At 38.4% G+C, this 71129-nt stretch overlaps 6 protein-coding genes and 1 pseudogene across 8 annotated transcripts in view; 4 read left to right on the forward strand and 3 right to left on the reverse strand.

The window, feature by feature from the left end:
- Window positions 1-1881: 1881 nt before the first annotated feature.
- LOC148878591 (protein FAR1-RELATED SEQUENCE 9-like) lies at window positions 1882-23515 on the reverse strand (annotated as a pseudogene).
- A 3733-nt stretch (window positions 23516-27248) lies between these two features.
- LOC148878592 (putative glutathione S-transferase) lies at window positions 27249-28988 on the reverse strand. The gene is made up of 2 exons (XM_088957021.1): window positions 28652-28988; window positions 27249-27745 (listed from the first exon to the last, which is right to left on the reverse strand). The coding sequence occupies exons 1-2, from the start codon at window positions 28760-28762 to the stop codon at window positions 27389-27391; spliced, it is 468 nt and encodes a 155-aa protein (XP_088813147.1). The 5' UTR covers window positions 28763-28988; the 3' UTR covers window positions 27249-27388.
- A 7376-nt stretch (window positions 28989-36364) lies between these two features.
- Window positions 36365-37351, forward strand: LOC148878593 (glutathione transferase GST 23-like). The gene is made up of 2 exons (XM_088957030.1): window positions 36365-36765; window positions 36881-37351. Exons 1-2 carry the CDS (start codon window positions 36448-36450, stop codon window positions 37232-37234), a joined length of 672 nt encoding a protein of 223 aa, XP_088813156.1. The 5' UTR covers window positions 36365-36447; the 3' UTR covers window positions 37235-37351.
- Window positions 37352-40077: 2726 nt separating this feature from the next.
- On the forward strand, window positions 40078-41549 carry LOC148878594 (glutathione transferase GST 23-like). The gene is made up of 2 exons (XM_088956998.1): window positions 40078-40860; window positions 40981-41549. The coding sequence occupies exons 1-2, from the start codon at window positions 40549-40551 to the stop codon at window positions 41320-41322; spliced, it is 654 nt and encodes a 217-aa protein (XP_088813124.1). The 5' UTR covers window positions 40078-40548; the 3' UTR covers window positions 41323-41549.
- A 9310-nt stretch (window positions 41550-50859) lies between these two features.
- Window positions 50860-52086, forward strand: LOC148878595 (glutathione transferase GST 23-like). 2 transcript variants are annotated; one of them, XM_088957039.1, is made up of 2 exons: window positions 50860-51446; window positions 51567-52086. In XM_088957039.1, the coding sequence occupies exons 1-2, from the start codon at window positions 51135-51137 to the stop codon at window positions 52032-52034; spliced, it is 780 nt and encodes a 259-aa protein (XP_088813165.1). In that variant the 5' UTR covers window positions 50860-51134; the 3' UTR covers window positions 52035-52086. The 2 variants fall into 2 exon arrangements, with proteins under 2 accessions (XP_088813165.1, XP_088813166.1); XM_088957040.1 differs by having other exon boundaries at window positions 51023-51446; window positions 51612-52086.
- A 6586-nt stretch (window positions 52087-58672) lies between these two features.
- Window positions 58673-60038, forward strand: LOC148878596 (glutathione transferase GST 23-like). Its single transcript, XM_088965373.1, has 2 exons — window positions 58673-59397; window positions 59518-60038. Exons 1-2 carry the CDS (start codon window positions 59086-59088, stop codon window positions 59857-59859), a joined length of 654 nt encoding a protein of 217 aa, XP_088821499.1. The 5' UTR covers window positions 58673-59085; the 3' UTR covers window positions 59860-60038.
- A 3908-nt stretch (window positions 60039-63946) lies between these two features.
- The window catches only part of LOC148878597 (monothiol glutaredoxin-S10-like), a 9567-nt gene continuing 2384 nt past the window's right edge, over window positions 63947-71129 (reverse strand). The window contains exons 3-6 of one of the 2 annotated variants that reach the window (XM_088957055.1): window positions 68054-68128; window positions 64762-64788; window positions 64472-64521; window positions 63947-64332 (exon numbers count right to left, since the gene is read on the reverse strand). In XM_088957055.1, coding sequence (XP_088813181.1) covers window positions 64327-64332; window positions 64472-64521; window positions 64762-64788; window positions 68054-68128 — 158 coding nt within the window. In that variant the 3' untranslated portion in view covers window positions 63947-64326. Of the gene's footprint in view, window positions 64333-64444; window positions 64522-64761; window positions 64789-68053; window positions 68129-71129 lie in introns of those variants that run through there. The other variant, XM_088957050.1, reaches the window with a different exon arrangement.

Consider the following 71129-nt stretch of genomic DNA (forward strand, 5'->3'; position numbering starts at 1 on the left):
CTATGGCCCTTCGTGCAGTGGGGAATCAACATCCTTGGCCCATTCCCGCTAGCGACAAGACAATGGAAGTTTCTGGTCGTAGCAGTAGACTACTTAACGAAGTGGGTGGAAGTTGAACCTTTGGCAACAATCACAGCCCGCAACATACAAAATTTCTTTTGGAAGAACATAATATGTCGCTTCGGGCTACCTCGAGTGCTCATCTCCGACAACGGGAAGTAGTTTGAGGACATCAAGTTTCAAAATTGGTGTGCCGAAATGGTAATTCAACAAAATTTCACCTTGGTGGCACACCCCCAGGCCAACGGACAAGCAGAAGTTACTAACATAGCCATACTTCACAGACTAAAAGCTCACTTAGCCCGAGCCAAGGGGTTGTGGATAGACGAACTGCCTAGTGTCCTCTAGGCCTACTGGACTACCATTAAAACTGCCACAGGTGTGACTCCTTTCAACCTCACTTACGACACAGAAGCGGTGATCCAAACAGAAATCGAGGTGCCCACACTATGCTTGGAGGACTATGACGAAGAGACGAATGATGACGAGCTCCGTACCAATCTAGACTTGGTAGAAGAGGTACGAGACCTAGCTTACATCCGGACTGCAGCTTACCAACAAAGAATAGCTTGATACTATAATGCCTGGGTCAGAAAGCGACACTTCCGCGTCGGCGACCTAGTTCTTCGGAAGGTTATGGTACCGGAGTCCGGTGTTGGTAAGCTCGAACCGAATTGGGAAGGTCCGTACCGAGTAAGATGGGTGTTCGGGAAGGTACGTACGAGCTCGAGACTTTGGAAGGGAAGCAAGTACCTCGAGCATGGAACATCAGAAACCTAAGAATGTACTACTCGTGACCACCAAACTTGTCAAAAAGGATCATTGAACTGGAGAGAGAACTACGAGTCACTCCTAGAAGCCCAAGGGCCATGATGTCGAGCTGACATAAGACCTCGACACTACGATAAGTCCTAGTCGCCTCCTCGGCATAGGTAGATAAGCCCCAATTGCCTCTTCGGCATGGGCAGGCAAGTCCTAGTCACTTCCTCGGCATAGGCAGATAAGCCCCTAGTCGCCTCTTCGGAAAAGGCAGACCAGTTTTCATGCCTGAGGCATAGACAGTTCGGGTACAAACCCTACTATGTCTAGCCCACCTCGGCATATAACAACAGGTTGATCCCATTTGAAGTCAGGCCTAATGGCTCGACACTAAGGGATAACCGACACCTAAGCGAGTAGCCAGTGTGCATACAGGTCGGGTATATACCCTATAGTGTTTGCCCACCTCGGCGTACAACGATGTGAAGTTATCCCTACTCGTAGTCCAGATTGTTTGCTCGATAGTTCGAGGTAACCAACACTTAGAAAAAAAAATCTACTCCTACTTGGGGTCAGCACACAATGATGCAAAGTTATCCATATTCGTAGTCCAGCTCGTTAGCTCGACAGCTCGGGGTGACTAGAAAAAATGTACTCCTATTTTTAGTTTAGTTCGTCAGTTCGGGAGTTATTTATACTTAGAAATTTTTTTACACAAAGATTGCCAAAATACTTGTTTTTCATTAATGTGAAGCTTTGAGTACAAAAGAGAAAGAAGAAACTATCACTATGAACCAAACTTGGAGGCTCGGGGTGTACATCATAAAGGTCCAAGAAAAGATGCAAGAATCATCCGTCCAAACTGCTGGGCAGGTCAGTCTCCATGCGATCCTCCTCCGCGTCCTCTGGACCTGACGGGCCCGCCTCGGGGACTTCATTGTCGCTTTCCTCTTCGGAGGAGTCAGGTTCTTCGTTGCCTGCCATCACCATCTCAAGAGTGAGGTTAGACATGGAAACAACTTCGAGGTCTAGTTCGGGAAACTTCTGCCGCAAGAGCCATTTTCATAGCTTGAAGCCAGACCGATAAGGGCTTGATCCGTACTCGACCTGGAGATTGTGGAACTCCAGAGACTCTTTGAAGCCTTCGATGGCATGCTTTCTCTCCTCAGCTCGTGCCTCTTGGATGGCAGTCTCGAAGATCTCATTGCACTCTTTAATCATCGCATCGAGGTTCTCGTTCTCGTATTGGAGCTTCTCCTTCTCCTCAATTGATGCCATGATCAGCTCCCATTGACTCCAAGCTCCTTTCTTAGCCCAAAGAACCTCACCCTGAGCTAAGTCTAGCTCGTGGTAAAGTTTCCGTGCATTCTCCTCGGCTTCCCGAGTTCGCTTCAGGTGGACCTCAGACTGGTAGACTAGCGAGTGAATGGTGGAGTTCACCTGGCAAAAAGAAAGCAGATGTAAAGGTAAAGTACTCACCACCATACAATAACTGGCAGCCCGGCCTCCGAGCTGGCTTGTGGGCATGTCAGCCCACTTCGCGACTTCGGTGGAAAATACGGCGTCCTTACTTTTGAGGAGCCCGAACCGAGGGGTCATTATGCTCTCCTTCGAGAGCTGAGGCTCGGGCACGGAAGTGCTCTCCGGCTCGCGAGGCAGAGCTCCTTCATTCTGGTCTTCATCCAGGTCCACGATAGGAGGTTGGGGACGGACCTCCTCCTCTGGAAGCTCGGCTGAGATCGGTTCCGGTGCAGCGACCTCGGGCGGGACGGGGGTAGAAGGACCGGCCTCCCAGCGAGACTTCTTTGAGGCCTTCCTCTTTTTCCTTCTCTGGAAGCTCCTCATAAGGTTCTTTGCATTGACCTCCGGTATGGCTATTGCAAGAGAAAAAAGAAAAGGTTAGTCGCGAACTGAAGAAAATTCAAAATAAAAAAGAATATGAGTGCCTAGGTGGAGGCCAACCAGAAGGGCTCAGCCCAGCTCGCACAAGCTTCTCCTCGGCCAAGAAATCTCTCATCTCCAGGCCGAGGTCCCTCTAGGAGTTAACAACCGCCCTGGTCTCCACATCTAGCCTCACCCCGGGGTCTTTAATAGCCACCCGCCAGTGAGTCGGGAAGGGCCACCCCTCAGGGTTCCGGACAAAAAAGTATCTCCTCTTCCAGGCCGGTATTTTGTTCGAGCTGTCGAACAGGATTTTGAACCCGAGGCGAGGATAGATGTAGTAACTTTGTCGAATGTCCCCACACAGGCAAGCGGAGTTCTTTTTTATCGAACTAATCGAGCTAAAAATGTCTAAGGACAGAGGTTGGTTATACTCATGGAATAGGGAGATTGTACCTACTGTAGTTCGGATGGAGTTCGGGTGTAATTGGTCGATGGTGATATCAAAGAACTTAATTATTTCTACAATGAATAGGTGAAGCGGCAAGCGCAATCCAGTTACGAGCTGCTCTTCGAAAACCGCGAGCTCATGGTGACCATGAACCTAGGGGTACCGACCCAAAAGAATACTGAAAACTAGGTTATCAGGAAGACCATAACGGGCTACCAAGGGCAGTAACCTGTTCGAGGTCATAGTGGAAGGAACGAAGTCATCTGGATCCCGACCCCGAGAAGAATACGGGACCCCCTCTCTGGAGGTTGGTCCCTCCTCCCGAGCTACAGGCTCCTCAGGCCGAGATGGCCCAACTTCAGGTAAAGAGGTTTCTCCTAAGGGATGAGGAGAGGAACTGCCTGGTGAGGAGCTGACCTCGCCACTGGGAGCTGAGGACTGCACCTCGGCACCCTTAGGCTCACTAGAGTCACTAAGAGACCTATCTATACTAGCACTAGACATTGAAACTAGAACAGGAAAGGAGAACAAACTAATGAAAAAAAGTCAAACTCACCAAAAAAATGAAAAACGACCTCAGAACACAAGGGAAGAAGTGGTGAGCTGAAAGACTCCGACGCGACCTCGGGAGAGCTCAATCACAAGATTTTTTGCGAAGAAGAGGGGTCCCTCGGCCCCCTATTTATAGCTCACCGCATGGCGAGCAACGGTTGAGACCTGTTCGATCCAACAGTTCTCATGAAAACTGGTTGCACGACACCCAAGGACAAAATCGGTTAAGCACGCTCTTTGACGTCCGCGGAGTCTATAAACAGCGCGACGTCCGCGCATACCCAGGATGCGATTTGGGTCATTTCATGGTTGAGATAGACGGTTGAACATGCCCGACCAGCACTTTACCCTTCAAATTGTCCAGACCCCGCGCCAAATCCACTTAGACCATCCATGAACTCCTCACACCGGGTTGGGACCCCTAGCATGAGGAGTGGGGAGCAATTGATGAAGGGTGATTTGGTGCGACCTAGCGAGAAGGGGACACATGGACATGACCTGACTAAAGGATGACTGCTCAGCCTAGCAAGCCTAGTTCGCAATGTTTGAGCTCGGGTGTTCGATCACATCGGCATAGAGTCACCTCGGCACAGAGTCACCTCGACACAAAATCACCTCGGCGTCGGGGCACCTCGACATTCAATCCAATTCAGAACTAAAGAACCAAAGTATCAGCTCGGGCTACCGACCCAAACCACCACGTAACAACTCTGGAAGTTTCTCCAGTATACTCTGAACCTCACGGGATCACACCGCGTAATGACAAGCCTAATCTTCTCCCCGCCCGGATCAGGCGGAATTGATAAACTTTATTAATTGATACATTACTCCCACTTTAAATCGGAAATGGATCCCTTCAGGATGAAGATCCCAAAACCGATCTGCGAAACCTGCGAGAGCTCAACTATATAAGATCAACAACTCCTCCAAGGCCTAGGTACGCGTGATTTCTCTACTCTCTAGCTCTCCAGCTCTCAAATTCTCAAAGCATTCAGCTCGCACCATAGTACACTAACTTAAGCATTGGAGCGACCTCGCCGGGTTAGCCACCCTAGGTTCTCTGATCCGCTGTCTTGCAAATTCACCTAGCTCGTTGCTCGACTAGAAGCTAGATCATCCTCTAGAAGGGAGTAGTCAGATCGCACTACATCAGATTCCATTTCACAATCATACAATCAAAAAGTTGAAGGACTTTTGGAATTGCAGTCGTTAAAAACACTAATGAGGTTACACACACACGCACCCTCTAATAATTCATGGTTGTAGAGATACCAGAAATTAATGAAATGTGGGTGACACCATTAGAAAAACATATGGTTGAATTCATTACTTGGACCATTATGTGTAATGTAGGCAAAATATTGTGCTACTTCCGTTTCGTTTAAATTCCTGGGGTGTCTGGAAGCGTGTCGTTAATCATTTCGGAACACTAGTTTCAATATTTATAAATTTTCTGATTCTCAAAATAACTACAAAACGCAGTTAGTGGTGAGAAAGGGGTTGTATCCACAGGGAAGCGAGGGAAAAAATGTTACGTACTTCAATCCAAACAAAATAATAAGATTTGAGATTGCAGAAACATAAAATTTAATTAACTGAACAGAAATCCATTAAAATAAAATTCTAACAATGCTGAAAGTAAAAATTGCAAAAAAATAAATAAATAATAGAAATAAAAAAGCTAAATAAAAAATCTACAACTTGGTCAGAGGTATCAGTCTCCGGATCTATCCTTCGACCAGCGAACTCCTCGAACTGGGCCTTTCGACTTACTTGGCCGAATTCCAGATCTGTAGGAAGAAAGACAAAAAGTAAATTTGATAAATATAAATTTTAGAAATAAAATAAAAGCTGGAGATTAAAGAACATAAAATAAAAATACACGTAAAAAGTGAATCTAAAACTATGGAAAACTGGTTGGGATTCGGGTCTAGAGGTGGCAGTAGTGGCTAGGCGAACTGCAAACAGGAACCCCTCCTCTTGTCTGGGCATTCTCCTCTTCCTCTACCCTTGAACTTCTTAAGAACAGCCTTTCGTCTTACTTGGGGGCGGATTCCAGCCTAAAAGAAAAAAAAATATAAAAATGAAAGGGATGGCTGATCAAATCAAGTGGCAGTAGTTACAGATTGGCTGGACTACTTACAGGAACCCCTCCTGACAAGATCTGGGCATCCTTCCCTTCTACAACCCTTAAACTCATCAAGAAACCTTAGCCTTGAACTGGGTGAATTGACCAACCCCTTCTCAAGGGTCCTTTGGGTCCTTTTTATAGACAAGGGTGGACATAACTGGGACTAGAGAGGAAGAGATGGGCAGCTCTTGGGTTTATGCAAAAATATGGGCGCCCTAGGGTTTGAGAATAGAGGGTTAGGATTGTTCTAAGGAGTTCCTAAGGTTGAAAAGAGGAGGAGAGGGCGCCTAGAATGAAGGGTGCAGATTTGGGCACCCAGAATGAAGGGTGCAGATTTGGGCACCCAGAATGAAGGGTGCAGATTTGGGTGCAGATTTGGGTGCCTATAACTGGAGAAATGTGATTGGTTGGTGTGATGTTGTGCCCTAAGGTAATTGGTTGAGGTTTAAGGAGTGAGGTATAAGGCTAGGATGGTGTCAAGGGAGACATGTAAGGGTATGAGGGCCTGCTAAGTCTTGAATGGTTGAGATTACTGGTTAAGAGAGAGTGAAGGGTGGAGATTTGATAGCATAGGGCGGCTAGGGTTTGTTAGAGGTGAAAAGAATGAGTGGGGAAGTGCCTTAGGGTTTGGCAGATAGGAGGAGCCCTCCTGTGCTCAGTTTTTCACAAAAACACCCCCTCTCTCAGCTAGAATTCAAACCAGCTTCCCAAAATTTGCATTTCAGCCCTAAAACTTCCCTGGTTTTTCCCAAGATTTGCATAGGGACCCTCAGAGGTCACAATATTGAATTTAAATGAGAAAATGGCAAGATCATCCTTGACAAAATCAGCCAAGTATCTACATTTCAGAATTCTCAAACTTTGTATAGATTAGTATTGCGCTTAAGGGTTAAAACTGTCTTGCTTTGAATATTTCAAAAACTTAGCTTAAAAATCTTGTATACTCTTCCATTTGCAGTTTGCCAAGAAAATCTAAGATATTTCAAAATCGGACAGGTATTCTTCTTACCATTTTTGACAATGGATTTCTACCCTTGAACTTTGAGATGTACACTTATTTTTATTGCTACCTTCTATCGTTTGATGTGAATCTTAACACTTGCCTTAGGTGAAGAGACCCGGTTACTAAGTCCAGGGTGTCCATTGACCTCTTATTCTTTTTTTTTTTTTTTGAAACACTGTTCAGGGTAGTCCATTGTCTCTAATGACTTGAAGAATTTTTGTCTAATTTCTCAATCTCTCTTTTTATCCTGCCAGGGGAAAACTTGGAAATCTCTTTCCCAATTTCTACAAAATTCAATATTCTTCTATCAGTTTCCTAAACTTTTTCTGTTTGGGAATCTCTTTTAATGGAAAAGCTTAAAAATTTCTCAGTAAAATTTTTAGTTCTACATTTCTAAAGGCTTAGCTCTTCTTCTTCTTCTTCTTCTTCTTATTATTATTATTATTTTTTTTTATTATTATTATTTTTTTTTTTTTTAATTTTCCTCTCTCTTTCCTCACCCCCAACTTAACTGCCATTGCCCCCAATGGCATGACTAGAATGATGCAAAAGGGACTTGGGCCAAAGGGAACAATCAAGAGGTAAGGATTCAATAAGGGTTCAGGATCTACCAAATGGTCTTGAATCAAGAAAACAAAAACTCTAATCCTAAAAGCAAAAGCTACTAAAAACTATGTTGGGTTGCCTCACAACCAGTACTAAGTTTAACATCTTTAGCCAAACGCATTCACGCACTTCTCACATCTGCAATTCCAGACTCGCTCTGTTCTTTACACAAACAGGGCTCAGATTGGGCTAACCAAAGGGTAGAAAACGCATCTACAAGGTCATCCACTACACCTACCTTGAACTCATCTTCCCCTAGGTTTGGATACTTAGTGGCACTAAATACATTTAATCAGACTTTCTGCTCCCCAAATAAAATGTCCATTTCTCCCGATTTACAGTTAATGTTTGCATTGACAACTGCTAGAAATGGACGTCCTAAGATTATCAAGTTATGGTTCAGTTCCTCGGTTAGGGTCATGTCTAGGATGACAAAATCCACTGGGAAGTAACAATCCTCTACTCTAACAATGGTGTCCGTAATAACACCTCGAGGAGTCTTGACTGACTAATCAGTGAGTTGCAAAATTACCGGGGTAGGTTTTAACTCGCCAATCATGAACCTTTCATAAATAATAGAGGGGAGCAGATTTACAATGTCCCCAAGATCCAATAGGGCCCGATTGAAAATGATTCCAGAGATGACATGACTTATTAGAGGAGCATCAAGGTCTTTCATTTTCCGAGGGAATTGGTTTAGGAGAACCACACTAACATCTTCCGAGAGCATCACTTTTTGTAGGGCCGATTGTGGTCCCCTTTTTGAGTACATGGCTCTTTCAAGAACTTGGTGTAGGCTAGGACATGTTGGATCGTGTCGAGGAGAGGGATGTTAATATAGACTCACTTGAATAACTCCTTGATCTCATCGTTGTGAGTCTCTTTCGTCTTTCACAACGGCAAGGTTGTGAGTGTGGTTGGAAAGGGAACTATAGGTCAGTTCATTATAGGTACTTCTAAATTTTCCTTTCCTTTTTCTTCCTCCCACCCAACTTATGGTCTTCATTGATTTAGAATCAGCTGTTGAAGCTGCAAGAATTTGTCATCAACTGTACTGGTTTGAGGACGTTGTGGGTAAACTTGAGAAGGTTGGACCAGCTGGTTCCTAGGGTAAGTCTGTTGGAATTGGCTCTGCACTTGTGGCCTCTTAAATTGCTGAGCGATGGAGTTAGATGGATGGTACTGCTGGGACTGTGTGTTAGGTTGATATGTCCTCCAAGAAAAATTAGGGTGATTTCTCCACCTAGGGTTGTAAGTATTTGAAAATGGGTCAATATTAGGCCTCGAGAAACTCTAGCCTGCTTGAACTTTTTCTTGGATAAACGGCGAAAACTGGGCCGCCGTTGGACAATCATCAACTTTGTGGGCCGGACTAGCACAAATGGAACAAACTTCAAGATAAGGTGTAAATGGGCCTGGTTGCTAGTTATAGGTGAAGAATTGATCAAGCTTTTGGACTATCCCATTAATCTTATCCAGTTGTTGAGACACATGGTTCCAATCTATTCGTGGCTGAGGTTGGAAGTAGTTTCTCATTCCACAAACTCCGGCCATTGTACTCATTTTGTTTTAAAGTTTTTTTTATTTGAAATTTGAAATTTAAATTCAAATTTAGATTTTGAAATTTAAATTCCCGAAATTTAAATTCAAATTTGAATTTTTAAATTTAAAAAAAAGTGCAAGCATTTCACTCATGGCCCAGGGGCTGACCTAAGGTTTCCTAAACTAGTGGTTCAACCAATGTGAATCCTCTTACGTTCACTTGGAATTACACCACTTACTTTGGTTAGCCAGGTAAGAGGTGGGGATGTGGGAGGCTCCCCTTGCTCTCGCAATGACCTAATTAACCACAAAACCCGCTTAGTATTAGTCGGTTAACCTCTTTTCATAGACACCAACCGCCGGTTATGGAAAGTAATCACAAGCTTCCCTAAAATTCATCACACTTTTGAACCAAATGTGTGGGGCCCCCTAAAGGATCTTGCTATCAAAATTTTAAATTAAGGTTTATGGTGAACCGTACATGAAAGGGTGGTGGTTTTTTGGCCAAGAAAGGGTGATGAAATCCCCACTTTATCTTATTTAAATTGGATTGCCCTTAAATGGATTAATGGGAAAACACAATAAAAATAAAGAAATGCAACTAATTACAATGCATGAACAGTTATCTCTAATATGCAATTTAGTAATAAAATAATAAACAAATTAATTCAGCAAAGAGAGCAATTAAAAAAAATGAAAAACCCTAACACATTAACAACTAACAAGATAATTTCAGTAATTAAATAATCCTATATGATGCATGCTCTAGAACATATCAAACCCTAAATGAAGGAATGCAAATGCAAAAATTTTTAAATATTTTTCTTTTTTCTTTTTCTTTTTTAATTTTTCTGAAATACGAAATTTGAAATTTAAATTCAAATTCAAATTCAAATTCAAATTTTGAAATTTAAACTTAAATTCGAAATTTTGAATAATTTCCTAATTAACAATTAATTATTCAATTAAACCACTAATTAAGGGAGCAAATAATTGTAGCAACAATAAATCACAGAAAATAGAAAAATAAAGGAACTAATTTTGCAAAAAATTAATACTATAGAAATGAAGATTAAGAAGGGAGTTCACTACTCTAAAGATTAAATAGAAAATAAATAAAATAAGAGTATGCAGCAATAAAAATCTAAGAAATGAAATGAGTTTCTAATCTGAAAATAAAGAAAAAAAATAGTACCTAACAATCCTAGAAAAAAATCTAGTTCGCTCAAGAAATTAAAACAAAGATAAAAACTAGATCTAAGAAAAGAAATAACTCACACCTACTAATTCAGAAATTAAAGAACACAGAAATCGATGAAAAAAGAAAAATTAAGAAAACAACAACTAAGGAAACAATGCACCTAGTACTAAAAGAAAAAGATCAAAGAAACGAAAAGTTACATGAGTGATTGATTCTATAAACAAAAATGAAAAATCCAATTTGAACCCAGAAATAAATAGAAAAAAATAGATCTAAGAACGAAATAATAAATAATCCTAAAAAAATAAATCGGATCTATCAAGAAATAAAAATAATTAATCTAAAAGTTCGAAAAACCTACTTTACCAAAAAGAATTCGAAAATAAAAACAAAATAAAAAAAAACAAGATTAAATTGGGACGACTACACCTGAATCGCAATCCCAATTTCTTTTCTCTTCTCTTTTTTTCAGTAGTCCGGCAACGCTCCAATACCCCACCTTTTGCTATTACGTCCTGCAAAATCAAAGAGAAACAATAATTAAAATGAGGTTATAGATCAAGTAATCAATCAAAAATAAAAAATTAATGAAACAGATCCAAACAAAGCAAATAAAAATTTTCTCTGTTGCTTCCCCAACAACAGCGCCAAAAACTTGGTGTGTTCGGAAGCGTGTCATTAACCATTTTGGAACACCAGTTTCAATATTTATAAATTTTTTATTCTCAAAATAACTACAAAACGCAGTTAGTGGTGAGAAAGGGGTTGTATCCACAGGGAAGTGAGGGAAAAATTGTTACGTACTTCAATCCGGACAAAGTAACAAGATTTGAGATTGCAGAAACATAAAATTTAATTAACTGAACTGGAATTCATTAAAATAAAATTCTAACAATGTTGAAAGTAAAAATTGCTGAAAAAATAAATAAATAATAGAAATAAAAAAACTAAATAAAAAATCTGCAACTCGATCAGAGGTAGCAGTCTCCGAATCTATCCTTTGACCCTCGAACTCCTCGAACTGGGCCTTCCATCTTACTTGGCTGAATTTCAAATCTGTAGAAAGGAAGACAAAAATTAAATTTGATAAAACTAAATTGCAGAAATAAAATAAAAATTGAAAATTAAAGAACAGGAAATAAAAACACGCGTAAAAAGTAAATCTAAAACTATGGGAAACTGGTTGGGATCCGGATCCAGAGGTGGCAGTAATGGCAGTAATGGGTGGACATAACTAGGATTAGAGAGGAAGAAATGGGCAGCTCTTGGGTTTATGCATAAATATGGGCACCCTAGGGTTTGAAAAGGGAGGATTAGGATTGTTCTAAGGAGATCCTAAGGTTGAAAAGAGGAGGAGAGGGCGCCCAATATTATGTAGGGCTGAGATTTGGGTACCCATAATGGAGGGTGCAAATTTGGGCACCTATAGCTGGAGAAATGTGACTGGTTGGTGTGATGTTGTGCCCTAAGGTGATTGGTTGAGATTTAAGGAGTGAGGTATAAGGCTAGGATGCTGTCAAGGGAGAGATCTTAGGGAATGAGGGGCAGCTAAATATTGGATGGTTGAGATTAGTGGTTAAGAGAGAGTGGAGGGTGGAGATTTGATAGCCTAGGGCAGCTAGGGTTTGTTAGAGGTGAAAAGATTGAGTGGGGAAGCACCTTAGGGTTTTCTAAGGAGATGGGAGTATGCTAATACAGTAGGAGGAGCGCCTATCTGAGTTTGGAAAATAGGAGGCGCCTTCTTGTGCTCAGTTTTTCATAGAAACGCCCCCTCTCTCAGCTAGAATTCACACCAGCTTCCCAAAAATTGCATTTCAGCCCTGAAACTTCCCTAGTTTTTTCTCAGGATTTGCACATGGACCCTCAGAGGTCACAATATTGAATTTAAATAGGAAAATGACACATTTTCTAAGGCCTAAAATACCCTTGAAATGATGCCCTTAAGGCATCAAAATACAGAGTTATCAATGCCCATGTCATACTTGTATGGCAAACCCACACTTACCCACAAGACATTACAGCTATACATTGAGAATATCTCACTATGAATGGTTAACATGCAAATATAGTAGATGTTCCCAATATGTGGCTGTAATAATATGTGGGTAGGGTTTGTGGGTAGAACATCCAGAGTTGTGGTTACATTCACTTAAATGAGTATAAGAAAGGAAGTTTGTTGATAATTAATATGCCTTCCTTCTGCAAGCAGCTTATCAATGCCTACATCAAATCTCATTTTCTTTTTATCCATTTTATGAAGGATGTTTCCAATTGATTGCCATTCAAGAGGATCTCTACTACCCATATCCCCTAGTGTAGGATATGTTGTGGGCATTCCTTTACAAAGTTGGGGAGCCTATTCTGACACGTTGGCCCTTTTCCCTGCTAAGAGAGAAGGCTCTAAAAGTAGCAATTGAACATGTTCACAATGAAGGGATGAGAGATCCATCACATGGATGTTCAAAACTTGCGGAATAGGATGGGCGAATTTCAAAAATTTTCTCTCCCTTCAACTAGGAATCGTATTCCCTATTTTAGAAAAATCATATTTTTCAAGGATCAATCTTGAACCATAAACCGAACCAGATTTGAAACGAAACAATAGGAGAGGGATATACTTGATACAGAGAAATAACATCTCTCAATGGAGGTGTTCACGCCCAAAGAAGATCACCAAAGACTACTCCCATTGAAGATGACACAGTGGATGGAGGAGCAAAATCAGCAAGGTCCGTCCCACGAACCGAATTCTTCAGCAAGAATCCAATGGAGGCAGTGAGCACAACTTTCTATCAATCTTTCAGCAAAGACTGATGTCAAGATCCAATCTTGACCACTCCTATAAGGTTGGAGAATGAACTGGTAGTATGGCGGCGGCAGGAAGGGATCATAGGGAGAAAGCACAGTCACACTGTGTATTCTTCTCTCTGTAATTCGAGATCTGGTATCTCTGGAATTTCTGGGATGGTTTGGATGGTTCGCCCCCTCTTGCTTTTATAGGCTTAAAGAGATCAGCTCCTGATCCTATCAACAGTTTCCTAATTCAGATAATTATCTGAATTTGGACTCTCTTTAAGTGATAAGGATAAGACCCTTATCTCATTTGTAGATTAGATCAGCCTTCTCCTGATCTTATCAGGAGGTTTTTAGATCTGAATTCATATTTGGTCTCTCTGAGTGGATAGGGTAGGACTCTATCCTATCTGTTGATTTAATCTCAGATCCGCCTCATCTATTTAACTAATCAAATTGGGCCAATTCGAAATGGGCTTCAGGCCCAATAAGTCTATGTGCTCAAAATGCTTCCAAACTGTTGCGCAATTGGGCTTCTTTGTATGGCATGGGACCCAAACATTGATATACACATCAGCCACATGGGTTCGGCCCAGCCTTTGTTATAAGGCCTGGCCGAATACACTATTGTGGACAGTGCACCCCCTGAAAACCAATCACATGGGCTTCTATTGGGCCCAACACTTACATTAAGTGGTCCCTGGGCCAAGCCACCTTATAAAAACCCAGGGACTGTGGGCAGATGCAAGATTAGCCCATCAGACATTACCCTCAGTGGCCTTACACTTAACCTCTCAGCCCATAACGATCAAACATTGCCCAACAAGAGAGGACCTCTCCCTCGGCTGCAAGGAACAGTGTTGCACTCTCTACTTATATGGATCCCGGGAATTAAAACCTTTTGCAAACATTTTAGAAACCGTAATATATATACTTTTATATCTCATATAAAATATATTTTGCAAAACAAATCTCAACGATTGAAATCGGTTGCCGGCAATCTTGGTTTCCATCAGAGGTAGTGCATCGCCGATCATTACCTTTGTCCGACAAAGGGGTTGATCATGTCACTATGATCACCCACTCAAATGAATTCTCAGACTGTCCCAACATACCCAGGTTTTGGCCCCCACTAAGGATCTCACTGATTGTCATATCAAAGACAGCCCAATCCGACACCTAGTGCAGTATCATAATCGAGTCTAGGGGTTAGGTGTAACTTTCCAGTTTTGTCCATCAATCTCCAAGGTCCAGGGCAATACTGGAAATCTGGTCCGGTTCAAAGATTTAATTAATCCTACACTGCATGTGCCTTTGGTCTCACCCATTAAGTGTCCAGTTTAAGGGTATAACACAGAAACAAACCACAAGAACATGAATCAAATATGCACTTTATTCATTTACAATAAATGTCAAAAGTACATCATTCTGATTGGAACTAAGGGCATACAAAGACTGTCTAACACACAATGAAGACAAAAACAGCAGATACTATACCATTGGATGTGTAGAAAAGGTAAATTCTGTGGTAACTAATTTGAGTAATAGTTGAAAGTTGGTTAAAAACTGGCCATTACCCTACCCAATATTGGTCTTGACCATCGTGTCAGGATGTACTGGTAACCTATTAACATGATTCATTGCTGGATCTAAGTAGATTCAAGATCTTCTGAATTTCCTATTATCAGGATCCATTAATGCACCTTCAAGCATTTAAATATGGTAGTCATTACTTGCACACTCAATGGCGTGCTCCCAGAGATCCAGTAATGGAACCTGCTAATAGGTAACCAGCAGATCAAAGTGATCCAATCTTGGGAGGGGTGGATTGGACACAGTAGTCCTAACCTCAAGCATTTTCTTGTATGAAGTAACCATTATTAGACTTGATACTCCCTTCTCACACTTGCTAGGTCAGCTTTTCAACATTTGTATTTGTAGTTTTGTACTCCTATCCATGAATCTAGACTTCTCTTTACCAAAAAGAAAAAAGAAAAAGAATCTAGACATCTAACCCCAAGATGACAGACAAAATGAACATCGAACACTAAGATGCACCATTCATTTTTTTGTAGAACTTCATCCTCATGATTGGTTGCATTACAGGTTATATGCTTACTTGCCTGCTGGGTGGAGGATCCAAATTCATCTCGCTAGAATCCCAGATTACCTATGGATTGCTGAAGATGGCATGAAAATGCAGGTTAATAAGATCATGTCACGCTTCTATTACTTCCAAGGAAGGGTCTTTTATTTGTGTTTTATTTATTTCATAGTCGAATTGGATATTGAAATAAAACAGTGGAGGGTTTACAAGTAAAATAGATTAATCCATTCCACACCCCAAAAGTAATCTAACCTAAATCCGTGTACATTGCATTCAACTCCCGTAGAGTCTGCAATGCAACCTTCAAAAATACAGAGATCTACGATCTGTATAAAGCTTCTCTACCCAATTTCCAGCAATTACTCGAAAGCATTCACTTCCCAACGGAGAAGCTTTAGACCAATCTTCTAAAAGAATGCTAATGACAGGGACAAAGTGTTGGAATCCAAAAGTTGGAGGTTGTCTTAGTCACAAAACAAAGTTCGGAGGGCTAAAGTGTCATACACCCCAAGTACAGGGTGCCAGGGTGGCTGCCTGCAACTGGAACAAAACATCATTAGACTAACAAGGAATCAATCACCCTGTAGAGGTGTTTTAGAAATAATTCACTCTCTCATGTGTAGGAGACTTTCTTTAATCCTGTCATCACTTGTGGTATGTCCACTAGGGCCGAAACCAGAACCAACACTACTTTCATTGACATTTTACAATTTTTTCTAGTAATTGATTTAATCGTATCTCTAAGACTCTAGCTTTGCATTTTCCTGAAATCAATTTTCAACATGATGCAAGGTTGAAATCCAGAAGGCCTCCATTTGTTAAACCTATCAATTTACTTGCTTTCAGACATAGTGTGGATCAATTAAACAAATCGTATCCAATGGTTCTAAAAGGCTGATATTTATAAGACAATATTTGTCACTCGAACTACTTGTCTCAAAAACATGAGAAAAAGATACAATCATACGTCTCTCTATGGTTCCACCTATTACTGGTTTTCTCTTCTACTGAACAATCATATGTCTACTGATTAAAGGGAAGTAGGGAGGGAGTGACTGCCATTGGTCCATTTTCCATGTTAATCCGGAAATAAATAATTGGTAGCAACTTATGCTATTTTCACATGACTGACAGGGAAGTATCATTTAGAAAGAAAAATGAAATTGTGAACTAATAAATCCAGGGTTTACATTTTGAACCTTTAATTTAACTGATTATTTACTGTCAACATCTTCTCAAGGCAGGGCTAGAAATTATCACCCAAGTTAAAATGAAGCCCTTCTAGGTATTGGTTCACAGTCTTGAGAGTTCAACTGTCAGGTTAGATTCAGTCATGAAAAACAGTAATATATATAGGCTCATTAACCATCCATCAACAGTTACTGCCAAAGCTGTTAAATCTATTCCTTGTCCTCTAATAGTAACATTCAAACAGAATTATAAAATAAGCAACATTTAAAGAAAAGTGATTGCAGTGATATGCTTGGAATCCTTTTCCTACTCATGGAATTATTATGGAAGAGTGGTTATATTGGCAATTTGGCATTGTACTTTGTTTGGACAAAAGCTGGAAGTATAGACCAACATAGTGAAGTAATTAAAAATCTCCAAATCATCAGTATATAGAAATCATGTTACACAAAATCAACAATGGGAATGGTTGTTTACTAACTATCTGACAACTTCTATTTGGCACCATATGAATAAACTAACTATCTGGAAACTTCTAAACAACCTCACCCAGCATGTTGGTCAAGCACATATGAAATGGTATCAAAGCCTACCAAGTTCGGACCATAGTGAGGGCTACCTGGGAGAAGGGCTCCTTAGAGCGGAGTGAAAGCTTTCACAAAAAGGGCTACCTATTGCTAGAGTGAGAGCTGCCCAAGCAATACAAAGTTGCAAACTACAAAGCATCTTGTTTACACTAAAGTTATCTGGCAAATGGAAAAGGGTTTTTGAAAAGAAAATTGGTAGAGCAGAAACAGATTGGAACTTGGAAGAAAGGAAACACCTATCTAGCTGGCTAAACCAGATTGGAACAGTGAATTTTTTCCAATTTGTAGCTGTTTGTAGTGCTTCTGAATATAATATATTTCTGAGCTTTATATGTTTTCTGGGTTTTTGTGTAAATTTTAAAGTTTCATTTAATTTGGACCGGATTGGATCCAGTTTGTATGGGGTTTGGACTGGATTTGGTCCAGTCCATTTTTAAATGGACCAATGATGGACTCGATCAGATTGGATCAAATCCGGTCCAATTGACACCCCTACTCTCTAAATCAGGTGAGAACTATTAAATATACAACCATAAACTTGTATGCTGTCCTAGAAAAAATAAATAGTGAAAGCACACAAAATAGTCCATTTGTAGCAAAGATATAATATCTATTATGTAAGATCTTTCTCTAGATATCTATCTCTCATCCATCTATTATTAATCTATTATTAGATCCAAAGATATAATATTATATCTAGTTTTTATTAACAAGATGTATTTGTTTTTTCAGGAAATTGTTAACATGGAGGATATTGAAGATGTATACTTTGGGATTTGACGAAGACTTTTGGACATCATAGAGCGAAATGATTTTTTTTTTGTTGGTTTTTGGACTATCCATTATTGATCTATGATCTGAAAGTGACAGTTGTATATATAAACATTTTATGACAAATCATCTTAGTCACAGTCAGGCTTTGGTGGTGAACTGTTGCTCGTGCTAAGTGAAGTCCACGTGTCATTGTGTCAAGGGGTCGGGTCAAATCATCTTCCATCAAGTCTTTTTACCAAAAAAGAACTCAACCAAGGAATAGAGATTTGTCAATAGCGACATTTTAAAAAACGATCCGTAAACGGAACCATTCTGGCCACTGGTTTTTGGGTCGACAATCCGATCATTTGGTTTGAATGAATGGCCTTTTCTGACAAATAAAATAAAAAATGGTCAAATTTTGTTGAATGGGTTGATGGGTCAACGGTTCGACTGCTTGGATCAATAGGTTATTGACATTTTCAACAATGTTTTAACCAAAAATCGGGTTTGAGATAAAACGGAACCATTTTTCTGTACGGTTCTTGAGCCAAACAGTTCGACCGTTGGGGTCAATTGCGGTCCGAAAACCTTGGTGAATAGTAACTATGTTGCAAAGCATCCATGCCCTTAATTGTCAAAGAAATCTTTGTTTGTTTCATGCACGTCTCTCTGTCACCGTTAAAACATCCAATGCTCTTAAACTATGCATTGAAAAAACATGTTTTGTAACGATCAGTAAAATGGGTCAAACGGTCGGACCGTTTAACCCGGTAATCGGACCCTGACTGGTTTGATATCCAGATCGATTTTAAAAACCATGCATATAACAGATTAAGTTATATGCCAATCAACAATGTTAGCCTTTAAAAATCAATAGCATTCGTAAAACAAAAGAAAAAGAAAAGAAAATTTGAAGTTGGTAATCAAAGAAGACAAATACTCTTGCAAGTTGAAGAAAAAATACATTTTTACCATTTTTGATAGATTCTACCTATTAAAACCAAAATAAATACTATAATGCATTGTAAAAAGAAAATCGTTTAATGTGAATCATTGTTCATGTGTTTGACTTCTTTGGTGGGTCCACATTGCTAGTTTCTGCACTGTGAATCCCCAAGGGAAATTCAACTTGAAAGCCAAAAGTTAATAAAATCAAATTAGTGGTCCAATAGTTTAAAACATAGGAAATTTGAGAAAAAAAAAATTATTCCAACTTTCAAATTGCTAGAGGTCATTACTTGTGAATATTCTACAATCCCTACTAATCCCTGTCAAATAAAATTATGTTATTACACTCGTGACTAGAAACTAAAAGATAATTCTTTGAGAACTGTGCCTATAAAAACACATATGAATGAATAATTTAATCAAAACAATACCTGTCCAGATCAACTTCTTTTGACTTTGTTAGTTTTGTCCTCTTCTTATTTATATCACCTCCACCTCCAAATTTCTACATTGTCATAATTTAATTAGCGATCACAAGCAAAAAGTAAAATAAAAGTAAACTTTTCTAAAACATTCTTCGGCCTCTTTGAATAACATGTATTAGGCACCTTGTGTTTATTTCCTTTCGCTGTTTTTAATGCAACTCCTTCGGTTATAATGGCATTATTGCTACCATTAAGATTTGTGAAAGAAGAGCTGATAGTATCATTGATTTCTACTCCCAAACTATTGGATGCATCACATTGTTGATCAATTTTTGAGTTTTTTAAACATTCAGTAACATCTTTCAAAACCTCAATAGCAACATTATATGCATCCTCAGCATGTATAGCTCTACTTGATATTTGGGTAAACAAATGATTCAACTCTTTGTAACGCATTTTTGTTCTTATGCTTTGATCCAAATTTTTAGTAGAGCTACATGAAATTTCAATAGATGTCACCTTTGCATCAATAGTCCACTTTTTCAATATATAACATGAGGGGATCGTTATAACATGTCTATAGTCAAGTACTTTCAATGCATGTCCACATAAGATCTCAACATATTCAAATTTCTTGCAATTGCAACTAACCAAATCATTTGATGAATCAAAAGTAACTTTGTGTTGCTTTTTTCCAGACACGCTCACTATAAATTCAGTTATTGTTTCAGACCAAACATGATCTTCATCAATTCTACAATTTAACTGTTGCAATACTTCAGTATAAAACATAGAAAAAATAGGCGGAGTATATATGCAAGCAACCTGATTCAATATATCTAATTACACTGACAATGTTGGAAAGCCTTGTTTTGCTGCAAATTCCACTCTTAACTCTTCATGTCGCTTATTAGCAACCACTCCTTCAAAATGTCGAAAAAATCTGGACAAATTATGCTTGATGTTGAGATAGTTCTTCAAACAATTATTTAAACTCTCACTTTTTTGTGTAGTGCTCATGCCAGCAGAAAATGTTTGACACCCAAACACTAAAGCCCATCTATTTTGTTGTACAACTTTTGCAACCAATCGTTGTCTTGAAGATTGTATTTCTCAATCATACTTTCCCATGCATTTTCAAATCCATCAACTTCTTCGTATTCATACACACATTTGCTAAAATCCTTAAAGAATTACTTAAATTTCTCAAATATATTGCTAAGGTGTTTAGCAGCATTTTGGAACATATTCCATATGCATAGTCGATGATGTGATTCAGGTAACACCAAAGAGATTGCCTTTGCCATGGCTGCATCATCATTAGTTAAAATTGTCTTTGGTCTTTTCTCACCCAGTGTTTTTACAAAAGTCTTGAACAACCACTCAAATGTTTCCGCAATTTCATATATAGTAATGCAGCACCAAAAATGAGTGATTACTTATAATTATTCACTCCAACAAAAACTGCAAATGGTCTATTTTCATTGTTTGTTCTATATGTTGTGTCAAAACACACAACATCACCAAAATGACCATAATCAATTTCCACTTGTGCATCAGCCCAAAATATGTTTGTCACTAATTCAGATTGATCAAATTGGATTGCATAGACAAAAGATGAATCTTGCTTGCTTACCAAGTTTTTCGTTTGAATGTTCAACTTTTGTTAGAAGCTAGAAATCCACTTGTTCTGTTTCCTTTCCACAAAAAGAAAGAAGTCAGAAGTAATTTCAACTTTGTCATTCTCCATAGGTATTCAATCTTCAATCCTAGACCCGTTTGCACTAGCCAGTTTGGCTGACCGACACCGGTTCATTTCTGCAACACTTGCTGCACTTCGGTTCAGAAATCAAGTTCCGTTCTCCCTTCTCATCATTAATTTTACAATAGAGAAAAGCTTGCCCAGTATAGTATATGAAATTGAATCGAAAATGAGAGTATCATCAACAAGCAAATAAGATGTGATCTAACGTGGTTAAATTAGTTGCCACGTGGCAAGTGAAAAGGTTGGCCTTCTCTCCCCTTTATTATTGCTATCCTGTCAGCAAGTAGCTACGGTTGAAATTCTGCACAAACGGGCTTCTTTTGTTAGATAGTTTTGTATGCCCTTAGCTTCAATCAAGATGATGTACTTTATGAGTTTATTGTAAATGAATAAAAGTATATTTTTTATTCATGTTCCCTTTGTATTTTCTGTGTAATACCCTTAAACTGGACACTTAATGAGACTCGTGTTAGTTTAGAATGTTCACAGCCAGTGGGTCGGTCTGGGGAGACCTATCCTGACAAGGCTGACACTGTGATGCCACCAAGTCAGTTGGGGTGGCCTGTCTCAGCTGCCGGGGTGAGACCATAGGCACATACAGTGTAGGATTAATTGAATCTTTGAACTGGACCAAATTTCCAGTATTGCCCTAGATCTTGGAGATTGATGGGCAAAACTGGAAAGTTACACCCGACCCATAAACTCAATTATGATACTGCACTAGGTGTCGGATTGGGCTGTCTTTGATGTACCAATCAGTGAGATCCTTAGCGGGGGTCAAAACCTGGGTATGTTGGGACAGTCTGAGAATTCATCTGAGTGGGTGATCATAGTGATAGAATCAGCCCCTTTGTCAGACAAAGGTAATGATCGGGGATGCACTCTCACTGATGGAAACCAAGACTGTCGGCAGCCGATTTCAATCGTTGATATTTGTTTTGCAAAATATATTTTATATGAGATATAAAAGTATATATATTATGGTTTCTAAAATGTTTGCAAAATGGTTTTAATTCCCAGGATCCATATAAGTAGAGAGTGCAACACTGTTCCTTACAGACGAGGGAGAGGTCCTCTCTTGTCGGGCAGTGTATGATCATTATGGGCTGAGAGGTTAAGTGTAAGACCATTGAGGATAATACCTGATGGGCGAATCTTGCATCTGCCCACAATCCCTGGGTGTTACAAGGTGGCTTGGCCCAGGGGCCACTTAGGGTAAGTGTTGGGCCCATAGAGCCCATGAGATGGGTTTCAGGGGGTGCACTGTCCATAACAATGTATTCGGCCAGGCCTTGTAACAAAGGCTGGGCCGAACCCATGTAGCTGATGTGTAGATCATTGTTAGGGTCCCACGTCATACAAGGAAGCCCAACTGGGCAGCAGTTTGGAAGGCTAAATGAATACATAACCTTAAATGGGCCTTAAGCCCATTTCAAACTGGACTAATTTGATTAGTCACTTAAAGGGGCGAATTCTAAGATGGATCAGCTAATAAGATTGGGCCCAGACCCTATCCACTTAGAGAGTCCAAGATCTAAATAAGATTTAGATCTGGAAGCCTCATAATTAGATTAGGAGATGGCTTATCTGATTTGCAGATAAGATAAGGGTTATCCCTTATCACTTAAAGGGACTTATTATCCAAATATGATTTGGATTAGCAACTCCTAATGGGATTAGGAGTTGATCCTTTTAAGTCTATAAAAGGAGGAGGGGGTGGCAGCCTTTAGACACGCAACACACAACAACTGTCTCTAGAGCTGAAATCACAAGAAGAGAGAATTCTGCACCTTGCGAATACTCTCTTGCCGCCTCCTTCCTGCAGCCGCCACCTCCAGTAGTTTGATCTCCAGTTCTTGGGAGAAATCAAGATTTGATCTTGATCTCAATCTTTTGGGGAAAAGATTGATTGGAACTGTACTCACAAGCTATCCTGTTGATTCTTGCAAAGGGTCAAGTTCTTTTGGAAGAACACTGTTGATTCTACTCCATCCTGCACTGTGCCATCTTCAGTGGGAGCAGATTTGGATCCTTCATTGGGCGTGAACACCTCCATTGGGAGATACTATTTCTCCGTATCAAGTATAATCTCTCCCTACTCCTTTTGGTTTTGATCTGGTTCAGTTTATGGTTCAAAAATGATCATTGAAAATATGATTTTCTAAATAGGGAATGCGATTCCCAGTTGAAGGGAGAGAAAAATTTTTGAAATTCGCCGCCTTATTCCGCAATCTTTGGGCGTCCATGTAATGGATATCCTATCCCTTCATCTTTGTTATTGGCTGATGTACAAGTAATCTCTGATTGGACCCAAATTGTACAAGTGGCATATCAGAACTTCTCACAGTTGTGACTGAGCCACTAAGGGACTCCAATTGTATAGCATGGACTCTTTTTTATTGATATTACATATACATAGTTTGTATTACAGGGGATATTACATATACATAGCATGGACTCCAATTTTGCCCAGAATCGTGCTGTGGCTCTCTCCTGTGCATCTTTGGGTAGTAATGGATGCTCCGGCCATGTCTCGTCGATGTATTCCAGGATAATCATCGACTCTGCAACTGGTTTTCCATTGTGAACAAGCACAGGGATCTTCTTGTGAACTGGGTTATACTTCAAAAGCAATTCACTCTTGTTGGACATATCTTCTTCTATGTATTCGTACTCTATCCCCTTCGATTTCAGAGCCCAAATGACTCTGTAAAGAAATGGGCTAGGCCAAGCTCCCAACAACTTCACTTCTCCCATTTTAAGATATCTTGAGCTGGATTGGATGGCCTTCTAGTTCACTACAGCATTGCTTTATAGGGATTCATGGGGTTGTTTTTTCTTGTGTTCCAAGCTTCTTTCTTGAAACTTTCTCTGATTGTCAAATTTTCTTTTCAAAGTTTGGTGTGATCGATTTCTGACTGTGGGTCTAGTTGATCTTGGAGTATTACATTTGATGTAAATATAATAGTTGGAAATTGATGTTGATTTTTGACTGTGGATTAGAACAAATGGGCGCAGGTTATAATATATTGACGAGATCGAGTTTCTTTACACTGTGATTAGAGTAAGTAAAGGAAGATGCTTACCCAGTCCCTGACGTCTGTTGAGGCAGGCGTCTTCCAGGGCAGTTTAATTACATGAGAGGAATAACCAAGACTAGAGAGCGGGAGAGACCTGACAGAGCTAAGTAGGAGAGCTCCCAGGGTAGGAGCCAGAGAAGTCTTCATTTTGGTCTTGACCTTTGTTTTGTTTGCAAGCTAGTCAGCTGCAGAGTTTCCTTCATTGGGTCTTGACCTTTGTTTTGTTTGCAAGCTAGTCAGCTGCAGAGTTTCCTTCATTTTGGGTCTTGACCTTTGTTTTGTTTGCAAGCTAGTCAGCTGCAGAGTTTCCTTCATTTTGGGTCTGGATACTTCCAGGGCATTTAATTAATCACCAACAATGAGTCTCTTTAGAATTTAGGGGCGGCCACCAGTTAAGTCGTTCAAGAGTTATTCAAGCTCGGTTTGTGAAAAGTTCAGTTCAATTTTGTTTAAATCAAAATTTAAGTTGAATTCAAGTCTAATATATAGGATCGTTTATTAATCGAGTCAAGTTCAAGCCTGATAAAGCAAAACTTGTGAAACTTACGAGCATGATATTAAATAAATAAATTTTATTATATATATATATATATACAATTTTATTATATAAAAATATTTTTATTTTTTATAAAATAATAAATAATTTTTATAATGGATATGAATATGGATATGGATGACCTTCAACACTATACCCACTTGCTTTTATGGTGATTCATGGGAGAGTTTTAGATATTCAACCCGGCCCTAAGTGTCATGAGGGTGAGTCTAGATATTCCTGGAAAATTTGATGTATAGGTTTTAGAGTTTTTCTATTGTATTGATCCTTGACTTTGGACAATCGGACTAGAGTATGTAGCAGTTGGCACGCGTGCTTACGTTTAATTAACTAATAATTTAAGTATCTTGAAACTGGGATAACTGATAAGGTTTGTGCTTGTTGTTTAGATATATTGTAGTTCATAGATAACCGTCTTTCTATTTAAATACCATACCTCATGTCCTATTTTGCATTTTTTCTGTTTTATCAACCATAAGCCTGATTTGATCATTTTGGTCATCGCGATTTGCAGGTATTTTAAATTTAGGGGTCAATTCGAGCCGAGATTTATCAACTATTTGATTATCACGATTTGCAAGTAGTTGCTAATAGGAGTAGATTCGAGCCAAGCCGAGCTCGGCTCATTGAAATTGTATTAGGTTTGAGCTCGAGTTCGATTCAAGCTAAATATTTGAGTTAGAGTTGGGCTCAGTTTAAAGCTCGCAAGTTCGAGCTTGGCTTGGCTCGAGCTCGACCACAAGCTAATTTTTTCTAAAAATTAAAAATTATACATATAATAATATTTATTTTATTTTATATTCAAAAATTTAAGGATTATAAAAATTATTTAATATTATACATAAAAAATAAAAATATTATATATATAATAAAACTGATTTATTATATATATTTATATGTATGTATGTATGTATTATATTAGATTTTATTAGGCATGTGAGCCTCACGAGTCCAGCTTTATTGGGTTCGAGCTCGGTTCAATTAGCAAACGAGCATATATATTAGGCTTGAGTTCAGCTCGAAGCTCGGTTTAAAACAAGCTAAGCTGAGCTCGAAAAGCTCGTGAGAAGCTCTTAGATCATGGCCACCCCTATTTGCCACTCCACTCGATGTTCCCATAAGGAATCACTTGTATTGATGAGATAGGGCTTTAGACCTAGACTTGTGCCCATTTTAAGTTAGGCTTGGACATAAATTTAGGCCTGTGGGTTTAGGTTTGGGCCTAAAATATTGGGTCCAACCTTTTTTTTTTTGGATGGGCTCAAGCTTTCTCAAAAAAGCCTAGCCTAAGCCTGAGTTTGAGCTTGACTTGATAATATATATTAAATAATAAAAAACATATTTTGTTTAATATATATGTATATAAAATTTTTAAAATACTTTTTTACTGAATAAAAAAAGAAAAAAAATCTCTTTTCAAATTTCTGATTGGGCTTGGGCCCAGGCTTCGTACTTTTATATGAGGGTCGAATTCGACGGCGGTGGTGATGTTCTTGGTCTTGGCAGTGATCGCGAGACTATGCAGATTCTTCCCCTCTTCGGCTAGCAGGTCAGGAGGTCCTCGGCGGCTGGCTGGCTGGCACGTAAAATTCTGAGGGGTCAGCCCTATTGGATCTAACTAGGGCGTGGAGCCCGAGGTTACCAACGGGGCGGCTGCCCTAAGGGCGGCCTCCTACGGGACGCCCCACCTTGTCCAGCCTCTGCGCGAGGTTGTCAAGTCAGTCGAGGACCGCATGAAATTGGTCCATTGTGACCAAGTTCTGGGTGTTCCTGGTGTTTCTTTCCATATCAGCTAAAGCTTAGGAGTTAATTATTGAGTTTCTTAGAGTAAATTAAGGGAAGTTTTAGCGACATTCCCACAGACAATGCCAATTGTTTCTGCCTAGAATGGGCTAAGGGCAACACTATCATTTTGCTTCCGATTTGAGGAGTGGCTGAGTGGTTCGAGGCCTAGAGTGGTCGAGGATTGGTAGGCCGATCCTACAAGGAGCAAAGGAGAGATAATGTTAGAGGCCCCGGGTTGATACCCGAGGCAGAGACTCCGACAATCAAGTTAGTGTGGGTGCAATGCAAGGTGGATGAGACCTAAAGTGGAAACACTCAGACGAGGCCACGAGGGGAATTGGAGAGTTCTAGTTAGTCTTGAGTCTAGATTCCAGATGTTTACCTTGAGGGGGTTGCTCCCTATTTATACTTGAGAACCAAATGTTAACAAGAAAATAAGAACATGATAGCAAAGGAGAACCAAATGTAATAATGTGCCATCTCCTTTGTCGATAGGTTAGGCATGTCCTTGCAAATAAAAATCTGCCAATAACTCAAGTTGTGTTTGGTATGATTGTTGCTTCTGCTAGAAAATGTTTGGGGTTTATCAATACATATATTTGTTAAAATAGGCCACTGTTTACATAAAAAAAAATGTATTTCTATTTGGTACCATTGCCACTTCTTCATGAAACACCAAATTTGATGTTTCTTTTATTAATGTCAACACCAATTCAATGCATACATTTTTTAAGTGAAAGTGGTTATCTGATGTGATGTGTGACATGGGTGTCAAAGAAATTTTCAATATGTATAATTGGAACTTTGCAATTATAAGCACTTGATATGAAATTGGGTAGTTCAGTGCTTGTGAAAGTATAGGGGTACTTCGACCCTTATGCTCAGTTTGGAAAGAGTACAAATATAAATATGTACAGTACAAATACATATACGATAATGCAAAATATAAGATTTTGCACTCTACAAATTTATATTTATACTCTATCAAATCTAAGTCTTAATGGGATTGAATTCAAATTTGAATTTGGACAATGAGATACCGTTCAGAACCCTAATAAGAAATAGGATGTGCTACAATTCCATCTCTTATTCAAAATGAAACCTCTAATACACTAAATATATGGGGAGTCCTTATTCAAAGGGAAAAGCCAAAGTAATAGACTAATTAAGGAGATCATAGATGTATGCAACCCATAAATATGGTGAAGATTATGCGGATGCCAAAAGAATTTCTCTCCTGTGTTTGAAAAACACAAACATCTTCTCACGATCAGGCAGGTTCTCTTTGATCACACCCACTTGGTTGAAATTGTGAATCCATGCATACAAACGAGGGAAGGTATGAGCTTCCACCAACTTCACTCCTACTATATCCTCCATCACTCCCAACCAGCAAGCAACCCCACCAAAGGCCAAGTCAGCCAATCCAATTGTGTCACCACCAAAAAACTTCTTCTCTCCAAGCCCACCATATTCTTCTACCATTCTCAGCATTTCCAAGCATTCTTTCCTTGCCTTCTCTTGTTCTTCACCACGGGAACGGAAGAATGTCATAAAACATGCTCCCTACATAAGAATGGTTATTTGTACATGAGCCACCATTTTCTAAATAAATTCATCTTGTGAGCATGAATTTACCAGTGCAATTTGGGCGGGCTTGAGTCCGGATCTGCTCCTCACACCGATCTCATAGCATGTACCAGCCACAAAGATGTTTTCAATACATGTTGGGATGTGGCTGATGAGGTCAGTGTGAGGAGTGCTTTCTGTGAGAGCAGATCCCAATTAGGCAGGTGATGAGGGTGGATTTGTTAAAATTTGAAGGAGCCTGGTCCGAAAGTTAGGGGCATAACTTGGGCAGGCTCAATCCGAGCCTGGACCGACCCAGGCCAGAATTCTTCTCAGGATGGGTTTGGTCTCAAGAGTATGTCTTTTTATTTTTCATGATTTTTGGATTGGGCCCGGGCCTAGCTCATAGGTAGCCCAAACCTGATCTAACCCTATCCATACCTGAACCTATTTCCACTATATACATGCATTTATGCATATAAAGACATATATGTGCATATATACAAACATTTGTACACATGCATATGTATTTATATCAAATTTTAGTTTGGGTTAATTGACCAACCCAAACCCAGTCCAGGCCTGAATCAAACCCAAGTGCATCAAATTTAGACCCAATTCTTAGGGTTAAGCCTAGGTTAGACAAATTACGCTTGCCATCAGGCTCAGTCCGGACTAAGAACTTAGACCCAATTCTTAGGGTTGGGCCTCAGCTTAAAGCTGACGCAGCCCATCTGACTTGCACCCCTTAGTCTGGTTCAAATTTCTATTGCAAGGTGTATATTTGACTAAGAATCAGCTAATTAGTGCAAGCGGGGATTGAAAACTTGCATTTTCAATTGAACCCTTGTATTCGATTACAACTAAAAACAAGATCTTCAACTACTTATACTTTATACTTGCCTTATCCTCAGCAAATTTTGCCCAGAATCGTGCTGTGGCTCTCTCCTGTGCATCTTTGGGTAGTAATGGATGCTCCGGCCATGTCTCGTCGATGTATTCCAGGATAATCATCGACTCTGCAACTGGTTTTCCATTGTGAACAAGCACAGGGATCTTCTTGTGAACTGGGTTATACTTCAAAAGCAATTCACTCTTGTTGGATAGATCTTATTCTATGTATTCGTACTCTATCCCCTTCGATTTCAGAGCCCAAATGACTCTGTAAAGAAATGGGCTAGGCCAAGCTCCCAACAACTTCACTTCTCCCATTTTAAGATATCTTGAGCTGGATATGGATGGCCTTCTAGTTCACTACAGCATTGCTTTATAGGGATTCATGGGGTTGTTTTTTCTTGTGTTCCAAGCTTCTTTCTTGAAGCTTTCTCTGATTGTCAAATTTTCTTTTCAAAGTTTGGTGTGATCGATTTTTGAATGTGGGCCTAGTTGATCTTGGAGTATTAAATTTGATGTAAATAAATAGTTGGAAATTGATGTTGATTTTTGACTGTGGATTAGAACAAATGGGCGCAGGTTATAATATATTGACGAGATCGAGTTTCTTTACACTGTGATTAGAGTAAGTAAAGGAAGATGCTTACCCAGTCCCTGACGTCTGTTGAGGCAGACGTCTTCCAGAGCAGTTTAATTACATGAGAGGAATAACTAAGACTAGAGAGCGGGAGAGACCTGACAGAGCTAAGTAGGAGAGCTCCCAGGGTAGGAGCCAGAGAAGTCTTCATTTTGGGTCTTGACTTTTGTTTTGTTTGCAAGCTAGTCAGCTGCAGAGTTTCCTTCATTTTGGGTCTTGACCTTTGTTTTGTTTGCAAGCTAGTCAGCTGCAGAGTTTCCTTCATTTCGGGTCTGGACACTTCCAGGGCATTTAATTAATCACCAACAATGAATCTCCTTAGAATTTAGGGGTGTCCACCAGTTAAGCCTTTCATGAGTTATTCAAGTTCGGTTCAATTTTGCTTAAATCAAATTTTAAGTCGAATTCGAATCTAATATATAGCATCGTTTACTAATCGAGTCAAGTTCAAGCCTGATAAATCTCAACTCGTGAAACTCACGATCCTGATATTAAATAAATAATTTTTATTATATATACATATATACATATATACATATAATAAATAACTTTTATAATGGATATGGATATAGATATGGATGACCTTCAACACTATACCCACTTGCTTTTATGGTGTTTCATGGGAGAGTTTTCTTGCTTGGACCCTAAGCTTCTTTATTCACAAACTTTTTCCTTAAGTTTCTCTTTTAATTTATGAATTGTTGACAAAGTCTGTGTAGAAAACCATTCAACCCGGCCCAAAGTGTCATGACAGTGAGTCTAGATCTTCCTGTAAAATTTGATGTATAGGTTTTTGAGTTTTTCTATTGTATAGGTTTGTGCTTATTGTTTAGATAGATTGTAGTTCATAGATAAACGTCTTTCTATTTAAATACCATACCTCAGGTCCTATTTTGCATTTTTTTCTGTTTTGTCAACCATAAGCATGATTTGCTCATTTTGGTCATCACGATTTGCAGGTATTTTAAATTTAGGGGTCAATTCGAGCCAAGCTTTATCAATCATAAGCCTAATTTGATCATTTTGGTCATCATGATTTAGTTGCCAATAGGGGTAGATTCGAGCCAAGCTGAGCTCGGCTCACTGAAGGTTCGAGCTCGAGTTTGATTCGAGCTAGATACTTGAGTTTGAGCTCGGCTTGGTTCAAAGCTCGCAAGTTCGAGCATGGTTAGACTCAAGCTTGACTACAAGTTAATTTTTTCTAAAAAAATAAAAATTATACATATAATAATATTTATTTTATTTTATATACAAAAATTTAAGAATTATAAAAATTATTTACTATTATAAAATATAAAAATATTATTTATATAATAAAATTGATTTATTATATATATGTATGTATGTATTATATTAGACTTGATTAGGCTAGCGAGCCTCACAAGTCGAGCTTTATTGGGCTCGAGCTCGGCTCAATTAGCAAACGAGCATATATATCATGCTCGAGTTCAGCTCGAAGCTCAGTTTAAAACAAGCTGAGCTGAGCTCGAAAAGCTCGTGAGAAGCTCTTGGATCATGGCCATCCCTATTTGCCACTCCACTCGATGTTCCCATAAGGAATCACTTGTATCGATGAGATATGGCTTTAGACCTAGACTTGTGCCTATTTTAAGTTAGGCTTGGACATAAATTTAGGCCTGTGGGTTCAGGTTTGGGCCTAAAATATTAGGTCCAACCTTTTTTTTTTTTTGGATGGCTCAGGCTTTCTCAAAAAAGCCCAGCCTAAGCCTGAGTTTGAGCTCGACTTGATAATATATATTAAATAATAAAAAACATAGTTTGTTTAATAAATATATATACAATATTTAAAATACTTTTTTATTGAATAAAAAAAGAAGAAAAATATTTGTTTTCAAATTTCTGATTGGACTTCGGCCCAGGCTTTGGACTTTTATATAAGGATCGGGTTTGGCGGTGGTGGTGATGTTCTTGGTCTTGGCGATGATTGCAACACTATGCAGATTCTTCCCCTCTTCGGCTAGGAGGTCAGGAGGTCTTCGATGGTTGGCTGGCACGTCGGCTATTGTCGGACTTTGAGGGGTCGGCCCTGTTGGATCTGACTGGGCCGATGGCCAATGAGTCCAGAGACACGCACTCATCATGGTGCCCCAGGTTACCAACGGGGTGGCTGCCCTGAGGGGTAGCCTCCTACCGGACGCCCCACCTCATCTAGCCTCTACGCGAGGTTGTCAAGCCAATTGAGGACCACTTGAAATTGGTCCATCGTGACCAAGTTCTCAGTGTTCCGGGTGTTTCTTTCCATATCAGTTGAAGCTTAGGAGTTAATTCTTGAGTTTCTTAGAGTAAATTAAGGGAAGTCTTAGCAACGTTTCCATAGATGACGCCAACTGTTAGACAGTGTATGCCCTTAGCTCCAATCAGATTGATGTACTTATTGTCATTTATTGTAAATGAATAAAGTGCACAATTGATTCATGTTATTATAGTGTGTTTCTGTGTAATACCCTTAAACTAGACACTTATGATACTCGTGTTAGTTTAGAATCTTCACAGCCATTGGATAGATTTGAGAAGATTTATTCTGCCAAGGCTGACACTGATGTGACACCAAGTTGGTTGGGGTGGCTTGTCTCAGCTGCCAGGGTGGGACATGAGGTACATGTAGTGTGGGTTTTCTTGAAACCCTGAACCGGACCAAATTCAAGTATTGCCCTGGATCTTGGAGATAGATGGGCAAAACTGAAATGTTACACATGATCTCTAGAGTCGATTATGGTACTGCACTAGGTGTCGGATTGGACTGTCTTTAATATGCCAATCAGTGAGATCCTTTATCGGGTCAAAACCTGGGTATGTTGGGATAGTCTGAGAATTCACCTGAATGGGTGATCATAATGATAGGATCAACCCCTTTGTCGAACAAAGTGAATGATTGGAGAATGCACTCTCTCCGATGGAAACCTAAACTACTGATAGTGGATTTTAAATGTGTTTGAAATTTGGTTTTGCAAAATATATTTATATAGAGATATACTTATATATTATGGTTTCAAATTGTTTGCAAAAAGGATTTAATTCCCGGGATCCATGTGAGTAGAAAGTGTAACATTGTACCTTGCAGTCGAGGGAGAGGTCATCTCTTGTTGGGCAATGTTTGATCATTATGGGCTAAGAGGTTAAGTTTAAGGCCATTGAGAATAATACCTGATGGGCTAATCTTACATCTGCCCACAGTCCTTGGGTTTTCACAAGATGGCTTGACCCAATGACCACTTAGTGTAAGTGTTGGGCCCATTAAGAGCCCATGGTAATGGACTCAAGGGTTCACTGCCCATAATAGTGAATCCAGCCAAGCCTTGTAACAAATGCTAGGCTAAACCCATGTGGTTGATGTGTAGATCGATGCTAGGGTCCCATGCCATACAAAGAGAACCAAACTAGCCAGCACTTAAAGGGTAAAGTAAGCAATATGACTTAATGGGCCTAAAGCCCATTTCGAACTGGGCTTAAAAAGTTCAATTAAATTGGGTCATTCTAGGTTTATAATCTGGCTGGGATTAGCAATTGGATAAGATAAGTCTTATCAACTTGAGAGTCCAGATCTAATACAAGATTTAGATTAGGAAATCCCATTCCTAATCAGATTAGGAAGTTGATCTTGAAAAGATTATAAATATGGGGCGAATTCCACAGAAAATACACAATTCTCTCTGTAGTCTTTTCGCTCCCTCAGCTCTTGGCGCCATCCCAGTTCGATCTCCACCTATTAGAGTGATCAAGAATTGTTCTTGATATTGTTTTTTGGTGAAGAAACAATCAAAAATTGTGCTCACACCACCCTACTCGATTCTTGGTGAAGAATCCCAGGTTCTTGCTGAAGAACCGTTCTTGCTAATCCTATCTCAACATACGTTGTGTCATCTTCAGTGGAAACGGATTTGGTATTCTCTTTGGGCGTGAAAACCTACATTGTGAGTTCATTTTACTTCGTATCAGGTATATCCCTCACTTCCCTTTTGGTTTCAGATCTGGCCTGGTTTTGATTCAAGAACGAACCTTGAAAATACAGTTTTCTAAATTAGGGAATATGATTCCCAGATGGGAGAGAAAGAAATTTTTTGAAATTTCGCCCAACATTCCTGTAGGGTTCGGCCATCCATATGATGGATCTCCCATCCCTTCACAATTTGCTTTCGAGCCAAGGAGTGGCTGAGTGGTTCAAGGCCTAGAGTGGCCGAGGGTTGATAGGCCGGTCCTACGAGGAGCAAAGGAGAGAGAATGTTAGAGGCCCCGAGTTGATACCCGAGGCGGAGACTCCGACAATCAAGTTAGTGTGGGTGCAATACAAGGTGGACGAGGCCTGAGATGGGAACACTTAGACGAGGCCACAAGGGGAATTAGAGAGTTATAGGTAGTTTTGAGTCTAGATTCCAGATGTTTACCTGGAGAGGGTTGCTCCCTATTTATACTTGAGACCGTCTGGAGGTAGGTGGTCAAATATTGTTTCAAACAAATTAGTGTTGTGGCTCTCTCTTGTGCATCTTTGGGTAGTAATGGATGCTCCGGCCATGTCTCGTTGATGTATTCCAGGATAATCATCAACTCTGCAACTGGTTTTCCATTGTGAACAAGCACAGGGATCTTCTTGGGAACTGGGTTATACTTCAAAAGCAATTCACTCTTGTTGGATAGATCTTCTTCTATGTATTCGTACTCTATCCCCTTCGATTTCACAGCCCAAATGACTCTGTAAAGAAATGGGCTAGGCCAAGCTCCCAACAACTTCACTTCTCCCATTTTAAGATATCTTGAGCTGGATATGGATGGCCTTCTAGTTCACTACAGCATTGCTTTATAGTGAGCTGGATATGGACTAGGCCGGTCCTACAAGGAGCAAAGGTGAGAGAATGTTAGAGGCCCTGGCTTGATACCCGAGGCGGAGACTCCGATAGTCAAGTTAGTGTGGGTGCAATACAAGGTGGACGAGGCCTGAGGTGGTAACACTTAGACGAGGCCACAGGGGGAAGTAGAGACTTCTAGGTAGTTTTGAGTCTAGATTCCAGATGTTTACCTTGAGAAGGATGCTCCCTATTTATACTTGAAACCGCCTGGAAGTAGGTGGGCTTGGACGGTCAGGATGCAGTCCTTTCCTAAAGGCCGCCACATGCAGCCATGCCATTGGTTCCAGATCGCACGTTTGGAAAGACAATGATCTCTCTGCCTCCACCTCCCAGTTCCATCCGAAGCATTGATGTGGGTAGGGAAATGGTGTCACAATCAGCCAAGGCAATGGGTGACGGAGTTTGGAAAGAAAAACATTAGCTATTCATAAATAACTGAAGCACAAATCAAAAAAGAGAGAGAGAAGCAGTATTGGTCCAAGATGAACAAATTTAAATCCTTTAGAACCTTAAAAGAGGAAAAGAGGAAGATATAACAAGTAGTAAGGGAAAAAAGGCTAAACCCTTTGTGCCTCCCGTGTGCTTTTATGACATAGTATAGATTGGAAAACAGCAGCTAGTTAAGAACTGGGGTGAAGTAGGCATCGTCCTGTCTCTCCGAGCTGTACTCCCCAGCCCAGCCCCTGTTACATATCGGACTGTAAGCATCTTGTTCTGAGGGAATGGCAGATCTCGAAATTTGTAGTCCTTATACTATCCGATACAACACGTATCTACAGACTCCTCATCTTGAATAACAATGTAACCCGAATTGGGTCTTTGAGGTGGAGGCAGAGAGAGGGAACTGGGAGGCTGCTGTATAGTGAAAGATGCCTTGTTCACATACATTATGTCTTCAATCCAATGATCTCCTAACCTTTACGGAATTGTCTCATTAAGTAGAGGATAAGGCAATCTGATTAAGTGAATGATGGAAAATTTGACAAGTAACCCATTAGCTTCTAGCCAACGTTGGTGTCTCTGCAACTACGAAACTCAGATCATTCACCTGCAAGCAATGGAAAACAGAGGAAATCGGGAAGAAGAAAGGGGAAAGGGAAGAAGAGAGATCGGGAGAGAGAGAGAGGGGAAGGACTTGGAAGTCCGTTGCCGCTACAACAGCTATCGCTACTATTGTTCGTGTATCATGAGGTTGGGGAAGATGAACAATCTTTTTCTCCGAATAGTTATTACAAAGGTAATATAGGGATTAAAAAATATTGAAACAGCAGAAGACTAAGGAAAAGGGGTCTTAATCGCAAAATAAAGTATAGGGGGTCTTTATGACAGACCCCATAATACAGGAGGTCTTTATAATTTACCCTATAAAAAATAACACCAAAAAAAATCTGCTTAGCTGAGATAGAGACAGAAAGATTGATCTGGTTGGAGATCCATACGGGTAAAGATCAACAAATTCAATCAGGTTTAATTTGTAATTTGATTTGAATTTCAATGGGCTACACATGCCCAATTAACATCATAAAAAATAATCGGACAAAATATAAAAACCTCTCTTTAGGTTTCTAGCAATCATAATAACCTTTCCAGAGTTTTACTTTAACAAAAACCTCCCTTCTAATTTCACAAAAGCCTGTCGTTACCTCCCTTCTATCTTTATAACGAAAACTTCAAAGTTATGAAATTACTCTTGCAATTTATTAAAGTATCTTTTAATATAATTCAAAATGTCAGATTTATCCTTTAGGCTTCGTTACACTTAACGTTTTTTTTAGAGGAAAATTAATTTATTCTTTTCAATTTTATTTGGGAGATTTTTTAATTAAAAAAAATCTTTTGAGAATATTTTAATAAAGTTTTATATAAATTAATAAATATAAGAGTAAAATAGCTGCTTTTGAAAAACTAATGCATTTGGCTAACATTTTTGGTGCAAGACAACAATAAAAGCGAGGTAACTGCTGGTTTTTCAAGGTGGTTTTGTGAAAATGAAACCTCAGGGGTGATTGTCAGAAATCTCAGGGAGGTATACCCAAAATCATAAAGGAGAGGGGTTATTGGGATTTGAGTGCCTGACATTTCAGGCTCGCCACGTGGTAACCAATTTAGCCACCTCAGACCACGTGTAATTCCCATGAGGATGCCTGCTGTACATGCAAGTGTTCGCAGCAGATCCCGAGTGGCTTTGACGTCTGAACAAGTGGCTTCCCAACAAAAGTTGAACTCCATTCAAATAGCCAAATCTTTGATGTTTGATCAACACCAATGAGCATGACAGGGTAGAAGAACCTCCATATCGATCAGATATGAGAATGGAACAAGTGAAGCTATTTGGAGCTTTTCCAAGCCCATACGTTTACAGAGTAATCTGGGCTCTGAAACTCAAGGGTGTGAAATATGAGTACATAGAAGAGGATCTCTCCAACAAGAGTGCTTTGGTCTTGGAGTACAACCCAGTTCACAAGAAGGTTCCCGTTCTTGTTCATGGTGGAAAGCCAATTGCAGAGTCCATCGTTATCCTCGAATACATCGAAGAAACATGGCCGAGTAACCCTCTGCTGCTTCCACAAGATCCTTATGAGAGAGCCCAAGCTCGGTTCTGGATCAAATTTGGAGAAGACAAGGCAAATCACTTTTTACTTATTGCGCACAGACACTCGTAGCCCAGATGTTTGATTTAAAAACTTTGAAACGATCCTCTGTTTGCGTTTTCTGAAGTTTTTGGTTTTGGTCACGAAGGGAGCAACCTTCATTGCAGTGTTTTGGTCTGTTGGGGAACAACAGGAGAAGGCATTCAGAGAGGCCTCGGAAGTGTTGAGAACCATTGAAGAGCGTGCTCTTGGAGAGAAGAAGTTCTTCGGTGGAGATAGAATTGGAATGGTGGATATAGCATTCGGGTGGATTGCTCTCTGGATGGAAGTGATGGAAGAGCTCAAAGGGGTGAAGTTGATGGAACCCCATGCGTTTCCTCGCCTGCATGCATGGATGGAGAATTTTAAGGGGATCCCTGAAATCAGAGACAACCTTCCTGATCGCCATAGAATGTTGGTCCATTTGAAACGTAGAATGGAGATGGTGGCCAAATCGCAGTAATGAAAAAACTAGGTTCTTGGGTGGTCTTTGGTCTTTTGCAGTTTGAATATATTATATATATAATATATTTTAGATATTATATGTATATATATATATAGGCATTCGGCGTTTGTTTTTTTAGAATTAGAATCTTTTACCATTCACATCAAGAGAATCATTCACAAAATCGATCCAAACCGATTCAATAAACCGGCTAATTCATCGGTGGTCCAGTTTTCTTCCCCTGAACTGATCACTTGAAACAAAAAACTGCTGATTCAGTCCACAATCTTGTGACCCAATCATTTAACCCAAAGTCCCAATAAATGGCATACCTTTTTTTTTTTATTTTTCAGTTTAATTATTTGGGAGGTATTTTATGTTTACACGAAACCCCCCTAATCCTTTGTGTACAGATATAAGACCAATTTGCCACCCCCAAGTTACCCGTCATCTCCTCATATATATCCTAGTAAATATATGGAAGTGACAATTGGTTCAACCAGTAAAATATTTTGATTGTATTGGTTCTCGCACAAATGGGATCGAATCAATGGAAACGAGACTCCCTAAAATTTTCACTTCATCAGAAAACGAGCCACACATGTTACTGATTCCGATTGTTTGGTTGGGCAGAATCGGAATCCTATTCTCATTTTTGTTGATTTTAAGGATGAACCAAACGGACTCTACGTTCTGGCTGAGAGGGCGACTAACCAAATAACCAAATAGTGCAATAGGAACTGGTAAGGAAATAAGAATCGTGCTAATAAGTAACAACAAATGGCAGTCGCCCATGCAATTACAGGGTCACCTCCGGGTGAGTCACCTGTGATCTGACGTGGCCAAATGCTTGAATTTATGACTTATGACAGATCATACCACCTGTAAATTTTGGGTTTTAACTATATGTCATTTATATATCATCCAAAAGCAAATAAGCCGATTTTTATAATATTTCAATAGATACAATTTTTTGGGTTACACGTGGTTAATTAATAGGATAAAAATACTATTTAAAATTCACCAAAACTTTTTTACATTTCTTTTAAATTCATCATAACTTTTATTAATAAATAATAATCATGGTGATCCAACCGAAGGTGAGGTTATAAAATAAATGTTTGGTATAAAATATTGTTAGGCATCATATAAGCGTTTTTCAGCACAATAACATTACTAGGCATCATATAAGCCAAACAGTAAAAATATAACGTCTTGAAAATGAAAACATCAGATTTGATATTTTTTTTATAAACGGCTCACAATTTTCAAGAAAGCCATTTATCTGATAAACAAATCAACCAATAACTTTTTTGTTGCTCCGAAAAACTACATGGATACTAAACACCATTTTAGTGAATGGTCATCAGTAAATGGAGTAGATCCCATAGTAACATGCATCCATTTCTAGTAATTAATTAATAATTATTGTAATAATAATTACTGATTATTACAATAATTTAATAAATATATAATTAGTGATTAGAATTAATAATTACTGTTATTATAAATATTATTAATAAATAGATATTTACTTAAATCTTATTTTAAATTAAAATTATAAATACTGTTAATAAATATAGTAATTACTGTTATATTCAAAATAATAAAAATGTTATTAAAAGTATAGTTATTGATTATTTAATAAAATATTATAACTACTGACTATTACTAATAAATACCATTAATTTAATTTAATTTTGATATTTATTAATTTAATGAATATTGTTAATAAATCCTATTCATAAATTTAATAGTTACTGTTATATTAAAAATAACTCAATAATATTATTAAAACTATCATTAATGATTATTTAATTAAATAGTATAGTTACTTACTATTATTGATAAATGTTGTTAATAATGTTTCGACAACCGACGGTTCGATCGTTCAATTCGAAAAGATGGCCCGTTCTGATAACAAAAATTACAAGTAAAAAATTACGGAACCATTTTAGCTATCGATTTTTGGGTCGACGGTTCGATCATCCGGTTTGAACTGACGGTTTGTTCTGATAACAAAAATTATAGGCAAAAAATTGTGTGAGGTTCATTGAGCAATATCATATATGTTATGTCATTCGAGCGTGAGACTCATACGACCCAAAAATGGAACCATTCTAACCACCGGTTTTTGGGTCGACGATTCAACCGTTCGGTTCGAACAGATGACTCATTTTAACAATAAAAATTAAAAAAACAAAAAATTGCCAAAACCATTGAACAGGTCAATTGGTTGATGGCTCAACCATTCATGTCAATGGGTCATTGACCGATTCAATGGTTTTTGGCCAGGGACTAGGATTGGGGTAAAACGAAACTGGTTGCTTGGATAGTTTTCAATTAAAAAAATTAAAATAAACGACCCATTCTGACAACAAAAACTACATGCAAAATATTGAGTGTGTGAGGTCCATTAAGCATTACCATACGTGTTATGTCATTGGAGCGTGTGACTTATACAACCTGAAAACGAAAGGTCCATTAAGCATTACACGTGTTATATCATTAGAGCGTGTAACTTATACAACATGAAAACGGAATCATTCCTACCACCAGTTTTCGGGTCAATGGTTCGACTACTTAATTCAATGGGTCATTGACCAATTCAACAATTTTTGGCTAAGGACTGGATCAATGGATTGACAGATCGACGGTTTTATTCTAGCCCCTTCCAAGCAGGGCCCCTATGCTAGTTCATCTTATTAAAACATATATTTTAATTATATATGGGTTGCAGCTGGGTTAAAGGTAATTTTATCACAAAAAATAATTAATAAATACAAATGGTCATGCAAAGAGTTCAGCTTTTGTCAAGGGCAATGCCCAAAAAGACTGGTGGGACGGGAGTTCACATCTCCGCTCCACAGCACATTCCTGCCATGTATTGAGAACATCTTCTAATGATAGTATCAGTCTTGATAATATCATCATCACGAGATGTTCCTAATACATGGCAGAGATGTGTTGTGAGGCGTTGTGGGCAAGAGATGTGATCTCGTGGAACGGTGTAAGCAAGAACTTGAAGCCGGATCTGCCATAGACTTAAGGCAATAGACCCAATGAATGAACGCATGGATGTCGTCGATCAGTCAAACTGGTCAGCACATGGGTCGAAATCGGATTGAAGCTTCAATACCACTAGAGATTACCAAAGTTGATATTACTTTTGTCTGTGGCAATAAAACAGAACAAGTGGCCCTCTAAATTCTTCCAAGAGTTGAACATTCAAACGATAATCTTGGTATCCAAAATAGCACCTCGATCGATTTTGATCAGTATAAATGAACATAACAGGGTAGAAGACCTTCCATATCGATCTGATCCAAGAAATGGAACAAGTGAAGCTATTTGGAGCTTTTCCAAGCCCATTTGTTTACGGAGTAATCTGGGCTCTGAAGCTCAAGGGTGTACAATTTGAGTACATGGAAGAGGATCTCTCCAACAAGAGTGCTTTGCTCTTGGAGTACAACCCAGTTCACAAGAAGGTTCCTGTTCTTGTACATGGTGGAGTTCCAATTGCAGAGTCCATCGTTATCCTCGAATACATCGAGGAGATATGGCCGAATGATCATCCGCTGCTGCCACAAGATCCTTATGAGAGAGCCCAAGCTCGGTTCTGGATTAAATATCTGGAAGGCAAGGTAATTTATTTCTCACTTCTTGCACAGACTGACACACGTAGACCACCAGGTGTTTGATTTAAAAACGTTGAGATGATCCTCTGTTTGCGTTCTTATTTTCTGATGTTTTTGGTCATGTAGCAAGCAACCTTCTTTGCAGCGTTTTGGACTGTTGGGGAAGAACAGGAGAAGGCACTCAAAGAGACGCCAGAAACGTTGAAAACCATTGAAGAGCGTGCTCTTGGAGAGAAGAAGTTCTTCGGCGGAGACAGAGTTGGAATGGTGGATATAGCATTCGGGTGGCTTGCTCACTGGATCGGACCGATGGAAGAGCTCTCGGGCGTGAAGTTGGTGGAAGCCCATGCGTTCCCTCGCCTGTACGCATGGATGGAGAATTTCAAGGAGGTCCCAGAAATAAGAGACAACCTTGATCTCCATAGAATGTTGGCCTGTTTGAAATGTAGAATGAGACGATTGAGATGATGGACTAATCGCTGTAATAATGAGAAAAAAAAAAGTCAAAATCATGGCTTCCCCTTTCTTGAAATTCTCTGCTCTCACCAGGGCTCGAGATAGTTTCGACTTTCGATGTTTATTTTTTATTTTATCCATTTTTATCATTAATAATAATAATTTTCAATTATAAACATTTTTGTTTATATAAAATATAATATTAAATACATAATAAACCTTTCTTCAATTTTTTATAATTGTATTTGGTTTTAATTCAAGATAGGTTTTCACTTTTCACCCATCAATTGCAACGGCTCAATCAAGAATTATCATGGTATTTCCAACGGCAAGGTAAGGCGGCAGCGGCAGCTGCAGATGCAGATACAGAGATTACCAGTGGTGAATGAAGATCAGCCGAGGAATAATGAGTCGGCGATGGTGAGGCGGCAACAATGAAGGGACGATGAACGGACAACAGCCGGTAGGTGGCAGATAGACCTGTTCATGGGCCGGGTAGCCCAATGGTCCGGCCCGGCCCAGCCCGCATTCCGGTCGGGCTTGGTCATGTAATTAGGCCTATGGGCCTGAACTCGGGCCTAACACAATAAGCTCGACTGTATTACGGGCTGTGATCGGGATTTGTCAAAAAAGCCCGGCCCAGTCCGACTCAGCATTGTATATTTTATAAAATATATAATATGTATTTTATATATTATATAAAATATACAAATAATATAATATTTATTGAAATATATATATTTATAATTTAATATATACATTTTTTTAGGGGTGTTCATGGGTCGGGTTGGGTTGGTTTATTGGGGTTTTCTCAACCGACTCGACCTGGTTGGGTTACCTGAGGTGGAAACCGAAACCAACCCACTGATAGGCCAAATCAACCTGGTCAGTTTGAGTTGGGTTGGATCGGTTTGGGTCGGTTTCGGTTTTGCTCCTGTACAAAAAGACACCTAATTGAATTCTAATTGTAATTGCCTAATGGGTTGCCTATTTGGTTTAAAAGACTATAGAAAGTTAGAAACTAAGATAGATTGCCTATTCTAATTGTAACTGCCTAATGGGTCTTCTAGTTCTAGTAGAAGACTAGTTATGGTTAAGTAAGAAACTACTCAAACTAGGAACTACCGAACTAGTAGAAGACTAGTTCGGTTCGAGTCGGGTTGGTTTCGGTTTTCACACAAGAAAACCGAAACCGACCGGATATATCAGTTTATATATTTGCCCAATCCAAAACCGACCGGTACTGATGAAAACCCGGCCGACTTGGGTTGAGTCGGTCCGGGTTGGGCATTCTTATGAACAGCCCTATATTTTTTTTTATTTTTTCTTTATAATTTCTCTCTCACTCTCTCTCTCTCTCTATTCAGTCGCTTCAACAGTAGTAACAACATGGGATAAATTTCGGGTTCGTGCCCAGGCCTGGACTTTGGGCTTTTTATGAGGGCCGGGCTCAGGCCCAAGTTATAGGCCCGATGGTCAGGCTGGACTCGGACTCGGGCCTTAGAAAAATCTGTTAATACAGAGTGAGAGCCCGACCCGAACCCAGCCCATGAACAAGTCTAGTGGCAGAAGAGTTGTTCAGAGAGTAAAAGAGGCTAGGGCTCTTATATAGTTCGACTTCCCACTCGACGTGGAGAGTTAGACGGTTAAGTAAAAATTAAAACTAAAAGACAAAATTTAAAAATTAGGGTAAATTGTATATTAGCTTGTATTATCCGAACTTCAAAATGTGTATCCGTTTATATGAATCAATAATTTTATTTTTTAAAATATTTTTAAATAAAATAAATAGGCCCCTGAAAACACCTTTGTGGAAATCTTGTCAATATGATATGGTATGCCGTATGCTGAACACGGTGTATTGTATTGAGATTTTGAATATCGATCTAAATTTTCGAAAATTAAACCAACATTGGATGGCATGCAAAATGACACAAATACCTTTCAAAGTTTTGATTAGGTGAGAGAAGCACAATTTTTAATTAGTCAATATTTTTGAGACCATTTTCTCTTGTTTGTCTTCTTCGGCAACAACAAGAATTACTCTCTTCTTCTTCAGCAACAACGGCAGTCTAAAACCGTGACAATCGCAATAATTACTCGTCTTCTCCCTTCCTGTTCACAGTGGATGTTAAAAGTTAAAATTACTCGATCAGAAAGTGCACAAATATTCAGAAACAAGGCGGCAAGGCATAAGCCTGTTTTGTCTCTGGATTAGTGTGTAGTTGGTTGTTGTCTTTTCATTGTTATCGGGGAAGGAAGAAGAAATTAATCTATACTATATATAAAAGTGTGGATACATAATGGAAGTTTTTTTTTTACTAAAATTATCATCTATTTCTTTGTTTGAGAAAGAGCATAAAAGTCATTTTATTATATATTTAATGTCAATTTTAATAGCTATTAAAATGTCCATATTTGTGTATTTAATCCATCTCTAATTGTAACTATTGAAAATGTAACTTTAACTATTACTTTCTCCTATATTTAAACCCCTCTCATTAAGTCTTACACTTAAGCTATGTTTAGTTTGAAGGAAAAAGTAGGGAAAGGAAATGAAAGCTAAGGAAAGATTTACAAATCTTGTATAGATTTTGATTTCTTTCCCTTCCTTTCCCTACCTTTTCCTTCAAACCAAACATAACCTTATCGTATTAACTCCCATTTTCTCTTATTAAATACTATATCTAAATTATTTTTCACTAGTAAATGCTACTAATTAGATTTATGTAAATATTTTTTAATAATATAAACACATATATTTTAAAATGACTTAAAAATAAAACCATTATTTATCTAAATGGTGGTTAAGCAATTCAACCGTCCAAATCAAATTGATCAACCTATGAAGTCTTAGTTAAGTAATAAAATTTTTAAAATAGAAATAAATATAGAAAATTAGTAGCATTTATTTTCTTTTTCGATTCTAGATGATCAAAATGTATCCAAATTCTCAATGGTGTATCCAATTTAAATACTATCATAATTTAATTATTTCTTAATAAAAATATTATTAATGCATTTCATTTAATTATTATAAATAAAACTTTTTTAAATAGAAATAATTTTAAAAAAATTAAAATGAAAATTTTTATAATAGAATTTAACATACAAAATTAGTAGCATTTTTTTAATTCTAGATGATCATAATGTATCCAAGTAATAAAATTTTTAAAATAGAAATAAATATAGAAAACTAGTGGCATTTTTTTTAATTCTATATGATCATAATATATAAAAAAATTTTAATGGTGCATCCAATTTAATTACTATCATAATTTAATTATTCTTTTAATTTGATTAAAATATATCATAAATATGTATAAGTTAATTATATAAATAAAAGTTTTTTAAATAAAAATTAAATAATTAAATGTTTTTTTTCTTAAAAAATAAAAATAAAATTTTTAAATAATTAAAATAATTTCTTTAAAAAATAAAGTATTTTTTAAATTAAAATAAAATGTTTATAAATTTTATAATAGAAATAAATATAGAAAATTAGTAGCATTTTTTCAATTCTATATGATCATAATGTATCCAATTTAATAACTATCATAATTTAATTATTTTTTAATTTGATTAATAAAAATATCATAAATGTGTCTAATTTAATTATTACTATTATTATAATTATCTAGGGTTGCCACGTGAAAAGCATGTGCACACTTTCTAGTGTAAAGAAGTGGAATAGACTCTGCAACACAAACAAGAGACATAAGACTCATGTACCAGTCACTAGGGCAAGATTCAGGTATCCTTGAGAAGATTGATGGCATGAGATTCATCCATACTTCTTTACACATCTTTGTATTGGTGGGACTCACACACCTAACTCTCTCTAGAAATTATTAACCTGAAGCCTTCATTTGCTAGAAAGATAAACAAAAATGGACTTAACATATCCACCTATGTATCTAATCAAGAAGTATCCCTATCTCCCATGTATTGATTGCGTCAATTTTTCCCCTTTTTCTTTTATTTAAATTTAAAAAATAAATATAGAAAGAAAAGAAAATAGAGTTCAAGATGAACAGACATAATAGAGGGAGAAACAAAGAGAAACGAAGATTTTTATAAAAAGTTTAAAATAAAAAGTTAAAAAAAATTAAAATTAAAATTTGTATAGTAGAATTTAACATAGAAAATTAGTAGCATTTTTTTCAATTCTAGATTATCATAATGTATCGAAGTAAAAAAAAAATTAAATAGAAATAAATATAGACAATTAGTAGTAGTTATTTTTTTAGTTCTAGATGATCATAATGTTTCCAAAATTTTCAATGGTGTATCCAATTTAATTACTATCATAATTTAATTATTTTTTAATTTGATAAAATAAAAATATCATAAATGTGTCTAATTTAATTATTATAAATAAAAGTTTTTAAATAGAAATAAAAGTTTAAAAATAATTTTTTTAATAGAAATAAGTATATAAAATTAGTAATTTTTTAATTCTAGATTATCATAATGTATCCAAATTTTTCAATAACGTATCCAATTTAATTACCATAATAATTTAATTATTTTTTATTTGATTAATAAAAAAATATCATAAATGAGTCTAATTTAATTATTACTATTATTGTCATCGTTTAGAATTGGCACGTGCAAAGCATGTGCACGCTTACTAGTAGATAGAAATGGGATAGACTTTGCAGCTCAAGCAAGAGACACAGGACCCATGTACCAATCACTAAGGCAAGACTCTAATATCCTTGAGAAGATTATTGGCATGGGGTTTGTCCATACTCCATTACAGATCTCTGTATTGGCTGGACTCACACACCTCAGACTTTAAAAATTGTAAACCTGAAGCCTTCATTTGCTAGAAAGATAAACACAAATGGGCTTAGTCCTATCCACATATGCATCTAATCAAGAAGTATCCTTGTCTCCCATGTATCGATTGCATCAATTTGTCCCCTTTTGTTTTGTTTAACTTTAAAAAATGAATATAGAAAGAAAAGAAAATAGAGTTCAAGATGAAGAGACATAACAGACATAGCAACAAAGAGTAATAGAGATTTTTATAAAAAATTTAAAATAAAAATTAAAGTAAAAGGTAAACAAATTTTATAATAGAATTTAACATAGAAAATGAGTAGAATTTTTTTTCGGTTCTAGATTATCATAATGTATCCAAGTAATAAAATTTTTAAAATAGAAACAAAGATAGAAAATTAGTAGCCTTTATTTTTTTCAGTTCTAGATGATCATAATATTTTCAAAATTTTCAATGGTGTATCCAATTTAATTACTATCATAATTTAATTATTTTTAATTTATATAATAAAAATATCATAAATGTGTCTAATTTAATTATTAAAAATAAAACTTTTTAAATAGAAATAAAAAGTTTAAAAATAAAATTTTAAAAATTTTATAATAAAAATAAATATAGAAAATTAATAGGGTTTTTTTTTCAATTCTATATGATCATAATGTATCCAATTTAATTACGAACTCCGAACTTTGCTCGAAAAAGTGATTATCAGAAATATCTCACCAGTTAGTAGCAAAGCCAATCCATTAGAACCCATTTACCTTGTAATTCTTGGAGTGGTCTCACAATGTGAGACTCCTACCATAACACAAATACCCCTTTATCTATTTTCTTGTATAAATATATCTTCTAGGGGTTTTGACGTACCCAAAGCAATTTTCTCTCTTTTTGCTTTCGCTGCAAATCATGGGGGCGATTCTTGAGGCCCCAAAATCTTCGTGAACCATCCCCCTGTTGCAAGGATTGTAGGCTATCATCACAAGTATTAAATCCTGTAACAATCGTTTCAACTGTAGCTTGATATTCATAAAAGTGGGAGACTCACATACTTGGAGCTGTTGGGTGAGCCTAGGAGGTGCTTCTTTCCTCTAAATACCTAAGCTTTTTCATATTTTATTGGTGACGTGACTGTTCTCTAGTACATGGGATCTTCATTAATCATCATGATCCAATGATCATGCTTACACATTTGTTGTAGAGGCATGTAAAAAGCATTGTGTTGTACCATGATAGCATGAGTGAGTGGGTCTATATAGCAATTCTTTTAATGGATGTTGCCATGCACTTTGTCCCAAAACAAAGCTATAACCGGTGGATGATACAACCAACTTAATGTATTTGATTAAACCGGTGAGGAGGGTAGGTCTCAAGTAGATCGATATTTGTACCATAAACTCTTCCAAAGTGATTGGTATCCTTTAATTTCTTGTAATTTGAGAAATTATTCTCTTTTAGTTCATTAACTTTCCTTTGCATGCAGACTTGCCTCGATCATATTGCTGCCCCTAGAGTCTATAAGTGCAAGGTACCGTCAAAGCTACGTTAGGTGATTGCGAAACTTGGGCCCATTTATTTGATTCTTTTACTTTGTAATCTTTCCATGTGAGACGAAATTTCATGGTCGATACTTGTTTAAGCAAAACTACATACACTCGATGCATTGTCAAGGTATCATGAGTTCAAATTTATTTCAACTAAACATATCTAGTTAGGGCTTCACCACTTGACACATTTGTATGGTTTCATTAGCATTAGACCCTCATAGATTTTCAATGGCCCCGGGGTCCCTAGTTTTGGAGTTTCGTAGATTTTTGGGTCTAAAGTCTCTTAGGTTTAGGGATTAGCTTGTACAGAACTTTTTCACCAGCAAGTATGATACACAAAGCTTTCTTCTTCATCAATAGCAAGCCCTCACAGACCTTTAATGCTCTAGGGTTCCTAGGTCTAGAGCTTCATAGACTTTTGAGTCCAAAGCCTCTTGAATTTAGTGATTAATTTGCATACAACTTTTTTACCAAAGAGTCACAACATGCGAAGCTTCATTAGTAGTAGGCCTTCACAGACCTCCGATAGTTTGAGGCCCATAGGAGCAAAGCTTTGTTGTCATCTTTTATACCTCCTCTAACAAAGAACTTGCCTCAAAAATGAAGGTTAGCAAAGCATGAGTACCCGACCTTAAAGGGGTGATCTCTCCACTTTCATTGCAAAACTACCAACACAATTTATGCTTGTGGATGATGGAGTTTTGATAAATCCTTATTGTCAACACAGAATTGAGTAGGAGGAGCTCGTTGGACCTCTCCAACCAAAAGGAGTTGTCATAGATCATGCAATGCTAGAGTCTTCTATTTCTTTTAAGAGTCGTCTGGTCTTCTAGAAGATCATATAGAATGATCACTCATTTAAAATGAAAGGGATAAGATTGTTCTTGACTTCTTTAAGGGAGCTTGTTGCAAAGATTTCTACACACATAAGTGGATGTCTATGACCAAACTACCCATGGTAACAAGGTTCTCGAAAAGGTCTACTGTCTTAACATGTTGTCGTTTGTCCAAGAGGTTGGTTCCTCGTCATCATGTGGAGAAGAGTACCTTGCTTATAGAAATAGAGTTAAATATGCTCCAACTAAGAAACAGAAGGAGGCAGAAATTGGCAGATCTAGTTATTGAAGTGATCCATATGAATTGAACAAGTCATTTTCCAACAACCAAAGGATTCAAATCACAATTGACATGACTTAAGCTAACAACAAGAAACCCCACATTGATGTAATGTCTTATACCTTTAAGAAGGAGCGACATGAAATATAGGAGCAATAAAAGAATGTGGAGCAATGCTTTTCCTTAACCTCCAAAGACAATACTTTAGTAAAAAGTAGTAGGAAGATAATGAAGCACCTGTAGTAGAAAAGCTCGACATGGCAAGTTGAAACAATTGAAAATAACCAACAAGCAAGAAATGCAAGTCAATGTTAAGTGGAAACACAACTTGTAGAAGCACCCATTGCTCTTTATAATAGTATATTTAATTATGTAAAACTCAAAGAAGTGGTCTTTCTCTTGTAAATGAAATCACTTCTACATTGTAGTCAATTAATGTTGGAAATGGACTTGATATTTCCTTCTTTGTCTTCTAAGAGAGATTCCGATATTTGACATTTATTTTGCCGTTCATAGTTTAGGCTCATGTGGGTCATGAGTGTTACAATGCAAAAGACTTTCTTTTTTTATGTTTTGCCGTTCACAATTTATGCTCATGTGAGCCAAGAGCATTACAATGCAAAAGACTAGGGGTAGTACCTCTTAAAATACTTTTCATTAATGGGCCTAAAATGTAGATCCTCTGTGTGACAAGGAGATAAGCACCATTAGTATAGATTTCTTCCACCACATGAAGCCCATCCAATTTATGGTCAAATTTCCTTCCTGAATGGTGTGAGAGAACAATAAGACAAAATCTCCTTTCTAAAAAGAGTGAAAATGAACTTTCTTGTTGAATGCACAAGCCAAACGAGCTTGGTAATATTCTATTCTCTGTTGAACTTCTAACATCTTCTCGTCTAGCGCTTCGAGCTCAGTTAGTCGTAGTTTTACATTCTCATCTTCTGTAATCCCCTCTTGGATAGCCATCCTTAGGGAGTTCATTTGTCTCTCTAGGGGGAATACAACTTCTACACCATATATTAAAGCAAAAGGAGTTGCATTTGTAGCATTACGGTAAGATGTTCGATACGCCCATAAGGCCTCATCCAAGTTGGCAAATAGTGTGGGTGAGTGTAAAGTTCATGAGGGGTTTTTTGTTGAAAATAAAAAGTTCACGAGGATAATTGGCAAGGCCAAGGGTAGAGGTGTAAATCGGGCTGAGTTGGTCCATGGACCGAGCCTTAGGCCAGGTTAGGCCGTATATTGGGCCATGCCATGTCGTCACGTATTGGCATTGCCTGCTCGATTGTTTCATACCGTGCTGGCCCATGGGCTTAAAAACCCAAGCCTAGCATGGCCCGTGTGCCATTGTGTTGGGCCATGAATGGCACAGCCCAATTTACAGCTTTACCCAAGGGTAGTAAGTTGTAATTTACCCTAAAAATAATAAAGGAGAGGTCAGACCAACCTTTTCTATGACCAGACCTGCTCCTCGTATAGCGCTCCTCACACCCATCCTCATAGTGTGTCCTGGCCACACACGGTGGGATGTAGCTATGAGGTCGATGTGAGGAGCAGATCCCACTTCACCTTTTCTATTTACAATGTGGCAACTAGTTTAGCCATGTCATAGTACGATCCAATTCGCCTATGGATGGATGACCTCAAACCTCGTCCGGATTTGATAGAAAAGCTTACATCTAGGCCCCACATGCACATCTCAACGTGCATTGAGAACATCTCTCGCATTTGAAGTGGTCTCGATGTGAATCTGTGCTTCATATAGTTTGCCCCAAAAATGCCCCACATGCACATCTCAGCATGCATCGAAAACATTTCCCATATTTATCATTGGGAGATGTTCCAAATATATGGTTGAAATGTGTTGGGGTGTTTTTGGGGCACACCCTATATGGGGCGCAGATGTGAATTCTTCATGAATTGACGTCTATGCCCCGCCCCAAAAAGCCCCTCATGCACGTCTCAGTGGCATTGGGAACATCCATACGGGTGTTAGAAGCTTTCAATCAGATTTCGGCCAATCTGCGATGACCAATTTGATTGACCACAGAGCGCGTCCCCAACTGTGTATTAGAAACATCTCCCAATGACAAATACGGGAAATGTTCCCAATGCACGCTGTGTGCATGTGGGGCGTTCTCCGTGGGGCGCAGATGTGAACGCTAAGACCGTAAAGGATTAGCAACGCCGAATTTACTTCTGTCTTCTATTTTGTCTGTGGCAAGAAAAATTGAACATTCAAACGATAAGCTTGGTATCCAAGCATAATAAGCCAGATTTTTTTTTACACAAAACAGCACCTCGATCGACTTTGATCAGTATAAATGAACATAACAGGGTAGAAGACCTTCCATATTGATCTGATCCGAGAAATGGAACAAGTTAAGCTATTTGGAGCTTTTCCAAGCCCATTCGTTTACGGAGTAATATGGGCTCTGAAGCTCAAGGGTGTACAATTTGAGTACATGGAAGAGGATCTCTCCAACAAGAGTGCTTTGCTCTTGGAGTACAACCCAGTTCACAAGAAGGTTCCTGTTCTTGTTCATGGTGGAGTTCCAATTGCAGAGTCCATCGTTATCCTCGAATACATCGAGGAGACATGGCCGAATGATCATCCGCTGCTGCCACAAGATCCTTATGGGAGAGCCCAAGCTCGGTTCTGGATTAAATATCTGGAAGACAAGGTAAATTATCTCTTAGTTTCTTCTTCTACGACAAACATAGACCACCAGATGTTTGATTTTAAATATAGTTGAAATGATCCTCTGTTTGCCTTCTAGTATTCTGATGTTTTGGTCATGTAGCAAGCAACCTTCTTTGCAATGTTTTGGTCTGTTGGGGAAGAACAGGAGAAGGCACTCAAAGAGGCCCCAGAAGTGTTGAAAACCATTGAGGAGCGTGCTCTTGGAGAGAAGAAGTTCTTCGGTGGAGAGACAGTTGGAATGGTGGATATAGCATTCAGGTGGCTTGCTCACTGGATCGGACCGATGGAAGAGCTCACAGGCGTGAAGTTGGTGGAAGCCCATGCGTTCCCTCGCCTGCATGCATGGATGGAGAATTTCAAGGAGGTCCCAGAAATCAGAGACAACCTTCCTGATCGCCATAGAATGTTGGCCTATTTGAAGCGTAGAATTGAGATGATTGCCACGATGGCAAATCGCTGTAATGAGAAAAAAAGTCAGAAACTAAACGTAGATTGTTGTTTGGTCTTTTGTGGTTGGAGTACTCATGGCTCCCCTCTCTTGGGATTCTCTGTTCTCGCTTGGGCTTGAGATAGTTTCTTTGTTTAATGTTCAGGAACGACAATAAAGAGGAGTTTCTTTCTCTGTTTGCCTTCTAGTATTCCAAAGTTACAGTTTAAAGAACTGATAAAGGAGAGTTTCAAGGGGACTCTTATTTATTCTTTACATAGAAGTTCCAAAATTTTTTCCAAAGTTGCAGACTTGTTCTTTGCAGTTGTTGCATTAGATATGTATACAGTATAGTCGAAGGTTGATTCTAGGGGTGTCAATGGACCGGTTTTGGGTTGGATTCCCTCTAAATCAAAATCCATTTGGACTAATTGGACGGACCAATAAGATATATTGAATTTGGATGGACTGAAAGGACCAATATAACATATTAGATTGGACCTGGTCCGTTCATAATGAATTTATATTGGATTGAGCCAATATCTGATCCATTGATAAAAGATAAGAACACAGGTGTTAATGGACCAAGTTTGAGTTGAAACCAATCTAAATTAACAGGAATTTAAACAAATTGGACAGCCTTTGGACCGGTCCAAAATATTCATTGGACTGGATTGGACCAGGTCCATTTGTAATGGACTCACATTGGACTGGACCGGATTGAACCAAATCCAGTCCAATTGACACCCCTAGTTGATTCATCGTTGGTCAAGTTTTCTTCCTCTCAACTGCTCATTTGTGTGCTTTTATTAATTTTCATGATAATAACAATAATTCTCATTTTTCAATTATATCAAGTATTTGAAATCGTTGATACTCTTTTTTTTTTTTCTATGCTCCCCCTAAATATTTCGGCAAAGGTGCATCAGTACTTAAAACTGTGCTTTTATATTTATATGTATTTTATTAAAAAAGAGACTTCCAAAAACACTTGTAAATAAATGTTTTTAAATCAAAAAGATATAATACATTATACCTAATACATAATACAGGGCGTATCATACCAATACTTTGAACCTTTTATATATATATATATATATATATGATACCTTGAGGCATGTTTATCATACTTAATTTTTTTTTAATAAGATGAATATATTTTAATTTTTTTCTGTAAATTCATCTTTTCTATTTTATTACTTAATGTATGACAGAAATCACATATTAAACTAGAAACGTAAACCAAAGAGTATTGGGAGAAATGTCAAGTTGTTTTTTTATCAACTCCGGTTTAAAGAAAGAGTCCAGTAACTAAGATAGATATGCACCACCAAATAACCATATACCCTACCTCCAAAAGAAAATTCCTTTTTGGTTTCATTCTTGTAGAGCCATTAAATCTGCATATTGAAGTTGATTTATATATAATAATGAATCAATCATCAAAAATCGTTTGTATTTAAATTTTGACCATTGGATGAGAGCGGTTGTGTCACATTCATATGTTTTAGGTAGCAATGCCAATACCAAACATAATACTGCTCAAAACACTTAATCCACATAATACTAATCAAATAAGTTTCATGTCAAAGGTTAAGGATAGTGGGACGATGTGATTTCATTGTGTGTTCTAAGTAGACCTGTTCATGGGCGGGGTCAAGTTTGGGCTGATCGTTCCCTCTTTATAAACAGAAAATGAATAGACCTAAACTTGTGCCCGGCCCTATATAAAACCCAATGCCCAATCTGAAAAGATATTTTATATTTATTATTTATATATTACACATTATATAATATATATAATTTTTCGCTAGTAATATTATTATTACATAATATCATATAATATATATTATATTTTTTGTTATTTATATACTATTATCAAGTCATTCTCGGGCTCGGATCAGGCTTATTTTGGAAATTCCGAACCTGACTCAAAACCCAATGTTTAGAGCCTGAGCCCACTGGCGTAAAAGTTTGTCCAAGACTAACATAGAATATAGGCCAACCCGTCAGGCTTCTTAGTAATTGTAAGGAGTGAGATAGCAAAACACTTTAATGTGTAATGTCCAGCTCGACCTTGATGATTACTACACTTCATCAATTTGCCATATTGCCACCCTCAACTAATCCATTCTTCATCTTAGTAAATATATAAAAGCGTCAACTTGTTCAAAGAGTGAGTTATGTGTTGCTGAAAAGATATAAAGAATTACGGCCCCTATGGGGTTCAGGTGTATGATTTCAACCAAAAAAAAAAAACAACAACAACAACATTGTTGATGTCTTAAAGCCATCCCCCATCCTAAATTGCTTGGTCCAATCCCTCTAATTGCCCCAGTTTTGCATAACTGATCTCTTTTATTACATTTAATAAAAGAAGAACAAGAGAGACAAAATGAATCAATGAAAACAATAATATAAGTTCTGATGCATAAATTTTTCTCTTTGAAGGGTATCATGTCACAAATGTTATTGCACATGGCAACTGGCAACTTCTCACCACTAGCAAATGCTGGAAGCTTGGCAGCATTTGGCTTGAATTTATCATTATTATCATCATTCAAGCTTTGCCACAACTACATGTGGTTGGTTATGATGTTGTCCAATTTGAGGTCCCCGAACACATAGCAAATGTCCTACCACCTGGATGAGGCGAGGTGGAAGGACAAGGCCACGCATCGAGGCCTGCAAATAAATAAGAATCAAAGGCCCAAGGATGTGATCCCTAAGAAAGCACTCCGATGCTCAAGTCAATGAAAAGGGTAAAGAGGTTAGTTAGGCTGAGTTGCAGAGAGACGAGCTAGTCCAAGCCAATAGCAAAGAGAATTTAAGGCTAGAGATTCGAAGATCCTTTACCGTCAGGGCTAGATTCCTTTAATTAGACAAGCATTTGTGTTGTAGTCAGACAAGCTCTTCACAAGGTTATCAGGATGAGGCCGCCCACCAAAGTTCTCAAGAGGCTCCACCCTCCTCGCGGGGGCGTTTATCTCTAGAAGCGGAGCCTATCCTTGTCCATGCGGGACTCCACTTCCATACGAAGCGAAAGTGCTCTGGTTGAAGCTTGGGCAAATCGGATCAACAGACCACCGAGACAGTTCAGAAACATTTTACCATTGATCATACGATCCAACGATTGCATCATCTCGTCTTCCCAAGCTTACACGCATGCAAAGTGCGGCAACAAATCTAAGCCATTAATCAAATATAATCTCAGCCATTGATTGCCTCTATATAAGGAGAAGGGGGTAAGCCATTTACTTTGTCACTTTGAGCGTGAGCAAGCTTGGGAGTTCGGCTAGTACTCGGTAGTGCTCAGTCTTGATCTGGTGCTTCAGGTATTCTGCACCCTTCACTTTGGTAAGATGTCTTCTTCTTCTTCCCCTTCTTTTTCTTCTTGCTCTAGCAATTCTTTTAGTAATGAGACTAAGTCAAGGCCTCAACTAGAGGTTGTCATGCTTACAATCTCGAAGACTAACACCAACATGCCTGAAGGAGTGGAAGGGACCGAGGTCATGGAAGCCAAGGTCCCTCAAGGGACCGACGTGGAAGATATTGACGAGGCCAAAGTGGAGATTATGTCCAAGGAGTTAAGCGCTCCTCCAAGGTTCAGTGATTATTTGGTCGATGCCCCATGTATCCTGACGCCCAGGGATATGGTTCGAATTAGGGAGGCGTATTGCATTCTTGAAGGGTACGAGTTTATGTGTCCTCAGATAAGTGAGTGGTTGACCTTGGCTCAGCCTGGCGAGCTCTATGTATATGAGCTTAGTCTAATAGCTAGGCTAGGTTTCCACTTGATCCGGGAATTGTGACCATGCTAAAGTGGCACCATGTCCATCCTATTCAGTTGATGTCAAACTCCTTTTAATACCTTGTCGGACTCCTCTACTATTATACTACTCGTGACATAGACATCACTCTGCCCACGTTCAAGTATTTTTTTCACCTGAAGAAGCACCAACAGGGCTACTACTATTTCTCGGCTCGGCCAAACACCAAGGTGCTCGTTGGAGCCCCCTCCTTAGTCAAACACTAGAATGAGGGTTTCTTTTTTGTACGTCCTCAAGGAGGTTGGTCATTTCCTACTAAACTATCAGTCCCAAAGACTAAAGAGAAAGCCTCGACTGAGGTCGAGCTGTTTAGGGAAGAGTGGGTGGCCATAAGGTAGATAGAAAGGGTGCACATCCAAGAGTACACCTCATCCACGATGTTGGTCAGAGTTGGCTGATGGAGCCCCCGACTGGTTTGTTCTAACTTAGTGTAAGTTCTTTCTTTCTTTTCGGCTTCAAGTGGTTGATGTTCTTTTTGCTCTTGCAGATATAGTCATGGTCAGTGCTGAAGAGGAGAGGGTTAGGCATATGCAGGTCGTGGCCTAGAGGAGAGCAGTGGCTCAGTCATCAGGTATGGGTTCACAGCAATGGTGCTTTAGCAAGAGCACTCATTGATAAACGAAGAGGCCAAAGCCAATGGAAGGGGAAGTTGTAAAGATCGACTCGAAGGAGGTGCCTCCTTAATGCATATGTCTACAATTGACTCCTCAGGGGAGTGTCGAAGGTCAAGCCTTGCCTACCAACATAGAGAAAGAGGTTGGAATCTACCAGTCGAACTAGAGTGTCTGTTTATGGGGTACTTTGGAGACAAAGAGCATGCCCGAGCAATTGGCCTAAGGAATTCTGCTGTCAGAGATCCAAAGGGAGGCTTGTGGCCACACGAGTGGCATCTTGTAGAGCTCAACCATTCGTGAGACAATGGCAGTACAACTTCCTTCCCATCCTTTCTCTTTCCCCCCCCCCCCTTTTTTTTTGCTAAACTCTTTACCACTGCGCAGGCTATTTGCACGGTTACAACTCTGATGGACCGGATGCACAGCCTCTGCAAGTTGGCCAAGGATAGGGTGATAAAGATTGCCCATTTGAAGGCCGAGTTGTAGAGCTAAAGAAGGCTGGAACGGACAAGGATAGAAGCCTGAAGAAAATGAAGAGTTGCTTGCACAATTTGAAAGAGGCCCAAGATGAGGCAAGGAAAGTGACCGAGGAGGCTGAGGTGAAGCTTGCCTAGGGGAAGGAAGAGGTGATCGTCGAGTATAAGGCATCCGAGGAGATCATGTCAAACTTGATAACTATGCCATAGTCCTGGTAGGTCGAGTTCGCTCGATGTAAGCGGAGGGTCCTATGCCTATTCTCTAAGGTGGCCCCTGTGGTGGAGGGGTTCGAACCAGCTCGTCTCTCTACGACTCAGCCCGATTGACCTCTTTACCCTTTTCCTTGGGCTTCTAATTCTTCTTTGTTTGCATACCTCGATGTGTAGCCTCGTCATTCCACCTTGGCCTTGTCTAGTTGGTGAGACATTTGTTGCATGTTTGATGACCTCAAATCGTATAGCATTAGGTTACATGAATCTTGTTTCTGTTTAATGTCATATTGATTGTTAAATTATGAATTTAAATCATTTTTTACTACTTTGACCCATGTTCTTTTTGGCTTATCCTTTCAACTTGCAATTGATCATTTCTTATAGATGCCAAGGTTTGAATCCGTGCCTTTCGTGTACCCCTTCAACTTGCAACGGATCACTTCTTATATGTGCCATGGTTTGGATCCATGCCTCCTCATAAAACACAACTTTATGACTTAATAAAGCCAATAACCTAATAAATAATATGAGAAAATATGTTCTTCAATAAAGGCAATAGTTGAAGATGGTCATTTAGCATGCCTCCAAATATGGAGTCATAAGATCAAATCCACCTGTACCTTGCTGTACTCACCCCTTAATCCCTGTATATGGGCATCAAATCCATAGCTCCTAACACAGCCATCAAGTGCAAATAACTCTGATGTGCAAAAATGGGCTATTAAAGCCATATTTGGTTTGCTGATGGGCTTGATCATTCTTTCAATTTCTACTCATTTTGGATAAACATATGCAAGAATGAATAACATGAGAGCATTTTGTTACAAAATTCTTGACATGGGTATCATTTTTCTCAGAATGAAATATGGTCCTTATGGCACAAAAATTGAGGTAGCCTGTAAGATGAAAAATGACTCTCTCTCTCTCTCTCTCTCTCTCTCTCTCTCTCTCTCTCTCTCCATATATATATATGTGTGTGTGTATGTATGTATATATGTATGTGTTGAGAACCATACTTAAAAACAACAATTCAAATGGGAGCCACACATGATCTGACATGGCAAAATGCTTGATCTTATGACAGATCAGAGATGCCACCTGTAAAATTTGGATTCATCCATTTATCATTTATACATCATCCAAAAGCAAATAAGTCTGTTTTTTGCAAAATTTCAATGGATATAAGTTTTTGGATTAGATGTGGTTAAATAACAGGATAAAAATAAGAGTAAATTACAGATTAAATACTATATTGTACTTTAGGGGTAGTGGTAATTATCCTCCTGAGCCTTTCATTTGCCACGGCAAAGGACACCGAAAAGAGTCTAACAAAGACCCCTCTCTACTAAGTTGAATGATGAAATTAATTTATCAAAATACCCACTCAAGAAACTTATATTATAAAATAAAAATTGCAACAAAAACCCAAAAAAAAAACTCCTATGAAAATCTGGAATTACATCAAATACAATATACAATTAGTAGTAAACCAGTAACAACTAACAAAATGCAAACAGGGAGGGTGTGGGAGGGTTTTTGTTGCAAATAAAAAGATCACGGGGATAATTGATAATTGCCAAGGGTAGCAAGATATAATTTACCCTAAAAATAATAAAAGGAAGGTCAGACCAACCTTTTCTACTTACAACGTGGCAATTAATTTAGCCACGTCATACCACGTCCGACTCGCCTGTGGATGACTTCAGAGGCTCAGACCACGTCCGGATTTGATAGACTCAAAAGTTGACAAAGTCGACGTCGGTGGTCAAGCGAATTGGCTGCTCTTGGGTCGAAATCGGATTGAAGAAGCTTCAATACCCGTAGACTGTAGAGTATTAGCAACGCTGAAATTACCTATGTCTTCTGTTTTGTCTGTGGCAATAAAACAGAACAAGTGGCCCTCTAAATTCTACGAAGAGTTGAACATTCAAACGATAATATTGGCATCCAAGCAAGTTAGCCAGACTTTTTGGACCCAAAACAGAACCCCGATCGGTTTTGATCAGTATAAATGAACATAACAGGGTAGAAGACCTTCCATATCGATCTGATCCAAGAAATGGAACAAGTGAAGCTATTTGGAGCTTTTCCAAGCCCATTTGTTTACAGAGTAATCTGGGCTCTGAAGCTCAAGGGTGTACAATTTGAGTACATGGAAGAGGATCTCTCCAACAAGAGTGCTTTGCTCTTGGAGTACAACCCAGTTCACAAGAAGGTTCCTGTTCTTGTACATGGTGGAGTTCCAATTGCAGAGTCCATCGTTATCCTCGAATACATCGAGGAGATATGGCCGAATGATCATCCGCTGCTGCCACAAGATCCTTATGAGAGAGCCCAAGCTCGGTTCTGGATTAAATATCTGGAAGGCAAGGTAATTTATTTCTCACTTCTTGCACAGACTGACACACGTAGACCACCAGGTGTTTGATTTAAAAACGTTGAGATGATCCTCTGTTTGCGTTCTTATTTTCTGATGTTTTTGGTCATGTAGCAAGCAACCTTCTTTGCAGCGTTTTGGACTGTTGGGGAAGAACAGGAGAAGGCACTCAAAGAGACGCCAGAAACGTTGAAAACCATTGAAGAGCGTGCTCTTGGAGAGAAGAAGTTCTTCGGCGGAGACAGAGTTGGAATGGTGGATATAGCATTCGGGTGGCTTGCTCACTGGATCGGACCGATGGAAGAGCTCTCGGGCGTGAAGTTGGTGGAAGCCCATGCGTTCCCTCGCCTGTACGCATGGATGGAGAATTTCAAGGAGGTCCCAGAAATAAGAGACAACCTTGATCTCCATAGAATGTTGGCCTGTTTGAAATGTAGAATGAGACGATTGAGATGATGGACTAATCGCTGTAATGAGGAAAAGGTCATAAACTAAGTAGGTTGTTGATTGGTCTTTTGTAGTTGGATTATTCATGGCTTGCATTCTCTTGGGATTCTCTGTTCTTACCAGGGCTTGAGATATATAATTTCGATGTTTATGTTCAGGAACGACAATAAAGAGGAGTTTTCTCTCTATATTTTGTTGCAATATCGTAGCTTGTATTCTGCTTCATTTTCTGAACGACCAAAATCTTGGTTCTGAGTCTCTGAGTCTGAGTCAAAGAAGTGTAATTATATATGCAGAGTTTCAACAGGACATATTTATTTCTTTACATGATCTGTTCTACGGTTGTTTTAGATGTGTGTAGAGTAGTCAAGGAACAATATCTAAATATCTAATGGCTCGCACTTGTACATGATAAAATGATGTTTTCAACCCACGGTGAACTGGCCGGTTAGACCAGTTGACCCATCATTCGCCAATTATATTCGGTACATTTCACCCTTGAAGTTCTCACTTGGAGAAAAAAAAAACATTAATTCGGTTAGTAGGTTGATGTAGCGCGATCCGGTCACTCCTAGCTGGCGGTGGCCTGGCTCCTAGATGGCGAAGGACAGCACCTGAGATGGAGAAGACAGTGAAGAATTCCGGGGGAGTTTGCCCGATGGGAACACTTCAGCGATCAAGTTAGAACTCTGAGAGAGAATTGCAGAGAACACAAGGAGAGCTAAGAGTGCAGATAGCGCAAATCAAAATTACCTCTTCTCTCTGGGGGTTGGAATTCTTATAAAATGGTATCCTGTCAAATATGACATAACCGTCTCTGATTCTCTGTCACAGCCGTTACTTGCCAGGGCTGCGTAGGTCATTGTTGCAGAGTACGGCTCTGTCAAGCGGGGGACACCTCTCAGGTTTGGCAGGCACGACGCTGCCTAGCGAGAGACTTGGGTGCAGGGCTCCAGGTTTGGCAGGTATGGTTGTCAAGGGAGATCTCCCTATGATACGCCAAGCTATCTTCCTACGAGCTACCTTGCATTGAGCTACCCTACGCCGAGCTGGAGGTGCCACACTGAGGTTATTCCACCCGAGGCGACCTACTTAAGCCTATCGGAACAAATTTATTAGGAGGCTCCCGAACTCACCCTGAAGTCCCTTGAGCTCGGGAGATCCCTGCCTTGCAGTACCCTGGCTTGGGATGCCTATGGAAGAATCTTAGCTCGGGATGTTCCCTTCTTAAGGAGGAGCTCGTGGCTCCTTACTGTGGTGGAGCTCAGGGGCTCCTTTACTTGGGAGGAGCTCGGGGGCTCCTTTACTTGGGAGGAGCTCAGGATAATCGGAGTGTCACCTGAGGCCGAGCTGCCACGCTGGACTTTGGCGGACTGGTCGCACTGAGCTGTCACTTATGCTGAGTCACGCCCACGTGTCCCTCTATGATGAGGTCGGGGCAAATCACCCTCCATCATAGGTCATTAGTCATATTTATTTTATTTTTCTTTTTTTTTTTTGCATTTTATCTATTTTCGTTATTAGTTAGTAATAATAATTTTCATTTATCAAATACATGCTAAACTTTTTTGCTAATTTTCTATAATTTTTTAGGGTTCGACTATAATACCAGAAAGATATCAAAAAAACTTACGACCAATCAATTGGTATCATAAAAAAAGGGTAACAATCACATGGTGTTCATCACAATCAAGGTGCTTTGATTGGTCAAAGCTCTTTCATTACCACCAAAGTTCAAAATATCGATATGCCCAATACGTAGATATGAGTGTATCGGACGAACCGATATAGCTTTTGATGCTTTTTTTATTTTTTTTCGCAACCGATTTAGGGGGAGTAGTTTAGGGCTCCTCCACCCCCCAAACCGGTCAGACCCCCAATACACCAACTGTAGGGGCATATCGGAGGGATCCCAGAATGATACGTATCGATACTTTGAACCTTCGTTACCACGTCTTTCCGGTGTCATAGATTTTCCTTCTTTTTATAATTGTATTTATTTCTGTTTTCATACCCATTTGACTGCCGCCAGAGTCCGAGACAAAGAAATTTCAATTTGTATACTAATACAGTAATACTAACTATTTTATTAAAACACGAAGGATGGATGATAGGGAAAAAAACAGAGATGATGCATGAAATGATTGAGTGATGGCTGATTTAGGCTCTCCGGATTTTTTCACCAAACATAGCTTATATGCTGTCTTTATGAGCCCAACTTGGAAAGGCAGAAGTAGTCAGCCTCCTAAAGAGATCACATTTCCTGCAACCCCCGTTGCAGGACAAACCCGAGACCCCCCAGTGATTATTGAACACACCAATGTTTGGTGAAAAAGACAAAATATCACACACCTGCAAACTGCAACGAGGGTCACAGGAAACTCGACCTCCCTCCCTCCTAAACAGGCACCGAGTCTTTTTTTTTTTTTATTTGACCCTAGCTATTCTAGTCCTTTCAACTTGTAACAATTCTCAATCTATTTTCTGTCATTTTATCAATTAGATGCGCTCATGTGGCTTCATTTCTGACCACTCATCCATATGAACATTCACATATCTACCACACTCATTTTTTCTTTTTGACATGTTTCTTCTTCTCAACACTCTAATTCCATACAACATTGATCCCATTACAATTGATTTTATAAAATTTTCAGTTTAGCTAAATTAGTATTTACATATCACACAAGACTCTGAATGCATGCCTCCATTTTTCTCATCCTGCTCTAATTTTATGAATCACATCAACCTGAATCTTTCCTTTGTAATGAATTTAAACCAAGGCAGAGAAAGAGATTACAGCGAGTTATCTCTTGGTCTCCAATCTTAAGCATACCTTAATTTACACTCCTATTATTATTAAATGTATGTTGCATATATTCTGTTTTACTCCTAATTATTATAAAACCTCTTGTTTCTAATGCAATTATCTATAAACTTAATTTTGTATTTAAGCATCTGTTAGTTCCATCAATTAATACTGTATCATCAGCAAACAACAAGCACCATGGAACCTCCTCTTGAATATCTTGAATATATTTAATCATTCATCTTGTCTAGTTAATAAATCTTGAAAATATTATCGCATTAGAAGCATTTGCAATTTACACTTCCCAAATCCAGGTAGAAGTCTCAAGGAACAAGAAGGTTCAACTGAACTGATATTGAAGAATTCAACAATTATGACATGATAGTACAGCTTTCTTGATCCCATTTTTCCTGTATCATTCACTCGTTATCAAGCATGGGGATCTTCCCTATAAATCATCTCAACACTCGCTTTAATTCAACATAGGTTTTCACCCATCAATTGCAACCGCTCAAAAAAAAATTGGCTAAATTAAGGTGTATTCTTATCAGAATACAAGAATTACCAATGGTATTTCTATAAACCACAAAGCCACCAACAGGTGAACAGCCAATATTCATTGTGGATATCAAACTATGAATAAGAAATCAAAGGGATAAGGCAACAAGAAAAGTCATACTTAACCAAGCAATGTCTCCCAAAAAATAAAAGGAAATCAATCAAATCAAAAAAATAAATCTATAGTTGTAACAAAAGAAATCCATATAGGCACGTATTGTCCAATGGCCATAGATATGATGTAATAAAAAAAAAAACTAAATATTTAGCATGCATTGGAAAATACTTTGACTCTGCATCAAATTTAAATAACTTACTGTTAACTCCAAATCTGAATTTTCATGAATTTCTATACAAGAAATTCCTCAAAAAAAATTGATGTTAGCTTCAAAGAGAAGTAAATTCACATCAAACTCTGCATCCAATTGAAATAACTTACCGGTAAACTCCATATCTGAATTTTCATGAATCTCTATACTAGAAGTTCCTTAAAGCTTCAACCCTTCTTCAACCATCATCAAACTGTCCCTAAATTCCTTCTCTACCAGAATCTACAGTTTAGGTCTGCCACTATTCACCTTATCCATACAGCTGCTTATGTCACCTATATGAACAATGATTTTAGCAGATTACTTGGTCAATCAGTATGTGTTTTCTATTCTTCGATAGCCCTTGCTTTGAAGAAGAGAAGGGAGAAAAGAAAGGAGAAATAGAGGTAGACAGAGAGAGTAGAAGGAACAACTGAGTTGGCTAATCATGCCCAACTCAACTTTATTGTTTGTATGAATTACAAGTGATGCGTGAAAAGTGCCCTTTTTACACAATTACACCACACCTTATATTTCTACAATAAGCAAACATTATAAATGAAGAGCGAAAGTGAAACTACAAAAATGAAAAGCTTATTAAAAATTCAACCCAATTTAATGCAACATTAAAAGCCTCACTAAATTGTTCTCCATTGCATGTGCCATTGCTTTCAAAAGTAAAGAAACTAGCACCAGTGTTCAGGCTACTGTCAGGATGGTGGTTCAACGGTAGGAAAAACTATACATGAAAAGAGGAATAGAGCCTGGTGACTGAGCTCGATTCATTAATATGTGCAACCATCAGTCCTGCAACAAAGCAATAAATTAATGTTAGTTGAAGTAATTTGATTTGTATCATGTTATAAAACCAAGGGTGGCAGAGGGAACTAAAATTCATTGACAATATCCCCCAATATGCCTAGTTTTGTGTGTTTTTGGCACTAGCCTCAGACAGCAAAGCTGCAAGTTCTCCCTTCCGATATAGTTTCAAAGTATCTGTGCAGTACAAGAAAACATCAAGGATCAAATGGAGGTTTGAAATTATATTTCGAAAATAAGGTAAGGTTGTATAGCTTTGCCATTTCAGCTCTTTATCTTGACCAAGTAAAGAAAGCCAAATTCCATTGAGTTTACTTGTGCAAGTTTCAAGCAAAAGTCAATGAATTTTTGAAATTAATATTTTGAGTTCTATCTACGAACTTTGCCATACATCATTAAATATGCAAACACACATACCTGTACAACCACCTATGTGCCTGCCACCTGTTAAGAAAGAAACTGAGAACCTCAGAGATTACTCTAAAGGAAAATCAAAATGATAATGAGAGAACTTATTGATGCCTTATTTCACAACAAAAGTAAATCCTAGGCCGTAGGAAGTAGGATAAGTTAGTTTAGTTGACTACATTCTCCTTCTTGTTCTCTTATGGAAGTGGTCCCCATCATTTTCCCACTATAAAGACAAGTAACTAATTGAAAATTTGTATCTTGTATATTTAATGTATTGTCATCTAAGAAACTAACAAAGGATTTCATGTATCTTGTATATTTAATGTATTGAAAATTTGTATCTACGTTGAGATTTCATGGTGCTAGTCACTGATAATATTCATTGATGAAACTAACAAAGGATTAATGCAAAATTAGGTTACAAGAGGTTTTAAAATAAGTAGGACCAAAATAGAATATACACAATGTAAATTTAATAATAATGGGAGTGCAAATCAAGGTACACTTGGGACCGGAGACCACCCTCCTCCTCCATTACTTTGGCTTAATAATCCGTAACAAAGGATAGATTGAGGAGTATGTTGCTCATAGAAGTAGAGCAAGATGGGCAAGGCGAAGTGGAGGGGTGCATCTGGAGTCTTATGTGATAGGTGAATACCACTTCGGCTGAAAGAAAAGTTCTATAAAACAGCTGTAAGGCCAGCAATGTTGTATGGAACAGAGTGTTGGGCAGTCAAGAAACAAGTCCAAAAAATGTGTAGCAATTGTGCAAATGCTTAGATGGATGAGTGGTAAAAATCAGTAGGTATTTGATGTTGTGGTCATTTCCTGAAGAAACACTGCTATGTCAGCATCATGTAGGTGTTTTGAATTTACCCCACCAAAATCTTATTTGGTTGGGTTGCTTCAAGTAAAACTCATTGTACTTTTTTCCTCAAGCTTTGTGAAAGTGATTTTTGGTGAAAAGTGAGAACAACATTTTGAGGTTTCTTGCTCGTAAGGGCGTTTCACCTCTATTATCCTATGTTGCACCTAATGGCACCTAGGTGACTTAAACAAAACTAAATAATTGTGCACTAGGTTCTACACACAACCCAACAATTTTTTCAATTTCGAAGACACTCAGGTACAAACGTTGCCTCAAGAAAAGACTGGTACCCAAAACTGCCTAGAAAGGATAAGGTCAAAAACAAAGCCATATGAAGGAACCTAAGAGTAGCTCCAATAGGTGATAAAATGAGAGAAAGTAGACTGAGATGGTTCGGACACTTGCATAGAGGACCATCTACAGCACCTTCAAAAGAAGTTATTTGTTACAAGTTGAAGGGGCTAGAAGTAGGGGTGTTGGGTCGGGTTGATGGTCAACCCAAGCCCAACCGTAAAGGTGCAAACCTCGGGCTTGAGCCTGCCCAACTGGATGTCTAACCTGAATTTATTAATCCAAGCCCAACCTGAGTTTAACCTAACTCAACTTGGGCCACTCTTACTCAGGCTTGGGCAGGTTGGTTGGGTTTGAAAGAATTTATGATTATATTTTTGTATAGCCATCTTTTACTAGACTGTGGCCCAATTTCAGAGTAGAATTTATTGAAAATATGTACAAATTTCATTTACAAATACACACATACATACTAATACATATGTACATATATATATAATTAGAAAAAATATATTTTTATATTAATAAAATGCATGTGTGGATGTGTACTTGCTTGGGTTGGGTTGGGCCAGGCTCGAGTTGGGCTCAAGCTACTTGATGCCTCAACACAGGTTTTGAAAGTTGTGACACTGTCCAAAAGGTTTATATCAGGCCCAACCCGTATAAAAACTGAGGTTGGGTTGGGTCAGGCTCAATTTGGGCCCACCCATGTTGCAGCCCTAGCTAAAAGTGCTAGGGAAGATCAAAAAGGACTTGGGTGGAAGTAGTAACAAATGATTTAAGTGCTCATGGTTTAACAATGGATATGGCATTGAACAAAATGGAATGGCAAACAAGATTCACATAGCCAATCATAGGTGAGGATTCAATTTATTTGTTAAAAACTGAAATTTTAAAAACCAAACTTAAAAAATGAAATTCGGACCTAAACCGAATTATAGAAAACTGAAATAACCAAAACCAAAATTTTCGGTTCGGTTTTTTGTTATTTTGGTTAAAATCGAATTTCAATAATATATACGATATTATATATACTATAACATATAAAATATATTATATATTATAATATATTTAATGAAATCAAATTTCATAATAATATATATTAATATATAAATATATTATACATAGCAAACTTTGGTTAATTCAGTTTTTTTGGTTAACCTTATTTCTAATTCTAAAAACTGAAACCGAAAGTATTCAAAAACCAAATTAACCAAACCCCGAAAAAAACGAAACCAAAATTTTCAGTTCAGTTTTTCAGTTTTAACCGAATAATGCCCACCCATACAATCCCATATAGTTGGGACAAGGCTTAGATGATGGTGATGATGATAGTGTCAATATAAAATCATCTCTCTCATTTGAGAGAGGAGAGGCAGGCATATGATTTGAAGCCCTAGTTTTCTATTCTCTCCTTTAGTTTTCCCCCTTCTTTCCTCCCTTCTCTCACAACACTCACAACAACATACATAACATTCTTTTATTACAATTAATAAAAGTTCCATTTTTAATAATCCCAAGAAAAGATTCTTCTCCAATAGATTAATGTCCACAGGCCAAAACCACTTGAGAAGGGCAAAACTATTATTAACTTTGTTTGCCTTCCTATCATCTAGGTTACTCTCATCAACATGACAATATCTAGATCATGATCTTCGATGGTAATCCTATTTGTATATATATTTCTGTTAATTTCCAACTTTAATAAAACTTGGGATGCTTTCTAGGCTTTCCCACCCCCACCCCTCAAGACCAACAAATGAAGTGTACCAATTATCTTCCAATTAGTGGATTAACAATTCGCGTCAACAAAATCACATAATATTTCCCCAATATCAAAGAATATAGCCTTGCATCAGGCATGAAAAGGAACTACAAAGATCCAGCAATTTGCACTGGTTAACCATTCTTGTTTGGTAAAAGAATTTCTGCTTAGCTAATTGAGATATGTTAGCTAACCATGTATTTTTAGTTTAAATGAGCATTTGGATCATATATGTATGCGTATGTCAATGAACCATAGAGAAGCCATTTTATGATATTCAATGGAAATAAGTATTAAGCATTTCTAAGGGTATTTTGTTCAGTGAGATTAATTTACAGAAGGGTAAACAATATGAATTCCAAAGTTCTACTTACCAACAAAAACATTTGGAACAGTATGTTGTCCAGTGAGCCTTCCAAGCATCTTCTGCAGCTGTGGTCCTTGAGCACCTGAAAGAGAACAGAGGTCCTCAATTATATGATGCAGTGTTTTAAAAGTGCAAGGCGCAAAAAAAGCGCAAGGGCCAATTTGTGCCTGAGGCGCAAAGCGCAAGGCGAGACGTGCACCTTTTTAAGCAAGGCGCAAAAACTACAAAATAAAAAGCTAAAAAATAAAAAATAAAATCATAAAATTCAAAAAAAATGCCAAAAAAATTAAAAATGCAAAAAGAAGTATTAAAAATAATGTTAATAAAAGATATAAACTTAAATTTTAAAATAAATGTTTTAAAAAACCTATTATCTAAAATTAAAATACATAAACATAACATATAAAGCGTATTCAAATGAAAATTTAAAAATAAAAGCAAACATATAAAGCATTTTCAAGCATGTAAAACCCACAATCTCTTTTTTTCCTTAATTGCATTGCTTCAAGTAGCTAATGTGATGAAAAACATATTGCATTCTTGATTCTATGAGTCGCCTTTGTACCACGTCCCTTGAGGAAAGCCCGAACAAGTCTATGTTAGACTCAAAAAAAAAAAAAAAGCGAAAAATGCAAAATTTTAAAAAGGCACACACCTGGGCTGAGGCGCAAGGCACATCAGGCGTGCGCCTTTTGAAAGGGGTGTGCCTAGGACCTGCGCGAGGCACATACCCCAAAATGTGCCTCGCCTGTGCACCTAGGCACGCATTTTAAATCACTGATATGATGATAGGCATGATTAGCATTATTTTAATTTAAGGTTCTTTATAACATAGGTTAAAGCAGTGTTAATTCAATGTGTAGTCTTTAGAAAAATGAGGAGACATGCATTGACTTCAAGCACATTAATTCATAAGAAATAAACCCCCTTTTAGCAATGGATATATACACTACAGTGATAAGGAACTGCATTTTCTGAAGAACTTGGTGCATCAGACACCTTTTATAGTCACATCTCAGAAACATAGCCATATTCTCATCTAGACAAATATAAAGCCATGCCGTTGCTTTGGAACTGAAGGCAACTAACTGCTTCAAGGTACAAAACTGGTATGAGTTTGAAGGTGCTTTAATAGAGGATTTCCACAAAAAGAATAAGAGTCACACTATCCAATATACCTTGACATTGGAATCTCACCAACCTAGAGGATGGAGATGATAAAGACTCATTATCAAGGAGAAGATTTACTTCTCAACTACAACAAAGTTCCTGAGCTCAAACATCAAAATATACATTCATCTCTAAAAGGAAAAGAAAGAGGTGCAATACCTCTTATAGGAGAAGGCATTGTTTACAATCTAGGCAACAATAGTCAATGGAGATTCTGAATTGACCCTTGGTGTGGAAACAGATCTCTAGCTGACCAGTATCCAAAGTCTATTTAATATAGCCTCCAACAAGGAAGATTCAGTTGCTGATTGCTTTTCTGGTTCTGAAGAGTCAGGAGTTTGGTCTCCCAAATTCAGAAGAAACCTCTTTGAATGGGAGATTTAGCTGGAAGCTTCTTCACTCTGTCAGATCCAACCCTTTCACCTGAATTCCAGCACTGTTAACAGCAGAATTTGGAAGTGCAAGCAAAGGCAAATTCTCTGCTAGATCCATGATCCACCACCCATTCTCTAAATCTAATGTCCCAAATCCCTTTAAATGCTGTATGGGTTTACAAGGTGCCATCTGAAGTGGCCTTTCTGGAAAGGAAAATTACTTTAAGCAAATGCTTAACTAAAGATAAGCTAATCAGGAGGGGTATTTCTATTGCATCTAACTTCCCACTCTGCAATGTGTATTTGGAGACCGCAGATCATCTTTTTTCTGCACTGCCCCACCTTAGCAGACAGGTCTGGGCTCATCTTCTTAGCATTCTCCAGATGAATTGAGCCTTCCCTTAGACAACTTCTCAATTGTTAGAGAGCTGGCAAACTGGGGGCCTTACTAGAACTGGAAGGATCATTTGGCTTATGATAACTGCTGCTGCCTTATGGACTACTTGGATGGAGAAGAATTGCAGAATCCTTGGATCAGGTATGAATTGAATTCCGGTAACCTTATAAAGTTTTGGGAGCAAACTTGGGTTGGGGATTCCCCTTTGATGGACCTGTTTCCATCTTTGCATGCCCTGTCTGATCTGAAGAATGAACCCATCTCTTCTTTCATTGTGCCTTCAGACTCCTCTTTTGGGTTTGGGTGGAACCTGGGCTTGAAAATGACTGTTAGGGACAGAACTTGAATGTACCTTGAACTTGTTAACCATTCTTGAAAATGTTTTCTTAGATCCCTTTAAGGAAAATGTAAAATTTGGACCCCATCCTCCTCCGGTACCTTCTCTTGTGCCTCTTTCTTTGAAACCTTATCTCAGCCTCTTGCCTCTAGTGGTCAGTCTTTTCCTACTAAAGAGGTTTGGAGCAAGCCCATTCCTCCTTGGGTTGGTAGTTTTTATTGGGGGACATTCTTCAAAGAAGGAGACTCAATTCTTGTTTATCCCCACATAGGTGTATTCTCTGCAAAGTTGATAGGGAAACTGGTCATCACCTATTGACTTATTGTCCGTTTGCTATAACTATTCGGGAATGGGTATTCTCCCTCTTTGGGTGTAGTTGGACCCCCCCCCCCCGGCTGGCAGTTGAAAATAGGGGGGATTATGTGGAGATGTATTAGGGCAGAAGTTTGTAGGTCTTTATGGGAAGAAAGAAATTTATGAATTTTCTCAAAAAGGGAGAGAACCATTGAGAACTTAATGGAATTGATTCACTTAAGGGTGGCACACTGGCTGAAATCCCTGGACCTATTTTCAGATTTCTCCTTGGATGACTTGCTGAGAAAGTGGAAAGAGATAGCTAACTCTGCCAAGGTTAAAAGGGTTTCTAATCCCTCTTGGACCTTTCCTCCCACTGGGTTCGTAAAACTGAATTTTGATGGCAGCAGCTTAAGGAACACAGGGCTGTCTGGTATTGGGGAAGTTTTCAGGAATGAGGAAGGACTTATTCTAGCCATGTTCTCTAACCCTATTAGGGAAGGTGACTCTC

This window comes from Nelumbo lutea, chromosome 1 (genome assembly GCF_056320005.1).
Source record: "Nelumbo lutea isolate HS-2025 chromosome 1, American lotus-T2T, whole genome shotgun sequence".
NCBI lineage: Eukaryota > Viridiplantae > Streptophyta > Magnoliopsida > Proteales > Nelumbonaceae > Nelumbo > Nelumbo lutea.

What these genes read in the sequence shown, in the direction of transcription:
- LOC148878595 (XM_088957039.1), top strand. Translation starts at nt 51,135, where the DNA reads ATGGAACAAGTTAAGCTATTTGGAGCTTTTCCAAGCCCATTCGTTTAC. An exon ending in TTAAATATCTGGAAGACAAG is followed by an intron (nt 51,447 to 51,566) that starts GTAAATTATCTC and finishes TTGGTCATGTAG; the next exon opens with CAAGCAACCTTCTTTGCAAT.
- LOC148878592 (XM_088957021.1), bottom strand. Translation starts at nt 28,762, where the DNA reads ATGATTATCCTGGAATACATCGACGAGACATGGCCGGAGCATCCATTA. An exon ending in CAAAATTTGCTGAGGATAAG is followed by an intron (nt 27,746 to 28,651) that starts GCAAGTATAAAG and finishes ATTCTTATGTAG; the next exon opens with GGAGCATGTTTTATGACATT.
- LOC148878594 (XM_088956998.1), top strand. Translation starts at nt 40,549, where the DNA reads ATGGAACAAGTGAAGCTATTTGGAGCTTTTCCAAGCCCATTTGTTTAC. An exon ending in TTAAATATCTGGAAGGCAAG is followed by an intron (nt 40,861 to 40,980) that starts GTAATTTATTTC and finishes TTGGTCATGTAG; the next exon opens with CAAGCAACCTTCTTTGCAGC.
- LOC148878596 (XM_088965373.1), top strand. Translation starts at nt 59,086, where the DNA reads ATGGAACAAGTGAAGCTATTTGGAGCTTTTCCAAGCCCATTTGTTTAC. An exon ending in TTAAATATCTGGAAGGCAAG is followed by an intron (nt 59,398 to 59,517) that starts GTAATTTATTTC and finishes TTGGTCATGTAG; the next exon opens with CAAGCAACCTTCTTTGCAGC.
- LOC148878593 (XM_088957030.1), top strand. Translation starts at nt 36,448, where the DNA reads ATGAGAATGGAACAAGTGAAGCTATTTGGAGCTTTTCCAAGCCCATAC. An exon ending in TCAAATTTGGAGAAGACAAG is followed by an intron (nt 36,766 to 36,880) that starts GCAAATCACTTT and finishes TTGGTCACGAAG; the next exon opens with GGAGCAACCTTCATTGCAGT.